The sequence below is a fragment of the Leptosomus discolor genome, chromosome 13 (genome assembly GCF_034619465.1).
Source record: "Leptosomus discolor isolate bLepDis1 chromosome 13, bLepDis1.hap2, whole genome shotgun sequence".
Taxonomy (NCBI): domain Eukaryota; kingdom Metazoa; phylum Chordata; class Aves; order Leptosomiformes; family Leptosomidae; genus Leptosomus; species Leptosomus discolor.
The window spans coordinates 20990648-21062736 of record NC_141403.1 but is presented as its reverse complement, the minus strand read 5'-3'; positions in this window follow the sequence as shown (position 1 = coordinate 21062736).

Sequence of the window (72089 nt, the reverse complement as noted above, 5' to 3'; positions counted from 1 at the left end):
TCTAATATTCCTACGGCAAAGTGGCAACGTAAATTTCCACCGTACATACTCCCTACCTTCTCCTCAACAGAAATTCACTGGCCCTTGACTCAAAATCCCTTTTCACAAGTAGAGGGTAGATCCTTTGCTAGAATTATTTATTATGGCTGCATCATCTGCAAGTGAAATCAATTAGAACAGAAAATGAGCACCATCCAAGGAGTGCTTCCCTTCTCTCACTTGGGCAGGCTTGGTGTAAGGTCTGATATAATACATCGTACCTTGGCAAACAACTGTCAATTCACCTGATGATTTTTAGTGTGGGAAACCAGCAAGGTCTAGAGGGAATGTTTGAGACAGACACATGAAACACACCCTCAAGAACAAGCCCCAGTGAAAATACAAGTTCACCTCTTCAGAGAAAAGCTCATTAAAATCTAGCAGATCTCAGTGGTTTTATTGCAAACCAATCAACCTGAACCTGTAAAGAAGTCTGACCTCACCCAGATTCATGGGTCTTCTATTTTTGACTTCACCTGCTAGTGATAAGAATTGATTTCAAAGGTTCTAAAATTAGCTCTGTGCATCAAAGGATGGTTATAGCATGTCTCGGCAATGTTGCAGTTTTACACGTTTTGCTGTTCTGTGTGTGTTCTCTAATTGGAAAAGTGTAACCCTTAAATCCGGGAATTGGTGACTGAGTTAACTTTCCTCCTGGAGGAGTGCTTGGAAATTGACTTCCTCATAAGTGAGGTTGTTTCCCTGGGATGCAGGTGGAAACCGGAGTGTAGCTCTCATAAAGTTAACAAGGTCACTTTGCTGGGCTCAGGCCTCCTGTAATTTAAGTCACCTATTGCCAGTGAAGGTAGGTAACATTCCCTGCCACTACAGATCAGCCCTCCGAAACCAGAGCAGTGATCTTTTGCAGTTTTAACCCACCAAAACCAAATGGATTAAAAATATCCCAAAAAATCACAAACAGAAGAGGTTTAAAAAAAAAAAAATCATCTAAATGCTCATATAGTAGTGTAATAAAATGAACACGTGTGGTGGGAAATAATTCTATGCTTTTCAATTTAAGCATTTTGTACTGGAAGATCTAAACACTTTCATAGTAACATCAACACAGGCAGGCAACACCAAAACCACAGACATCACACTAAGTTACTAATCCAGAAAGAAGGCACCCCTATGTCTTGTTTTCATCTTTAACACCTTTTAGCTTCTTTTCCTCACACGCCTACCCTCCCCGCTTTTAGGCTGGAAGAAACTGTGAAGTGGTAAAAGGAGTTTGTGCTCATAAAGGTTTGACGACTCGACCATCTGGCTGGGAACGCTCATAAAGGAAGCCCTGCAGAGGTTAAAGAGGTCAGAGACTACACAAGCTGGGGCTGAGGTGGGTCCCGGCGCTCCTCTGACTGGAACCCAAATTCTGTCCAACTGGTCGTAAGGTGCTCTCACCAACCTCCAGAGAGAAGCGTCTCTGTGGACTGCTGATGAACATCACTTCTTTCCCGTGCTCGCTTTCATGATTCTGTGGAGACATAAAGGAAACCTCTCTGCCCGCATCCATTGTAATAGCTTCCATCCTCTCCCAGTGCTCAGCTCATTAACAAGTGACCTGAAGGCAGGGGAAAAAACCCACAACTTTTCTATAATGGAGCCTTGCTGTGTAGAGACTATAAAAGTAAATAGGCCTGGTTCACTTAAAAAAAAAAAAAGAAAAAAAAAAGAAAAAAAGAAGAAAAAACCCCAAATATATTCTCTTAAACACTTAAGACCACTTGATTTTAAAAATTAGCTACATTACGGATATCTGGGTAATATCTTCTCGCATTTGCAAATTATTTTTCCTTTCTAGAAACATTATCTAGAGCCACAACTGTTTACACCACAATTCTGCACTATAAGCCCCAAAAGTATATATTTAAAACCTGTGTGCACAAAGTTGTAGTCTTCTGCTGTACTGATTGCCCTGGCAGCAGACAAGTGCCCAGCATCAGGTTTATGAATTGCAGGCTTCATTAGGCTTAAAATGGTAACAAAGGAAGATGCGTCCTAAAAAGTGCCATCCTTCATCTGAGAGGGTAGTGCCTGACACATTAGGAATCTATATGCTCAATTAACCACTGGCAGGCTCATTTTTTCTGTGCCTCACTCAGCCTCTCCCCCCACTCCTTCTCCTAACCACTCCACCCTTCCTTCTGACTGAATCCTTCAGCCCTTGCATTGATAGCCCTGACTATATGCAAACGCTCAATTACAGGGTGGCTTGAGGGATTGCTTTTGGTTGCTACTTGTTCTCTCTCTACCAGTTTCCAGCGAATAGCCCAGGAACCTTATTGCTGTGTTTTGCTTTTTATTACCCAAAGTGAATACATTCAGATCCTTCACTCTTAAAAGTTAAGTTCACAAATTCAAAATCTGTCTCAGAAATTAACATAGTTTGGTGATTAAACTGTAATTTGTATTCATAGCTCTTGAGATCAAGAACAGTTTTTGAGGAAGCAAAGTCATGTATAGTTCTTTTCCATAAAAAAATAATATTTTACCAATCTGAGATCAGTTTGTGAATCCAACACTTAAATTTGCCCATGATTTTGGTTGTTTGTTTTTTTTTTTTTTCCCGTTATTTAAATAGATCCTTAATTACACGGGCAGCCTTACAGAAACACTTTCAGCAGTCACAATTTTGGGTGGGAGGAATAAAGAGGGGGAAAAAAAACCCCAAAACAAGAAAACAAGAGAGGGAAAGTTAACAGGTAGGAAACACGGCCAATCAGAACAGAAAGCCAGTGTCCTAAATGGTTAATCCTCCATAACTATTAGCATACACATGATTAACTGTATAGTAGACCTGATTAAGTGTGTCTGTACATTATGCTAATCCCTGCATGCTGATTGGCTGACCTGATTAATGGTACACCAGACTCTGGGCAGTGATGGAAGGACGATGTGCCAGTCTCACAGCCTCTGTGCAAAGAAAGCCGGGGAGAACAAGAGAGCAGTGTACAGCCAGTTACCCAACACGCAGCAAAGAAAGCGGATGAGCAGGAGAGGTCGTACCCCTTGTGTCTGAACACTAAGTTAGGGAGACAAAGTTTAAGAGAATGAAATTGCTTTTACAGTTTTGTTTCCTAAGATTTAAGTCTGTCTTTAGTTATTTTTGGGTGCAGGTCAGACATTTACTTATTCTAGAGTTTGCCTGTGCTTCTCTCTGTATATCTCCCAGCACCCATATGCATGGGACACCTACCACAGGAAAATATAAGTGCTCTGCACTAACTGCCACTAAAAATCTTTCCAAGAAACTACATTATGCCCAGTCTTGCACTTCTATAGCTGGCTGAATGCACAGAATATGTAACTTTCAACCGTACTTTCAAAGCAACTCATTTTAGCTACCTTTTAAGGACTTATTCAAACTATCTCTGAAGTCCACAGAGGATATGAAGTCTCCAGAGCAGAATTCAGTGGTGGTTTGGGGACTGGGTGGTTAAGTACTCTAAAGATAAGCGCCTGAAAAGGTAATTCATTGATGGCCCCACCCTGTCTGCCTGTAAAAACAGATGATGTATATTTAGCTATATGCTCCTGCCTGTTATTGAGTTATTGACACTGAAAGTCAGCAGTCTTATTAAGCTGAAAGGACTTGCTAAATAGCTTCAATAGAAGCTGACTGTTTAGACAAAGAAGTTAAAATAGACTGTGTCTTTTCTCTTTCTCCCTCAAACATACACTGGTCTACATGTATAAGGTAGGCATCTAGCATCTAAAAAAGTGAAAATGCACACACAAAATCAGCATAAAAATATGAAGTGTCTAGAAAGTCTCTACACTATTGATACACACCATCTGTTCTAGGTCAGGTACGTAAACTTTTTAGCCATGTACATTTATCCAGAGCAACTTAAGGGGATTAAACCTCTGGCCTTTAAAGTGTTGAATAGCCTTTCTTGAGTTACTTGAATGAGGTATTCACGCGAGGTCAATCTAGTTATAATGGGTCAAATTTACCCTGTGTTCACATCAGCTGCTGCTGGCACAAGTTTGGACTTTGGCAATAAGTCTAGAATCTCCTCCCACAGAACAAGGTTCCCACAGGCTCCCAAGGAGTCAGAGTCTGGCAGTGGCAAAAGCAAGGAGCTTGGACTGGGGTGTTGCACCCGTTATACTGGTAGAGAGTTCTGAGCCAGTGCACAGAGACTAAAAATACAAAAGAGCTGGGCTGTTAGTGCTCTTCTTGCCCTTCTTTGGGTGGATTCCTTCATGGCCCATAACTCAACACCTGTGGAATCCTGCGTTCATTGAACACGGGCAGTATTGGTGGAGAGACTGACTCAGCCCTTCTGGTTTGTCTCATGATGCCAGCCATGGCATCATGTCTGTAAGCAACTGTTTTACACAAAGACAACCAAGAGAGAATCCAAAACACCAATGACGTGTGACAATGATACCGGTGAGGTATTTTTAATTGGTTAAATATTATTGAGTACTTGAAGTCATTATCCTTAATTACTTATTTAGTCCTGGTAATTAATTATTATCTCTGAAATGACTCAAGGGATGTTTATTTTCACTATTAGTAATAGGTTCCTAAATGCTTGGGCTACCTATGTAATACATCAGAATAGTAACTGTCTCAGATAAATGGTTAAAAAAATCCATATACTAAGGACAGAGCTGCCTAGAGCCAGCCAATATGAAATGCTGCAGAAGAAGGTAGGTCTTAAACAGTCCTTCCTGGCAAACAGAGACTAACTTGGGTGGAAGGCCCTTTCTTCCTTCCTGTGGTCTGCAGTGCAGAACCTTTAATGACATGCAATTGTCTACAACTGCTGCTTGCGTAGAACAGGCTCGTTCTTTTAAAGTGTGGTAGTGTGGAAGTGTGATGGTAGCATCATTTGCACTTGCATGTGTAACTGATCCTTTAAAAAACTCAAAACGAAATGCAGCTTTCTTGATTTGTTTAAGACCACGGTTGTTTATTAAGGGTTGGGTGAGCAGGAGATGAGGGAACAAAAGGGCAATTCTTCCTTTTTCACAAGTATTTCCCTACTTACACATTTCCCCTTCTACTGTTTCATTAAAGTGTCACTTCAGTTAAATATCCTGGCATACAACCTATCTCATGTACCTCTGGTCAGAACCTCTTACCTAGAATAGTGCAGAGACAGGTTCGAGTCCCACCAAAGCCTGAGAAGCTTAAAGCACACATCTACCATCACTTCAAGGTTAAATACTTTGTGGAGGAGTGAAAAGGAATATCTTCCCTGTGAGTGCTATGTGACTACACAGTGAATTATCCACTGAGTCTGAAAGAAAGAGGAAAGTCATGGTCAAGTGTTTTCTTCTAGGAAAGGGCTGCACTCCTGGGACTGCTTCTGTACCTTGTCAAACGACTGCTTGGCTGTAAGGTGTGAGCCAGGCACCAAGATGCTCAGGTTGTCCTCACCTGGGCCTGCACCTGAACTCCAGGCAGGGGAGGAGCTCTCTAAGCACCTTGTGAGTCCAAATGTCTCCTGGATTGGCAGTAGCTGGTATCTGGGACCTAGAAGTGATACTTTGGATGTGCAAGTCACTGCCTCTTTCCAGTAACAGAAATTCATCCAGGTCACAAAACATAGCAAACAAAAATATATTCCCATATCTCTAAGGAATTCTAGTGCAGTGGCAGGGAAGGTCACAACTGAGTTTTACTTCATACTGGGAAAAGTTACCCGTACCAGTTACAGCAAGCCTACCAGGGCATGCTGTCAGTAAAATTCCCAATTCCTGTGAATTCCAGTTTCCGCCAAGTGAACTAATTGCCAATGTCTTGCAAAAATGTTTAGGCTGATTAGTAGAAAGGTTTAATAAACATCTACTGAATTCAAGAAAGGGTAGTTTTAGGCTAACATGCAAAGAGATGCAAATTCTGTTCCTCTCAGATTCCTGCTGAAAAGGCATAACAGTCTGTGATCCTGCTGTTTGTCAGATAAAGATGCAAAAGTGATATCTTGCAGTGTGAATTTTTAAGGATAGAGCTGATTTATGTCAAAGAAAACAAGCAGATTATCCACTTAATGTGCATCTGACATGTCTCCACTTCTGGTTACAGAGGTTAAACCACAATTTCCTCTGAGATGTGTGGCACAGAACTTCATTTTGAACATGATATTCTGCTAATTAACACGGAGGGAGAGTTCATGAGAGAGGCATGCATACGGTTTACCTTTACCAAAAGTTTCTACAGAGTAGCCAATGTTTTCTCTGTGTGACTTGCAGTTTTGGGACATGTTCAAGTGGAAGCACTGCTTTGAACACAGCAAGTATGGTAGATGTAGATATGAGCAAAGGGTTCTCAGATAGCAATTTACCAGAGAAAAGTCGAAAAGTCTTCCTTTCTTTACTTGAAAAAGTCACAGGCAAGTTACTAGTTTGCAAAACACATTAATTTACTGCTTGCAGTTCTCGAATCATTAGCTTTTCAAAGTCTTTACTCTCTGGTTTAAACCCAATTATGCAAATTTTATCTGAGTCCTGTAAGTAGCTTGGCACTCTTTCTTTTCGCGGAAGGAAGAGGCACTGACACAGTTCTCCTGCAAGCACCTCAAGGAACTGTATGTGTGTATTTAACAAACTCACAACCGATATCGCAAGTAGTTTTCTACTCGTATATTTGCTTCTAAAACATGATGATCTGGCTTTGCTGCTTTTTAACTGTGTTTTCATCTGTGTCCAAGAAGGAGGTGTTTGAAGCTTAAAATCGAAGTTTTAGTTAAAAGTAGTAAAACAATCACTCATCGGTCATCTATGTGCCTTTCTGAAACTCCACCAGTCCTCCTGGAAAATGAGGTAAGCCAGCAACCTTGGAGCCCATCCCAAAGGAATTTCACTGGCTTCTGTATACATGCTGTGGTTTTATCACCCAGTTACTACTCCACTTCCGAGGGGAAACTTTATTTTAAAACAGCCTTTTGTGGTCCAAGAAGAAGAAACCAAGGGGTGATAACTCCGAAGCCAAGGATAACTTACAAGGAAAGCCTTCAGGCCAGTGCCCTGGTGTTTAACCCTGGGATTCATTTGCTCAGGTATTTCAGGTGATGGAGTTGTTGAGTATCACAAAAAGAACGATGTGGGCTTTTAAATGACTAAAACCCCTGCAGGTTCAAGGTTTGGAAAATACGAGTAAAAAGCATGACAGCAAGTAGAGGAGGTTAATCAAAACATGCAAAGAAATACATATACACAGGCTTATTTTGGTCCTGACCATATTCCATATTCCTCTACTTCCATTATACACAAGAAGCCCACTGATTCCCCCCAAGACAGAACTGGTAAAATATGGTCCTTTCCTGTACATCCTGAATTCTCATGTTAATCTCTACCCAAACTTGGAGTCCACACAAGACTTTGAGGGAATGTATAAAAAAAGGATATTCCTCTTTGACTAAAAAGCAAAGTTTGAAAAGACTGTATGTGCCGTTAAACTGGCATCCGAGACATCACAGTGTCCATCCAAACCAGGAGATAGTTGCATGAGAACTGAGCAACGCCTGTGAATTAAAAAAAGGTTGGGGCAGAAGTTCCATACGCAATTACCTGGATTTGGTGTCCTGGCCAGAGGCAAAGGTAGCCCGCCAGTTGTCTGGGGAAGATCAAGAAGCCAACACACTAACAGAGAATATGTCTAAGCATATTTATAGTTGGGTTGGGATATTTGTTGTCAATAGTTGAATTTTTTATACATTTTTAAATAAAGTATTAAGACCGTTGAGAATACATGCATTTCAAAAGGAAAATACAATTTGCTGAAGAACAGAGAATGTATTGCAGGAGTGCAGAAGGGGCGGATTGGGAGTCTCTAAAATTCCAGTTATTTTCTCCTAGTAATGTGAGCTCATCCAGGCCATGAACAGATCTGAAAGTTTTGAACTTAAAAAAGAATTTATATGAAAAGAAGGACAACAGTTGCATTGGTATTAATACAGGAAAATTTTACTGCAACCAGTAGAGTCACTCTGGAAATCCCAGACAGAGCTAAGAGCTGAGCTTCCTGATACAGGGCTGTAAGAGATGCCTGAACAGAAGCTTTTGTGATAGCCTCCAAGATTGAAATGTGTTGTCACCTATAAACACGTACTTTCGGGACTGGAAAGGGCAAGGGTAGTTACGCTGTTTGCTTTGCAACTTACACACCTAACCGGCTGACATGAAATCCCCCACTTCACTCTGCCAGCGTTCTTATCCTTCCTCTCCCATGTGTGCTGTAGCAGCAGAACAGCTGTTCATCTTCTTTCATCTGTGATTCTGCTTTTGTTTAGCCTTGACGACCACAAATCACATCACTACAATGGCCATTCTCAGTGTTCCAAAGGCTGATGGAAAAACAGATCCACTTCAAGACTCCCATTCAGAAAGCCCAGAGGAGGAAGCGGAGACTAGCGTTTTCCTGGTTCCTAGCCCAGACTCTTTTCTAGCCTGTAATCCATTTTTTGCTCGTACCTGACAAGGTGCCGCATTGAAACTGAAGTCCATGTGCTGGCTGTCAGTCGTGGCTAATGTGCTATGCAGCATAAAAGGCAAAGGCAGGTGGTGCTGGAGGTGTAAAAGCAGAGGCTGCAGCCATTGAAATTGTCTCTGTACTAATTGGCAGGAAAAGGGCACTGATAGGCATGGATTGTCAAGATGGCTCCTCTGACCCTTCTGCTTAATCCAAATGAGTAATTAATGAGTGTGTTATGATTAGCACTGCAGTAAACTCTTCACTAGACAAATACTTTAAAGCTCTCAGGCTTTAGCTCACCAGCTGATTGCCATTTGGCTAGCAGATTTGTTTCCCTCTGAGAGGCTGAACACACCCATTAGTCGTGCAGCAGGAGAATACGGCGAAAAAATAAAAATAAGAAATCCTACCAAAATGACACCACCGTGAAAGTGGGAATGCACGTTCTCTCAGCAGAGCTGACAAAACAAGTTGTAATATATAGGGCTGTTGTGTATCAGGAGCAGTTAGCAGCTGATGAAGTGAAGCAGGAATTGTGTACTGAGCATCAAAAAATGTAAAATGTGTACTTAAAGGCTTCTTTTCTGTTCCTCTGAAAGAATCAGCAAAACAGGAGACAGGAGCCATTAGCTTCCCTTTTTGACTGGAACGTATCAGATGGATTTGTAATGGAAAAGTGTTTGTATCCAACATCTTTAGTGCTGTCTCTGCCAAAAATACCAGCAGCCTGAAGATGGATTTGTTTTGATACCAGCAATACCTTATTTAATTAGGATTCCCCGTTAACTGGGGGCTGCTGAGATTTTACAAGAGAGGCCGGTTCATGTGGTCGGTTCAGGGAGCAGGGTATTTTCCTCCGCTTTCTCAGTCTAATGTCAGCTGAGGCAGACGGGGTACAGAAGTTACAGGATGGTCAGTGCAGGAAGACCAGATGCTCTTGCTTCAAACCCAGGTAACTTTGAGATAAAGAGGACTGGGGCAGACTTGGCTCATGAGAGACGTGAAGAAGAGAAGATGCACGGAAATCCAAGCAGCCTGCCAGTCCCAGGAGCAGCCCCAGCACATTTAGGCAGAAATCCACCGGTGGGAAGAACAGGAGAAGAAAGCATGTGCCTAGCAGCTTAGAGACCGTCACCTGTGTGCAAGGGACAAAAAGGGCCAATTTTTTCCTCCACACTTGCCAGTAAGGCACTTCTGGCCAACTCTGGATTTGTGCAAACTGGAAACTGAATAATAAAATAAAATAAAATAAAATAACCCACTTGCGAAGCACATTTCAGGTTTCCCCAGGCAAGCCTAACTCTATTTCACATGCTAATTGCAGAGATTATAAAGAAGGGAGACATATGACTGCCACCTACCTCTGCAACTGCCCTTAAAACAAATGTAAAGGACAATTAACAACAGATTAGCTCCATGTCCTAGTTTGCCATGTGAGGATGATCGCTGACCTTCTCATTTCATCCTCATTAGTGTCTCAGGCCAACAGACCCATTGCTCTTTAATCATCACCCATCATCCTTTGCTTCAACACATGGAAACAAATGATGTGTTGCCAGGAAGGTCAGAGGTCAAATATGAGTTTTGTTGTTGCTGGAGTGCAAACTAGAGGCAATGGGGTCAACTTTGGGGCAAATCTTTGTGGCAGTCTGTTTGAGCAGAGAAACTATTTTGAATGCATGAAGCATGACACCCACTGTGTTTTTGTTTTCTCCTTGCAGCTGGAATTTACTCAAAGATTTTATTTTTTTTTAAATTTTCTATCTTTTTTTTTAGTGGCATGCAAAAAACACACGGGGAGAAACAACTGGTGATTCGCTTTCTTTCTGAGAATGAAAGGTTAAATTGCAAAGGGACGGGATAAGTGCATCCAGGGTGTCGCATGGATTTCTTTTGCCTTTCAAAGCTGCATGTTGTTCATAAAGTTATGAATGCTGGAAGCTTTTCAGGCTGCATCTCTTCATGCTGCTGCTACTCCAGTGCTACTTTCCAATTTGCCATGGATAGCCTCTGAAGACTGACAGGGCTGAAGGCACCCAGTGCCAGTGTAAATGAGCCCCATTCATTTCTTGCCATGGGCATATGGCATGTCATTGTCCTCGGGCACCGAGGCAGAAGTGATGCAATTTGTTGGCATGTCCTGTCACAGCACAAACTATCTATCCCACTGAGCCCCTAGAAAACAACAGAAGCCAGAAAAGGGCAGCCAAAAACTTCACAGCTTTATCACAAGAACACACATGCACGCACCACCCTGCTAAAAAAAAAAAAAAAAAAGAATCCCTGTCCTTTTTTGGAACTCTGTGGGGTTTATTTTTATTTTTTTTTCATTTCTTCAGGGTCTCAAAAGTTGTTGTCCAAACCAGCACAAAGCCCGGCCCTTTTCTCATCTCCCACAAATGAGAATTAGGCCTTTTATTTCTTCTAATTTTAAAAGCTAACTTTTAGCCTAAGACCACTGAACGGCAGAAGTTCAGCATGTTTTCTGTGTAGTGCATTCAGTGAGAATTAAAAAGGTGGTCAAATATGATACCTTCAAATTGAAGATATGATACTCTATATACTCCTGAGAAACTATTAAAAACCATCACATCCCCTGGCTGAGAAGAAACAAACTTGTTTCTTTCATTTTTGAATTAACTTAAAACTTGGAGTGGTTCAGAATTCATAGCAGAACTTCAGGACTACTTAATGTTCCAGTTAAGTGAAACTGAAGAGAAGGGGGAAAAAAAATCCAGTCACAATACAAAGCAACAATAAAGAAAAGGCTGAGCACAGAGAAATTCAAATGTGGGGAAGAGAGAGGGGGAGAGAGGTAAGAAAAAAGCAGGGGGGTGGAGGGGTGACCAGAGAGCTTCCCAGTAAGAACAAAACAGTTGAACTTACTCTGTCCTCATTTGCACCTGGCAAGCACAGTTGTCAAATGCTGCACTGAAAGCAAGGACATTGAAAAAAAAAAAAAAAAAATTGAACAAAGCCAGAACCGCTGCAACGTTGAGGTTTAGATCAAAATACAGCAAGCATTGGGCCCATCTTCCTGTCCGAAAGCCAGCCACCTGTGCCAGTCCATTTTCTGGGGAAAGGTCCACGCTTGGTGCCTAATTCAGCATTTCCTACAGTGAAAAATATATGCTTTTCATTTAAGTCTGCCTTGCAGAAAACGTTGGTTTAAATTAAAGGAAAAAAAAGGGGGTTTTGACCTTGAACAAGCTGTGTGAAACTCCGGACTAGTTTGAGGGTTTTCCAAAAGCCCAAATCGTAAGCATGTCTCTGGATGCTGCTATATGTATTTTGCATCTGTAAGGTTTACAGCCTGGTTTTGCCCTTCAGTAATAAGCTGTGCTGCAAATAAGTTGTTTGCAATAAGTAGTGCTGCAAATCAGATAATTAGAGGTGACTGTGATCAGATTTCCACTGTAAATTAAGTATGTGATAGAATGAGAGTGTGAGTTTTACAAGGGCAAATTTGTACCCATAAACCGAAGTCAGATATACCACAGTTTAGTAAGAGTTGGGTCCAAGGTGAAAAGTTCAAACCCAAATCCAAAGTTTCCCCAAAGTTTGCAGTATGCAATATTAAATTCTATCATTTTGATTTGAGCCCATTTCTAATTATATTACTTGGTTTCTATAAACCAAATCATATGCAACATTTAAGCTGGGATGTTCAGGCTGGTTAGATTTAGAAAACAAACCCATGTTAGATGTCAGAACTAATTTTTGTAGGGACAGATGTATCATGCTCCATATGGTTCACATTTCTGAGCATAGACTTTTTGCACTAACTAGGCCAAACGTAAGCCTGTGTGACATAAATAATTACATGGGCTGTAATTATTCTTATTTCTATTTAACTGCATATCTACGATACAGTGATTTCCTAGGTTTATTTGGCAATGCAAAGAGAGTTGTGGAACTTGATACCATCTCCCTTCAGAAATGAAAGAAAAAATAGTTCTTCCCAACTCTTACTCTTTAAGATTTCAGTCTGAGCCAGTACCACCACGACGCAGCTGATGGATTCAACACTTTATGTGTCTGCTCCAGCAAACACCCTGTCAGTCGGTGTTCTCACCCTGGGTTTCTTTCTGAAAACACACTCTCCTAACAGACTGAAAGCTCTTGCGTCCAAAGGTGACATTTTCCATCATTGGCCAGCGGCAAAACCAAAGGACTTTTGTTTTCAAAATAAGAATATAATTTTTGCATTGCAAAAGGGTCTCTTAATCTTTCAGTAGAGAGAAAGACAAGGCTTCGAGTACAAAAGGGGCAGTTGGATATGGACTGGGTTCTCAGTCAGCAAAAGTCCACAAATCTTTCATTACAGTAAATGCTTGGAAATACACAGGTATGAAAGCAATCCCAAATCTGAGCTGGTTACTAACACATCTAAATCCAGTTGACTTGCACTGGGGCTCCTACGTCAATTTCTGCAAATGGAGCTTTGGAGAAAAAAAATAAGTAAAGGCTTTTGTAAATTTGATTTTTAATTTTCAAATGTTCAGACCAAGAAGCATGTCTACCTGCCTGTCAGGCAATTGCAGTGGGCAGAAGCAGAAGAAACATCACCCATCAACTGTGAACGAGCATGGTTTCTTCTAAACCAAGCAATTAGTTCCAGTGAAAATAAATTTATAGCAAGCTTCCTTCCTCCTCATAAGAATGACATGCAAGAAAAAATGACATTACTGGCCACACGGCAAGTCAACGAAGACCATTAGAAAAAGGATAGATTTTGTCATTGCAGTGACCGAAGTGTCTAACTCAAAGCCATGCAAATAAAAAACCTGGCAGGGGTGGAGTGGCCCAAGTGTGTTTGGCCAACACATTGACCGTTAATACTACAAAATACTTTGAGCAAAGCCTGCTGTGTCACATGTGCAGAGCCAAGAAAAAAAATAGAAACCTTCTCTTCTAAAGGTACACTAAAAAAATATTTCTAAACTATTTTATTCTAGTAATAATGAACTCAGCACAACACATTTCCTCCATTTTAATGACCAGCTGGGGCTTATAGGCCACATCTGCAGCACAGGTCATTGATCCCTTCGCAGCTGACCAGTCATCTAGAGGAGATGCTCCTGCTCTGAAGTCCTTACACCTCAATTACTGTTGACTGGGTAACGTAATGGGGAGGAAACCCAAGTAAAAGGTAGGTAGGTGAAAATAGTAAGAAGAGCACCTAAAGCAACAACAGTGAGTCAGTGTAGCATCTGCAAAGACCAGACTGAGTAGTTTAGCTCTCTTGATCTACTTGTAAGGGCTACTGATGAAAAAGGAACAAGAGTTCACCTTCATTTTTTGGTAGCTTTCTTTTAACATGGTAGTGAGAGGTGAGGGCGCTGGATTAGTGGTGTGTGGTTTCACTCCTAGAGCTAAGATTGACATTACCAGGAAAAAAAAGGGATTTGAAACATAGTTAGAAAAAATGTGAACAGAATTTGGACAGGCTTTATCAGAAGGCCAAAAATCTCCCAGCTTCCATGGCCATAAGTATGGGAAAAGCCCATCTTATTTTAATAGCAGGGTGAAAGCATCTGCTACAACAGGGTACTAACAGTGGCAAGATAGAGGAAAAACATAAAAAAAACCAATGTAAAGTATTAGTAGAATACAGACTTTAGTACAGAAAATAAGGATACTGGGCACTAAGGCTTGGATGAAATGGTGAACAAGCAAAAACTAGTGGGAATGAATCCTTAAAACTTCACCAGAAAGAAATCCTAGCAGAGCAGTGGCTTCATCATTAGTTGATATTGACACAATTCTGAATTTTAATGATGAATATTGGTGCTGTTTGTATAAACATCGAGATAAAGTGTTTGTGTCACATAAGCCTGACGCATTAGGCAGTACTAAACTAGTAAGTCAGAGGGACACAAAATATTACTTGCAGAAAGAAGTTTCTAAGTTGGTGGACTTGATCACCTGTAAGAACTGAAGAAGAGCTGATGCTGAATACTGAAGGAGTCTGGGAAACTGAAAGACATGTAGTGCTATGTCACTATCGGAAAAAATATAAATAGCAATATTTACTGGCCTTGCAAAGTTAACTAAAGGAAGCAATTGTATTGAGTTGTATCTACTTAGTTGTACGTTACTTTTTGTAGGGAAGGTAACTTTCTGCTCTGAGCAAATCTAATGTAGCATTTGGCCAAATACTTTAATCAAAGTGTATATTCAGAGCATGAGGAATCAGCCAAGTGTCTGGTCCTTGCAACACTTTGAAGAGTGGCATATTTCTGGAAATATTTCTGTGGTTAGAATTTGGGGATAGTAAAAAGCCTGGCAGTAAGCGAGGAGAAGGCTGCCTGCCCAGTAGAATGAGTGACCTGAATCCATTGGCATTCTGGGTCCAGCTTGTAATACAGCCAGTTCCAAGTGAGATATGTAGCAAACAGAAATGTGGGACTATGTTTTTTTAAGGAGATAGTCTAAAAAGGGTACAGATGGTATGGTGAGCACACAACTCAATGACCTTCTGTCTTGATTCTGTGAAAAAAGTCAATCTAATTGTTGGGTGAATAAACAGAAGAGACACGAGGGCAACTAGGACCATGTCTCTAGAGGATGAGATGGAGATATTGCACACATAGCTTGCGCCCACTTTCTAAAAAGTATATTGAAAAATTGGAGAGGGTGAGATAAAGAGCCACAAAACTTATTTGAGGCTTGAAGGAATTGTTTTACAGTGGAAGACTTACAGAGCTCCATCCATTTAGCTTATCAAAAAGAAAATTGAGAGGTGGTTTGATTACAGTACGTAAGTGCCTTCACAGGAAGAAAATACAAGGTAGTAAAGGCCTCTTTAATCTAATACAGAAAGAAATAACAAGAACCAATGGCTAAAAGCCAGACAAATTCCAATTGGAAATAAGCCACAGTGAGAATGATTAACTGTTGGAACAAACTACCAAAGGAAATGGTGGATTATCCATCTCCTGATTGCTTCAAATCAAGGCTGGATGCTGCGATAGTTATAACCAAACAGACGGTAGATTTTACTCTAAATCAAGTTACTGAGGGAAACAAAGTGGTTTCAGATATGCAAGAGGTGAAACCAGATGAACTAGTTTCTCCTTACTCCCTTAAAAAGTCCTTTTTTTTTTTTTTTTTTTTTTTTTTGTAAATAAAACTATTCACTAAATTAAAAAAAAAAAACCAACTTTTTCCAAAGTAACTTTTCTAACCAAAACTCATCATGAAAATCGCCTTGCCACCCCAAAGTGAAAAAAAATCCTGTCATAGTTAGCTCTGGCTGAGGTGATCTTCACCTTTTTATGCCTCAGTTTCATAATTGCATAATGGTAACCCTTAGGCACTAGGTACACATTCCAAATATCCTCAAGTTTCCAAAAGAGCTGGCATTCTACAGAGAGCAACAAGGCAAGATTTCAAACGCAAAGCATAGTAAACTAACCAAGTTAGCAGTCAAGACAAGCTGGTGTCTATAATTTGAACTATTTTTCAGAAGTGGAACTTTGTTAGATTTTTTCAAGTGTGCCCTGGCATGGATGATCAGCAGAATTGTCTAAAAGTAAAATTAACCCTGGCAGTTTCACTTCCTCCCTGTTGTATAGGAACAACCTTCCTTTTTCTTTCACTTTGTGTTTCTTGTACATACCGCCATGTCTAGACTATTTTTCTTCCTTTTTAGAGATGCTTATCACACCTCCCTGTACACAGGCACTCAGTGTTTTCAGCAAAGCGTACAGCCTGTTTTGACTCCACTGTACCCCATCTGAGGGAGGGGGAGGGAAGGAAGCAGCTAAGATCAATACACCCACCCCTTCTCTTGTGTCCTTTATCCCATGACACAGTCTCACACACCCTGAAAAGTCTATACAGAGAGGGTAACTAATTTTGAAGGCAAATTCCACAACACTGATCTGTTCTGAGTATCTCCTTTGTTTGAATGTTCAAACTATGGAGTGGTCCATGAAAACCACGTCTTCCTGTACATCCCTGTTGCTCAAGAGACCACTGAAGTCAACCTGTACCAGCAGGAAATTATGGTTCCTCTAAACCCAGCCCAGATGTACTTGCTAGCCAATGCATCGTGAGAAGTGTATTCTCTGTTTCCTCTTTGCTCCTCTGTGTTCAGCTGCTTTGAAATGGAGTTTGGAGAGGAAGAACCAGGCAGCGTTCATTATACCCAACTGCACAAACACCATGCTCTTCCAATCTTTAGACTTATAATGTGAGTTACTGCCTACCTGTGTTAAGACACTGTATTAAGAAAATATTCTGGTGCTCCAAGTACTCTCAGCGTGTGCCTTTCTTTCCATGGAAGCTCCTAACCTTGCCTGGATTAGTATAAGCTAAAACACCTTTAAAACTTTTCATAAAAAAGAAATTTATATAAACAGACCTTCTTCTCAGATGGAGAAAGATTAAAAAAACCCACTGTAGATGTGTTTACCCTCACAGTCTTGTACTGGTTAGAGTAAATGTTAAAGTCTGTAAACAACATAAAGCAAAACAAAACAAAGACATGGCTCAGAAACAAAGTTTTAAGGTATTTTTATAGGAAAAAGCAGGTCTTACCTTCCCTCTTTAAGCATACTGTGTATATGGGGCAGAGTTTGGAGATGCTACCAGCAAAGCATACATTAGTTTGAAATACCAATGCAGCATGCGTACAGGGTGTGCACATAGGTGGACCCAGGAAAAAGGAGTGGAGAGTAAGAAAAGAAAGGCAAAGCTGATTACTTGGATACTATCCCTTTTTTTCTAAAGCATAGTGAAATTATGGACCTTCAACTCCAAGTCCTGATACACAAGCCAAAGCACTAATTCAGGAACTCTGGTGATTTGAGAGGCATCTCTTTGATCCAAGAAACAGTGACTTAAGTGTAGAGCAAGACTGAACACAATGGGAACAACCTTGCTTGTTTCAGTCGGGGTAAAAGCACGTTGCTTAGATTAAGAATGATTGTGATTTTCAGGATCTGCGTGCACAAGTTCAGAGTTAGCTTTTTCAAAGGGCTCCATGTCCCATTTAACTACTACGGACTCAGCAATCATGACAGATCACAGGTCCCTCCGGCTGTTTAGCAGAATAGAGGCCTGGAGGCATCAGCTAAATATAGGGTTTAGTTTCCAGTACTGCTACGGTACCTATATGTAGAAGGAGATTATTTTTCAAATTTAGATTCCACATCTATTCGTAAGAACCCTGCCAAAGCGATTAAAGTAATTATTTTTTTTTAAATAAGGTGAACTTCTTCTCTACATTTGCAATGGCTGTGAAGTGGGCTTAGGGAAACTAGACTAAACTCTCTGTCTTCCCTAAAGCAGAACAGTCCTTGAAGTGCAACTGCCAACACTTGCCCCCGAGTGCAACGATCTCCCCCTCTTTCTTCCCCCCGTAGCAGTAGGAATTAATCAAGACTTGTTGCATAGGGCCAAGAGGAGGGGGGAAGAGGGAAAGTCTGTCGTATGTCATTAGAATTGTGATTGTACATGTCACCAATGATATAGGTGGTTTAAAACTCTACATATGATTTTATGAGAAAATGAAGTAATCAGCTATAAACACATTTATACATAACCTTGCTTTGACATTTATTTTTAATGAACCGGGAAAGCCCACATTCTTCTTGAGGTCAACAAGAAAATAGTTCTCACTGGAAGAGAACATTTTTGTTATTACACTGAGCAGAATGAGTTGTATATTAAACAACATACAGTGGGACTGAATCCATCTCCTCCCAGAGCTGAAAATTTAGTAGGCTCTGCCTTCCATTTTTCCATCACAGTTATGCATCTAATGCATTCAATAAAATGTCCTTCTCTTAGAATTACTGAATATACATAAGCAGAAAGTGTTGCTTATTACAAATTATTTTAACTGGTAATTCTTGTTGACATGAAAGCTTTAATTTCTATGAGAGTTCTGGAAGTCAGGTGAGACTGACAGCAGGTAATCAATCACAATTACATTTAATCACAAAATTCAAAAGTCACAGCAGTTTAAAGTATGTTTAAGCACATACAGGTGATATCCTGAAATGATTTCATTTTGCATAGTACAAATAGGAGGGAAAAGCAGGTTTATTTATTTTAAACAGGATTACTTACTATAGTGATGAAAATTAAGAGTCTAGACAAGCGAGGAACCCTGATTTTAGTAACAGGTTTCCTGACAAATGTTCAGAGAAAGTAGGTACTCCGACAGATTTCCTGCAGTGACAGAAAGAATGCACCACTGCAAAATCTGACCCAACCAGTCCACTGTAGACTTAGGAGTAAGACCAGGTGATTAGTGGATGCCTTAGTTTGGCTAATAAAAATCAAACCACACAAAGTGCATTTTTTTCTTCATTTTTTTTCCCTCCCCAAAAGAAATTCTACTGCATTTTACCCCATAGCTCACCAGCACTGCAGGAAATCTGGCTTCAGTTTCATTCCCTGCCTGAGGGACCAGGACACCACACTCCCTGCTCCTGCCCAGGGACCACACTATCTGCTGGTGGGTTGGATGTGCAAGGAGGGGAAGGCAGGGAGCTCAGCCTGCTTGAGAAGTTATTTTATATGTAGAAATATAGCAATCGCTGGAGGAAGCCAGACAAGGTGCTTTTCACAACACAGTATCATACTACCAGGCCCAGCACCCTCCTTTCATCCCTCTGTCTTAATGATAATGGAAGAATTATATATCCAACGCATGAAGAATTTCTAGCATGGTGACTAGGCACTAAAGATGGAGAACCCAATTCATTGCTGCTGCCTGCTTGGTTCACAGAAGGATTTGAACAAAGGCCCACCACTTCCTGGGTACGCTGGATTTAAACATTGCCCTGAGTTTGCGAGGAAAATTGATGCCCTGTGCTTAAAGTCACCTGGGAGGTGGCAGAGATGAGTAGTGACAAATGTCTGGTTATTTGGACAAACTGAATGGACACCAACAGTGAAGACTGAGAGGAATAAATCCTCAAAACCTCATGATTATAGTAATTTTCTGTAGGATCAGGCACTTCAGGCAGAGGTAGGGGCCAAACAAGGGTCTACCATGTTCTTCATGAACTGGCCAGGTAGTCAGCTGCTGGATCAGAGAAGATGGTACTAACTCCTCCAGTAAGCAATCTAGCAAACTAGCAGCCTAAAGTTGATTGCCAGCTGAAAATATGTAATGAATTCAATTGCCTCCAAACTGAAGATGTGGACAATAAACTCTGTATTTTGCTGTGAATTTTCCTTCTAAAATGTACTGCTTGAAATGAGACTCCTCTGAAATATCTGTGTGGAAGAAATAAAAAGAAATGCAAGTACAGAATGTAAGGTTGTTTTTTTTTTTTTCCCAAAGAATTCCCCACTCTGGTCTCTAAAGTGTAGAAAAAGTCACTGTCCACCACACATCCTGGTTCTTAATTAGTCTAAGTAAGAATTTTGATTGCAACTACCCATGTCTCTGCCTTACAAGGCAGCTGAGATCCAGTAGCTGGAATCTCAGTGTAAATGACTGTACAAGGAGTTACAAACATTACTAGCAATCCACTTTTTTTTTTTTTTTTGTGTAGCCAGGATATGGGTAAAAATCTACCATCTGAGACTTCTTGTTTCTGAGAGGAACTAATGTCTTTTGTTTGGCCAGCTAACACGGTTTGCAAACCAGGCCTTTACCAGGCTTCAGGACTCAGCTTCCGCACCTGGCACCTTCTTTTCCAACTACGTGTTCTAAGTAACAAAAGATGCCACTGCTCTTTGAAAACTGTGCACCTTACGGACTGTTACGTCTGTAAAGCCCACTACTTCTACATTTAGAAAAGACTGTATATTCTTAGCACTTTGAACTTTTTTCTGCTACAAGAAAGCTTAATCAAAAGCACCTAGCTAAGAAAATGTTCGTTAATGTGTATGTTATGATAAAATTCCTGGCATTTAGATAGAGCTTTGATATAATGAAATGAATTCACATGACCATAAAGTGTTTTCATGTGAGCTTAATTTATCTGGAATCTTCAGGTTAAGGTCATCGTTTAAGCAAGATTTATAGAGTAGGATTTCCAGAAACAAGTAAACTAGTTGTGCAAAAGATGTGCGAGTTTCTCTGTTATCAAATTCTTAAAAACGAAATTACTCTTGAGGCTTGAACGTGCCTTCTTTAAACGGAATGACAGAATACCCATTGACTGTAAGAAGGCAGGAGCTTTGATGCATGATTTAGTTAGTGAGATACTGTGGGCTACTACTATACAGCAGGGTAGAAAAGATGATCACAATGAACTTTTTTAGCCATGAAAGTCTATGAGGACTGATAAGCATTGACCTAATGCTGCTTCTCCTACTGATGTCAACAGTGGAGGAGTAAGGCCACAGAGGAACATGACTGAACTATTACTTTAGTAAAGTGTAATTTAAACAAAATTGAATTGAACCAAAGGTAACGCATTAGGTAGAAAAGGTAATGCTAAAGAACCTCAGTAATGAGAAGGAAGTGTCAGTTGTTTGGGCTCATCTGCCTTGTTCTTGTTCATCGATCAGGTATAGAGGCAACCAGGACAGTAAGTGGCTAGCCAGCATAGAGACCATAAGAGAGGGAGAGACCTAGGTGCTGTGGCTTAGATGAACACTACCTAAGCAACTGAAATGGGTGTCCAAATTGAGAGTCCATTTGCCACAGACTCCTTCTGCAGCCAACAAACAGAGCTGGCTACTTTCTGTGAGCAACTCAGATCCTATTTTGGCTGAATAATTGTTTTGCAATGTGAATCTTTCTCTAGGGTCATAGGCTAGGGAAACTCGTCTAGGTTGGGGAAACTAGCCTCCTTTCCCTGGTGCCTCAGTTAAGTGTATACTTTCAGTTAGGATTAATTGTCAAGGCAAAATACACAGCACCCTGGAGAACAGTAAAACACGTCACTGCCCCTGCAGTTATTAGACACTAATCTCAAAACAAGAAAATCTGTTCTTAGAAATACCAACATGTTTCCTGGCTAATCAATGTAGTAGCTGAACTGACACCTACTAGATCACTGATACAGCAGACAATACCTACATTTTAAGCCCCTGAAAATAATCCGAAGTAACATGAATGTAAAGTAATATTGGCTAAAACTATTCTCAGGAGGGTTTGGACTCCCAACTCCTTTAACTTGCTTTGAAAAATCCTCCTTACCATTTGCCCAAGAATGTTCAAAATTTTTGTATCTCTACAGCTTTTAAAAAGTCTACAGAGGGAGGTGCTGGCATACAGTGAGTTTATGAAGGATTAAATACATAACAGAGACAAAAGGTACAAAAAGACAAAGAGTCACAATTTGTATTCTCATTATTCTGCAGACAGATCTGCAGAACATCAAACTGGGAAAGACAATATACATCACTGTTCCTCGTTTAAGTTATTCTTGTTCTCTACTATTTTTTGTCTCAGTCTTCCGCTCTCTATCAATATGCACAGGTTTCATTAGGCTTCTAAGTCAAGTAAGCACAGTGGATATAAACGGAGCACATTACTCCATTTTTCAGCCTTCTACTTGCTTTTGCACTATAGCAGTAACTGCCAGCAGTGCTCATAACACACCTCTGCTTTTGAACCCTTCAACCTACATACTTATATCCCTGAGCACAGGATTTCTTATGCCTAAGAATACACCTAGCCACCTCAGTCCATCCAAATCTAAGATTCTTTCAAAGCCACATCGAAAAAACCCATAATTCCTTAAAATCATACTACTTTTACAATCTCTAATGGCTGAGGATGGATCTTAATTTATAGTCTCACTGAGGTGGAAGCTCCTCACGCTGGGTCTTGTGTGCATGCAAAGTAAAAAAGAACCCAAAGAGCTTATAAACATACACCCAAGTCAGACAAAGGAAGTATTGTAACCACTAATGGCATACAAGTCCACAGGCTGCCAACAGTATTTGTTTCTCAAATATAATGTCTAAGGAAGAACCTAATGATGCCAGTGAGAAGGCAAACTGAAGAATCTGTCCTATTCTGGGGTTGATAAGGAAGCAAAGCTGAAATCATTAACTGTTAGGTAAATACTCCACGAAAAGATGTACAACCTAACTTTGTTAGGTGTGTGGTGGTTTTGTACTTCAATATTGCTGAATACACTGTTACAACAGCTTTAATTTGGTGTCACTGTGCAAACAAGGGGTTGAAAGCGTGTATATTTGGAAAACAACATACAGGCTAACGAAGTCTATTTTTTATCTTAATAACTCTTCAGTTGTGATGTGAATTTTAAATCATTCCATTCCCATTTTATCAGAACTGGTGATACTATTTCTAGGTTGAAGTGGAGGCTGATTACAACATTGTGAAGGGATTCCCATATCAAATCCACAACTGTGGTTCTGAGAAAGCAGAGAAACAGCCTACTGATTTAACTGGTGTTTGGCTAGATTCCTAGACCAGTATTTGAGAAGCTGTCCAGATTGTCTTGTCATAAGACAATAGTTTCACTTTAAAGGGACAATTACATTTTCTGAATGAGTGGGGTGGGATGGGAAGGAGTGGAATATATATATGTATATATATGTATACATTGTTCTCTGTTGTAGTGCAGATGATTTCTTTATGTTCCTCAGCTTTACATGGAGGGTCAAGTTTGAGCAAGCAACAGAATTTCAAAGGAAAAGTATCACATTTCACTGAGTTCTATATCAAAGCCATGCACAAAGCATCTCATGATTTTTATGTTGCACCATAAATCCACTAAGTTTACTCATAACCACGCTGAACACTATATGATGCAAGATTTGTATGGTTCAGGGATTTGTTATTTGTATGTTACTTAAACACTTCATAGAATGACTTGTGTATCTGTTCACTGTGTATATTTTCTGAATTCCTTATTGGAAGATACAAGGTTTATTTTTTATTCCCATATCTGGTATTTATGATTAAGTTGGGATATTTAAAGAATTCCCATCAAGCACCTTCTTTTGCTACTTACTATTGTTAGATCCTGTTTTTCCATTAATCATTCTACACTGAAAACAACTTATTAATAGGCTGCCTCTCTTCCCTTTGATCAGTGATTCTTCAAATTGAAAGGATGTGGAAACCTGATCTAATTTTAAGTCCAGAATTAATATTCTCTATAGGTTTCTCATGAGACAAATTTCTCACTCTGCATTGGGAGGACTGTGCTAGACATGACATATATATATACATAGAAATGCTTATGATATGGCAAAGTTAAAAATTAAATTTTAAACCAATGTTATAATGTTTCAACCAAGGACTTCAAAACCAGTACAGTTTAACAATACATTTTTTTAAGCTTCTAAATGGGAAATAAAGTCATCTATTCATTCACTGCTAGGTAAATGCATTTCTGAACACTGATAATCTTTCAGTGAAAATATGCACTTCCGGTAAACACTTTCATGATGTTCCTAAGCTGTTCATCATGAGCTAAGTCCTTGTGAAGATGGGAAGGTGTATTATTGTTTATCACTTGCTAAACAGCTGAAGCCTGCAAATTAAGGTCAAAATGCAGACTTGTGCAAAAAGCTGAAATAAAACAATAGTCACTTGAGAAGGCCCAAATAACACAAAGGAGGAAAAGCTTAATCATAATGTAGAAGTGAGCCAAAATGTGGAGGGCTGGACAATCCCACTGAGCAGATGTTTATATACTGGTACAAGAACAAGGGATATAAATGGGAGGATCTAGACGTTTTCCCAAGTGATCAAAATATCAGCAAAATGGAGTGTTGGTGGGTTTTTTTCTCATGACCGGTCTATAAATATGGAAGACTATAATTTGATCAGGAAGGATAAGGTAAGGAAAAAACACCCATAATATGGCCAGAGTTGCTGAAAGTCCGTTGGTAGTGACTACACGGGAGAAGAATAATACGCTGCTGGGACATGGGATACAGCACAGACCACTGGACAAAGCTTTTTGTATCAACCAGAATAATCCAAGACTCTGGCCTCAGTCTTAAGTGGGTATTTCAATCCCCAATGTGTCTGTCAGGAAAACAGTTAATGAGTATTAATGAGTAAGACAGTTTTGTTCCATTGCTGATGACAGATTTTTTAACTCATAGGAGAAAGCATTTGGAGGGGGAGATCTTTTAATCATGGTTCTAAACGATGGGAAAGAAATTGTTGAGAATATGAAGAAGAAAGGCAAAACAGGCAGGAGAGGCCACAAAATGGCCTCTGGGATTATTAGACAATGAAGAACAGACATAAGTAAAATAAAAATGATGGTTTTCAAGAATACCAGTTAAAAAACTTGGAGAATTGGTAATGGGAGTTTAAGATAGCAGAGTCGGAAAACTGAACGCAACCATATCAGTGCCAAGTATATGTGTGGAAAGGAACGACAAAAACTACAAAAACCACTGGCTTAACTAAAACGTTGTTGGCCTGAAATACAGGAAGGAAGCAAACTGAAGGAACAGATTACTAAAGAGTTGAATAGCATCAGCAAAGGGTCTTCAGACTGAAACAGAAAAGGCACAAACTAATGACTATATCAGGTATTGCATCACAAGACTCAACCTGATAAAAAAGGCAGGCTACTATGGACAAGTGGCCCCTCTCTACCCTGGCCCTGATTACATTCCTCTGCCACTTCTCTTGCGTGAGTTCTGGCAACAGTGACAGTACAAATGAGTCAGGGCAGCTCGTGAAACCCTCGAAACCAAGAAACCTTAATGTGCCAAAAGAAAAAGTAACATCAACACACTGGTCTGACTTGCCACACAACTGCAGTTCTAACACGGGAGATACAGTTGGGACATACAGCTAGGGATAAGGGCCAGGTGTTGGGACTGGCCTTTTCAGTAATAGCTTACACTTGGAATGAATTAAATTAAATAAAATGAAACTTTTATTTGACTTTTCAAACCAAGTACGTCTAAAAATGTCGTCCTCACAAAGAGGTGGAAGTGCTCTCTGTGCAGATGGGGGACTATCCTGAGAACTTACTGATAGGGTATGAGGCTCCAAAGTGGCACAGAGCTACCGGGGTGCAGGGGGGGGGAGGTGACATGAAATTATAGAGTATTGGAACAAGGAATCAAGCCACATGTAAAAAGAAAAAAGAGAAAACGAAAAAGGAGGCAGAACAGGCACCAGACATTCAGATGTGACAGAATCAACAAATGTCATATGTCTGGACTTCAGCAAATTTTGGACACCAACTCAGGTGATATTTTTATCATAAAGCTAAAAGATAAGTGCAAACTTAATTTTGCACTCTTAGGAAACCTCTGCGAAAACCATGATGGTTTCAAATATGAATATGATCTATTGCTATTTAAGGCTTCACAAACACGAGTCACTTAACAAGAGAAAGGGACCTGGGGGTCCTGGTGGACAACAAGCTCGATGTTCATGAACAGTGCGACGCTGTGACAAAGAAAGCTAACAGGGTGCTGGGCTGCATCAACAAGGGCATCACCAGCAGAGACAAAGCAGTCATTATCCCACTCGACTCAGCGCTGGTCAGGCCACACCTGGAACACTGCGGTCAGTTTTGGTCCCTGCTGTACAAAAAAGCTGTGGACAGGCTGGAGAGGGTCCAGAGAAGGGCCACAGAGATGATCAAAGGACTCGGAAGCCTGCTCTATGAGGAAAGGCTGAGAGAGCTGGGTTTGTTCAGCCTGAAGAAGGCTTAGGGGAGACCTTACCACCATGTTCCAGTATTTAAAGGGTGGCTACAAAGAAGATGGAGACTCCCTCTTTACAAGGATTCACATGGAAAAGAGGAAGGGTAATGGGTACCAGTTACTCCTGGGGAGATTCCGATTGGACACAACAGGAAAGTTTTTCACAGTAAGAACAATCAGGCACTGGAATAATCTCCCCGTGGAAGTGGTGGAGTCCCCAATACGTGACACTTTTAAGATTCAGCTGGACAGGGCACTGGGCCATCTTGTCTGGACCATGCTTTTGCCAAGAAAGGTTGGACCAGATGATCCTTGGTGTCCCTTCCAACCTGGTATTGTATAATTCTATGGTTCTACGAATAAGGAACGTCAAACTGTCAACCTAGGAGCAAAGCTAAAAAATACGACAAGCTAATTTAGACCTTCCTTCTCTAAGTAAGATCTCTTGTGAAATGAACAGCGATACAGCTAATGTTTGAAAATGGAAGGATTAATCCATAAAATAATACCCCTCTTTTACGGATTTCTACCCTTTTGTGAAAGCAGAAGGAGAAATAAGCCACATGTAAACAACATTTCTAAAACAAAGTAATCATTTAAGTTCCTGGATATATTTATCAGCTAAAAGTATAAATTAGAAAACAATCAAAGGTTAAACCCAAAGCTGCAGCCAGACCCAAGGTATTCCAATGTGCCTGTTTAATATGCACTGCAGATTAACGGGTATTACACATTGATTCTAGCTGTACTTTTTAAAGGAGGTGGAGGAGGAGGCAAAACACTGAGATAAAAAATACAGTCTTTGTTTTGAAAACAAAAAATGAGTTTGTAAAACTGAAAACATGAAAGTGGAAGAGAATCACTAATAACTATATTCTTTATCTTCAAAAAAAATCAACAAAACCTTGCTTCGCTGTATGTTCCAGTGTACTACAGGCAGGCATTATCCAGCCCCTTTTTGAATGTTGGCAGGAGAGTTTGCTTTCCCAACTCTGTGAAATTCTAAAATATAATGAAAATGCAGCTACCGTACTTTCTAAGCTCTTGGTAGATATTTTCACTTACTTTGTCATTTTCAGGGGGGAAACAATGGTGGCATCTGTGCCCTGGTGCTAAGTGCTCATTTGCATGCAGAGGCAGAGAGATATCCGTTTATTATCAATTTTATGCATTACTTCATTTCATGGTGTTAAAACAATTACATTCAAAGGGTTCAGCAGTCCACAGCCAAGCTATTCAGGGCTCCAGCAGCATCATATAATAACGTTATTCAGGGAGAGACACATACATCATAGTTTACTGACTTAGAAGTAAAAAAGAGAGGGAGAGGGAGAGAGAGAAGCAACTCCTATAGAGCTGGACACAGAATTTGTAAAACATCAGAGATATTACAACAAGCAGAGAAACTCAGGGCAGATGGACACGACATTTATTAACTTCTGAATTACTTTCTAAGAAAGTTGGGCAAATTTTTTACACACAACAGTTCTACCAAATTCTCTGCCACATATTCTCTCAACATCTTTTATACAACACTCTTCACGACCCATACTGCAAAGCTCCACTTCAGCAGAGACTGTGCACCTCCCCTGGAAGATCTCAGAACACATACCTTGGATCAGCAAACAAACCGTTTGGTCTGAAGAGACTTTTGTGCTCAGAGTGCTCTCTACATGCAGTGGATTTGCAATCTGATTATCTGGTTACTCCTGTCAAGGCTCTGCCAAGCCTCCCGTGAGGAATTTACATTTGTCTATCAATTTACATTAGCTAAAACAGCTGTCCGTGTGAAGGATTTCAAGGTTTTAAAATGAGAACCTACCCTCTGACACCAGTCAACTCTCCAAAATCCAATGAAAACTGTGGCTCAGTAGTGAACAAATTAAAAAAGCACATCCACCTTCAGGGTTTCCCTTATGGAGTTCGGTGAGGTGTTTGTTTCAGCAGAAAGCAAACAAACTACTTAATGGAGCATTTGCCGAAATTTTTAAAAGTGCAAGAAAAAAATCAAATCAAAGAACTTTTAATAACACTTCACTGCCAGAGGAAACAAAATCAGTGCTGTCCCTACAAAATAAAAAAGCAATTAGCAATTTTTTAATTATAATTTCTATAAGAAAGCGACTTCAGTGAAGCACAAGAGAAGAAAAGCCTTTTTGAAGCATTTCAACATATAGGACTCACGAAATAAGAAACTAGAAGAGGAGTTTTATCGTCTGGGCTGTCACAGACAACTGTTTGTTGAAGTGCTTAGAAATTTCCCATCAGTTCTGGCTATGGACAGCTGATGTGCAGCGATAAGGTACGAGTCTGCTCAAGCCATGGAGAAATGCAAGTTCTGAAGAAACTGGCTTGTCAACTGGGAAAACTTGCAGCTTCCTGGTAAGGGCCACAGAGGGAAACAGAGTCTGTAGCAATTCTCCAGCAACGGACCACTCTCAAAAGGGTAGGAGAAAATATATTCTGAGCTTTTGCAAGGTCCGAGTGCTGACAGAAGCAAAGGACAGCGTGTGGTCGAGGTGGGGATGAGTCTTGTGGACGGAGTGGTACTGAGGAACCCACCATCGCTGGAGCTGCAGGGCCAGGCCATTGCCTTTCAACTTTCCTCAAGGCGAGCGCCCCATGCATCAGTGCCCCTGGTCCTGATCCAGCTTCCCTGAGGCAGCAGGTTCCTTGGTTGCTCCTGGCAGGTTCCCTCTGTTTCTGCTCTGAAGATCTCAACCACCAGTACTTCCCTCTGAGCTATCCGGCCCTGCCCCTGCCGTAGCCACCTTCTAGCACTAAAGTAATCAGGGAGCCAACTGCAGTCCCACTGTGCATACCTGCATGGTCTGCAAAAGCCCTCTCAGAAGCAAGGTAAGCACGTAATGAATCGGCCCGTGCTGGTTCCTCATTAGGCTGCCAGCAATGTCTTGTCTAGCCAGCGTAAAGCTAGGATGGCTATCTTCACACTACACTGCAGTCCCCACACTCACCTCAAGGGCAAGGAGAACGCCTACTACCGGTTTTATCAGGCTATACAAATTCAGCAGCTTTCAGAGCTGGAAAAAATTTGGTCTAAGTTTGATGTCAGTAGCTTCCAGTTTATTTCACTCCGCAGGGCTCACGAGCTCAGGCGCAGCCCCGCGGCAATGCCTCCATATCACTTGCTTTCAGCGGCTTGATCCAGGGATCCAGGCACAAAGAAGCGTGTGGCAGGAATGCTGCTGTCGCTTATAATGGAAGACAGTCTCACATGCATCAGGTTCTCCAATCAAACCCCTCCTGTTACAAAAACCGGACAATAACACAAATCATAATAATTTCCATTACTTTGCTCTTCCTGTCTTCACTATATGGTTTATTCTGCAAGCTCTTCAGAGAAGGGGCTGTCTTTTCATTATCATGCCTACATGATGAAGCCCTGATAACGGACCATCGGTCTGAAGATACGAAAACTAGCTTAACAATAAAGCCCTTAAAATTTAACTAATGACTAATTGGCCTTTGAGACAGACCTAGTAACCGTCTCTTGGAAAGGAGAATGATAACCAACATGAAGAGATCCAAGTATTCGGATGGCAACTGCAGAGGCATGAAAAAGAAGAGCCCAGCAAAACATTAATGTATTAGAAAATAGTGATAGGTGTGTGTAGTTGTGAAGACAGAAAGAAAAAAAAAGCCTGGCAGGAAAACAAAGATCCAGCTCACTGGAAGAACAGAGATTTGCAGGCTTGGTTTTAGCTTTCTTCCTATATCTGACTACAAAATATTTTTAAAGCCCTATTTTATTGTTATTATTAACATAGCCTCCTCTTTTTTTTAAAAACACACCCCCATGTACTGTGTTACATGAGTTCTTAGAGTTCAGTGTGGTTTTCCTTCTTAACACAAAGCATATAGAAATTAACCAGTTTGCATTTGTTATTATCAATAAATTAACATATTTTTGTTTAAGAGGCCAATGGAATTAAAAAAAAAACCACATTAAGAATACATCTTGAAATGATTGCTTTTCATGAGTTTTGAGAGAAATATCTTGATTTTATCATACTATATCGGTGCATTGGGACTGATTTAGTCCAGCATAAGAATTCAAGGACTAACTGTATTCCCAGTTGTGAATATTCTGTCTCCATTAGTTGTCTGTGATGGATTCTCAGGAAGCAGTCCGAGAAGTAGTGTGTGCAAAGAGGGTATCTGCACTAACTGTCCACCCAGTCTTACGCTACTGCATTTAGCAGACACAGAAAAGCTTTGGGACTCCAAAGGCTGTAGCAGCTAATTTTACTTCAATCTAACTAGAATCTTGAACTGTCCAAAACGTTCTAGAGAGATCTGTGAAACATTAGCTAAGCATTTCATATGACTATCTTGATGGATAGTCTGATTCTCGTTTTTACAGAAGAAAGACCTGTAATAGCCAGTGAGTACTCTCTTTGTGTGCCGATAGCTCTGGAATGAGTGCTGCAATTTCAAATTGGAAACAAGTGAAAAGTTCAGATGAAAGGTACTTCCAGCTCTCTTTTCCTCTAGTCCTTAAATAGGGACAATACTTTGGTAAAATACAAAATTTTATGACTACACAGTACTTGGTGTCTGTACCTTACATCCCATAGAATCACAGAATGAATCTCAGAATGGTTTGGGTTGGAAGGGACTTTTTAATGATCGACCCCCTCCCTCCACCATGGCAGGGACACCTCCCACTAGACCAGGTTTCTCAAAGACCCATCCAATCTGGACTTGAACACTTTGAGGGATGAGGCATCCACAACTTCTCTGGGCAATCTGTTCCAGTGTCTCCCCACCTCACCATAAAAGATTTCTTACTTACAGCCAATCTAAATCTACCCTCTTTCAGGGTAGACTTCTACATCAGGACACAAGTTAAGCAAGTCATTAGTGCCGTTAAACAACTTTTCTCCCTTTAAAACAAATACTAGCTTAAATATTTTAGGTAAAAGTCCAGATCTATAAATTGTTATGAAATGCTACACATATATAAAGAGGTTTACATATATATATATATATGTAAATACTGGACACACTCAATGTCGAAATAAGTTATTGCAACTCCACTAATACCAAAGGGGTTATAATAGATTTTGCCATGGGAGATTTTTGGCTCTGTGAATCTAAGAAAATACAGCATCAAGAGAGTCATTGGAAGAAGAAAATGATAATATAATGATAATTTAAGTATGCAAAATTAAACCCCTGAATCACTTTTATGAAAAAGAATTGTAAACCAGAAAATCATATAAGACAGAAGAACAAAATTATCTCCTACTTGCCAGAATATTGATGGAACAGTGAAGATACTGGTTCAATTTGTAGGTCATCATCATTAGCTGTCAAAAAACCCCATTATCAACAGTTCATATGCCAATGTGTTTGCTTCATTGCTAGCCTGGAGTGATGCTAACTCCCACAGTTCCTGCTGTCTCAAAATGGAAGTCAAGGGTGGGTAGGACAGAGACTTACTAAGTGGCAGCTCCAAGTCCAGACTGGCTGACAAAGCAAAACAGACGCTAATATGCACATGGGTCTGACAAAATTTAAGAGGGGCTAGTAAGAAAAAAGAGTTTGTATAAACAAGCTGACAATCAAAGTTTGAGTGATGATGAACATCTGCAGCTTCCATCATGATCCACAGTAGCTACAGACGCACAGCAAGTGTTTAGTCACTATCTGGATTTGACCCATACACAGTGAAGACACATTGCTCATTAATGCACCGTAGTTATGAGTCTATAAATAGCAAATACATAACAAACGTAGCAAATTTGTAGATAAATGGCACAGCAGACTCTTGCTTTGCTCCCTATTTTGACTTTTTCTTGTTTTGGGTTTTGATGTTGCTCTCTGGTTTGTCATAAAAGCTAAATAATCTTGACAATTGGGTGCAAATATATTCAGGGGAAATGCAAAGATTAATTTTCATCTTTTAAAATATCCCCAAAGCCGCAGTGTATATTTTTCTGGGGCTGTTAACAGGAAATCAGTTTTCAGACCGGCCTGCAACTGGAACACTTCCATGCATAAAGGTACTCAGGGCAGGCAGGTGGCAGGTTGTTAATTCACCCCCTGCTCATTCCTAGAGGTGGCGTGATAAAATGAGCCACATGCTTATGACTTTAATGTGCTTGGTGCTCAAAACCAAGATGATTTCAGGACAAAACACATCCTTGCTAGCAGTTGGCTGAGACATCAAGAACAAGAAGAAGAATTTCTAAGACCTTATTGGTGAACATATGGCAGACTCTGATTTCCTTACTAAATCAGATGATATTACTAGAACTGGGTCATTATGCACACATTGTAATCTATCGTTAAGCCCAACAAAGTAATATTTAGCTAGTGTTTTAATTGTACTACTGGGATTTATCTCTGCTTTTCGAAGAAAAAAAAAGTCCAGGAAGGAAGAAAGAGTGGTGAGCTTTCAATTTTAATAACAGGAGATTGCCAATTTTGACAAATGACACTAACAGCTTATTCAGATAATGTTTGCACATATACATGTTTGCACATATTTTCGGTGTTATTTAGGAGATAGGAAATGTTTAAATTATTCATTCTCTTCCATCTCTTCCCTGGAAAGTACACTTGTCCTCCCTGTATGTGCTTTCAAAATGCAAGTTGGCATCATACATTTCAAACAATCTTCCAGTTTGTTCTACAAAGCTGACAGCCAGGCCATCACTACCTGTATTTCCAAACGACCGTGAGGACAGTGTAATGCCTGTGCCTGTGTTACAGAACCGATGACATACAGGAAGGAAATTAACCACTTGGCCTGGAGATCAAGTGGCCCCTCACAATGCCAATCCATATGGCCACAATTGATTAAAACAAAGATGCATCCTTCTCATCTAGGCTGCTGAGCAATCATGCAGCAAGAGTTACAGGGTGGTAGAAACCAGGACTTCTAGGGGTTTTTGTTGTGGCTGTTTCTTTTTCCTTTACCAATCCTTCCCGCATGATTTCTGAGACATATGCAGGCTGCTGACAAGGGTCCCGTTTATCCAGGGTATGGGACAGAAGTGAAAGGTGTGCAATTCAGCTGTAGGCCAGTCACCCCAAACCTGTTAAACACACTCATTTTGCAATGCGTTAACCAAAACTGCTCAGACAAATCCCATATCTGTCTCCAACAGCTGGAGATAAAGAACCCTGTTTTCTTTTCTGTCAGGGTTAATAAAACAAGCAACTTATTAAATAGCATTTTGGCAAACACAATGGATAATGAATCCTATTCTATAGTTAAAGACTTTTAACAATTAAGAAGATTTATGAGCCGAGCGCCGCAACACACGAGTGCTGGAGGAGCGAACCCACTCCTGCGCGGTCGCAGGCGGGGCGGGCAAGGGCCCCATCCAGCCTGCACTCACCGAGGACGGGCACCTCGAGAGGGTCTGGCAGGTAAATGTGCAGCTCAGGCCCACGAGGACAGCACGACAGACACCCCAGGAGCCCGGCCCTTCGCTGGGGCTGACACAGACCGGTACGTCAGAGAGCGTGGCCCCCCAGCCCATTGTTCCCCATCAGCTACAGTACATGTCCAGCGTCTGGTTTGTCAATCACCGGATTCAATGGCTGTTTGCCTGGGAAGCTGCTGACAGGGGGCTAGGGGGGCTTGCCAGAGCTTAATTACCGTACCTCATTAAAGGGCTTCTCATTCATATTCAGTAAGGAATCATTCGAGCGGACAGATATGTCTTTGTTAGATGAACTGAAAAACATACTTTTAAAAAAATCCCTACCACTTACGTATTTACATTTGTTTGGTTAAAGAACTCTTCATTCTGCTTGAGAGAGAGGGAGGAAAAAAAGTAGGGAAAAAAGGAAAAAGAACAAGAAAGAAATAAAATAAAAGGAAAAATAACTAGAAAGGGTTTGCATTTGTAACCTGACAGGCTTTTTTTTTTTTGAGGAAAAAATAGATTTCATTACACAGAGTCAAATTCTGCTTTCATTTCTACTCAGTTTGCAAAGATACGCCGATGTGTATGTGGGGGGCAAATCTGCTTCTATGAGTGAAGGGTAAAGGGGTTAAATTGACCGCTTTTCTCCTGGCAAAGGTTTGGTTAAAAATGTCACTACTATTTTTCCTTGAAAAGGTTAGGAAAATTTTGCACCTAACTTTTTTGTGCAGGTTTTCTGCTGTTGTTAAAGTAAAAAACCACAAAGGTAGGGCCTTGACCAGCAAGGTTTAATGCAGACCCCCTGGCACTCTGCTGGCGCTGGTAAGGACATGGATTGTAGTCTTATTCTCGCTGATGATGCTTTTCCACCAAAGATAGCATCGACTCCTATTCGCTGAGCCTAACAGCCACCATATTCTTCTGTGGACAAATGGCCTGAAGAGGAAGGAAATACCTTTGTAACCTGCACAAAGACTCCACCTGACAGCTCTCAACGATATTTTTATAATCATTTTTAGCATTTATTTTTGTTAAAATAGAGGTCCAAATCAGGACGGACCAAACCTGTGATCCAAACCTCAGCTACCAAGCATGAAGACACTTCTGGCTTCCAAAGTAACACATTGTTTTCCTGACTTCTGCTTACTACTGTTACTTAGTTTTTGCATTTTAGAGGGCACAGTGAACCTTTAGTCTGCGACACTTTGGTGCTAGGAAGATTGTCCTTGCCATTTTAATAACCCCACAGAACTACACGTGTGGTGCTGATATCTCGGGAAGAATGATAATGTGAAAAGCCATTTGATCTGGTGTGAGGAGTGAGTCCTTAGTCCTCTCCACGTGTGGCTGATCCACAGCTAGAAGAATAAAAATGCTGAGGACAAGCAGAGAGATGATACACCCTCTCTTGTCCCAGGCTGCTGAACTGCACAAGGCCAAGGGTTTCAGTGCCCAGCAGTTTAGGCTGACTTTTTTTTGCCTTTGAGCCTGCACTTTTGGAAATGCAGCAAGACATGAAGAGAGAACTGTGAAGAGACCTTGTGTGGTTAATATAGTTTTCCCTTATTTCTTTCTCAGAAACGGTTTAGAAGAAATTAAAAAGGACATTTGCCTAAAGGCAGACACAAGGCACAGGAAATTTAATCCTGCATGGCTAAGGTTTGGCCAAATTATGAGCATCTGATAACAGGGTCTTTTATATATAATGCAAAGGATTTGGCAACTTCAGCTATCAGCAGAGGAATACAGAAGTTGGGGACATCATATTTATTGCTGGTTTATGACAGGGAGCAGCCAATCAAACCACAGGATTTTCACAATGTATATTGACAGCTCACAACAGCCCAGCTCATTAGAGCCCTCTGCCAGAAGAGTGCATCAATCCCATAATTGAGAAATAAGTGCATCACTCCAAGTCAGTAGTCCCTACACTCTGTTGAGCTGAAGCAATTCCATCTCAGTATAATAAGGCATGAAGCCTAACATCATGTACACTAATAAAAAATACTATCTTTTTATAATGTGATCAAATTTGAGTTCCTATTGGGGCAATAACCTGGAGTTTCCTGACATCTCTACATTTAAAACCTCAATTATAGCGCTATATGCTGCACAGTTTTGCCTTCAATACATAACAGATGTTTATATTGAGATGAATGCTTTGTGGACCCAGAACTGTCGTCAGACCTCTCATAACCACATTTGCACCTATGCATATGGTGCACACCTGTGGCTTGTTGGAATTGCACTCAATTGCCGTGTGGGAGGTTTAGAGACACCAACGTATTTTTATTCTTTTGTAAGGTTTTTCATTCGCATTCTGTTATACCTTTTAAGGCTTGTTTCGTGTGTAGTACGTAAAGCAAAGGGAGCTGCACATTCCTCTATTGCATAGAAAAATACACATATAGGTTAGTAATATATTAAAAAAATTCAATATAGGCAAGATTTGGATGTTCTGAAGAAATGTCACGGGACAGGAGTAGATTTCTCTGCTAAAGTTATACAGAAGGATGCTAAGAAAACCAGCCTAGAATACAAAGTAGACGTGTATCATATCCGTGTGGGTTTTGATGTTTATCTATTTTTGTAAAGCAAATACACCTTTAAATGTACTGCCAGGAAACTGTCAGTATCTATTTTTCGTTCCCCATTTGCAGATACATCTACTTTCCCCTGAAAGGTCTGCGGTGGTGTATTTCAACAGTGGTTTCTACACACCAAAGCCACCTAACATGAGAACAGCAAGGGATGGGATTTAGACTGTTGTAGCTCACCAGCTCGGCCCTCACGAAGGTGAAACATGAGACATTTTTGGGACCTGGATCTGTATCGTTGCAAAACTTCATACGAAACACAGGGCAACTACTGGTATGTTTGTGTTTGCCTGTGAAGACCATTCTCACACACAAAAAGCTTGAGCACCAAGACACCAGCTAGTCTTGATGGGGCAAAAGAACCGTCACTGGCCTAAACGGAAGGACAACTTCTCTTTGTTGCAGGCTTTCCTTATCAAGTACCTGTTTTATCGTGCACCAGTTGTCTGCTCAGTACAGTCAACAGAACGAAGTCATCAATAAGAAGAAAATGGAGTAAGCGAAGGAAAATACAAAAAGAGGTGGTTAAAAACTCCTAATCCCCAGCAGACAGCTTCACTAAGGCCTTCGCATGAGAAGAACATGGAGAACACAGAGAACAGCCTGCTAATGAAAAACAGTGAAATCCCAGTGGGTTCTCGCTATGAATTTTGAAACTGTCCTGTGATGTTGCGTTCATGGCCTTACTATTGGCTAACCCAAACATCTAATGAAGCTGATGGGACTCCTTCCTCCAAAGTTGATGGGTCAGCAACTAGTGCACAAACAAAGCATTTCTAAATCCATATGCAACTGAAGTTAAGAACAATTTGAATAGTTTCTTTGGTTTGCAATTCCAACAGACAAATCCTTCTTTGAATTAATTAAAATCCCAGTGAAGAGTCTAAGGCAGCCCATCTTATCTAGACCTTTTGCATAACCTGAATATTAAATTATTTATGGGCTAAACTGCACGGCAGGTTCTCTAAAATGTTCTACATTGTAGGGTTACAGTATCGAAATTTCCAACCCATACAATGAAACAGCACTTGGAAAACCTGAATAATAAGGATTCCTCTTTATCATATCCTCAATTATATCTTCCTGCAGTACAATTATACATGGAATAAAATCAACAGTGAAATCATGGGTAAGAGACACATGTTAAAAACTTAATATTAGCCTTAGGTCTGCAAACATTTTCTGCAACAGGATTTTCAGGTGTGTACAAGCAAGAGCAGGTTTCCCTGAACTGTACGAAATGCACCTCTGTAAGCCAAACGCGTTCAAGAGTACTCTAAAAGTTTTACATCATTCTGCTGTGTGGCTTGTTTGTCAAGATCAGCTAGCAAATTGCTTTCTGTGCTCCTAGGCTTCTTTTGTGTGCAGACAGTTGTGCTAAGGAAAAAACCCCTTAAAAATCAAAACCCCCAACAATCTACATTTATTAAAGCCATCTCTTTAAAAAGGAAATATAACAATGATGTCTTAATAGCAGAGTTTTATATGAAAGAGCAAAATTGGCCTATCCCTAGAGACAACAAAATTTGATATGCTTAGACTTTTTCCTGCTGGTGCTTATCTCTTTGGTATTTAATTTGCAACTTGTTAGCCATTACTCATGCTGTTTGCCATCTTCTGCTGTTCTTCATACACAGTCAAACTAACTTTTTGGGGGTTTTTACTATGAGAAACATGGAAAAGAAAGAAATTGTTATAAAATCTTCTGTCATTTACAAGCCTGACCTTTGGACTTAAGCAGATGAACAAAGGACTTATGATAGATAATATAAGATTCCAAGCATCCACTTCTACCATAAATAAGGATAAAAATCCATGGCTGGGATCCAGTTTTAAACTCAGAAGAAATGTGAGGACAGTTGTATAGAAGAGTTTCAACATTCAGTGGAAGCTGCTCTGTGAACTACTGACATGTATACGGCCTCGTAAGCAAAATGGTACTATGAATAAATTAGCGCAGTAATGAGCAGGATCTCATGATGTGTTCTGAGATTTTTGGAATAGTGATATATAACAGCATATTACATAAGTGAAGAAGTAACGATGAGAAAGAGTTAGAAAAGTACTGGGAAGGACCTTGAAATGATAAGCACTCAGTAACAAAAGCAGAAAAGGAAACAACCTTACCCACCTACTCAGCACGACATTTTGCAGGGGCTGCTAAACGAACATTGTCTATGAATGGGAATCTTCTCATCCAAGCTACCGGTCGTTTTGATTTCCCCAGTTAAAGATCTCCTTAATGGTTAATGGTCTCCATCCGATTGGCAACTCCTGTAACTTAGGAAACGTGAATATAGACTGCCTCCAGTCGGGCTCCAGATCTGTTAACTCAGGATCAGCATGTTTGAGGTTTAGATTCCAAGTTTAGCCATGTCTAGGTTTTACATTTAGATTTTACATAATTTTAGAGTTAGATTTTACATCTAGATTTTGTGCCTAGATTTTACATTTTTTTTGCTTAGATTTTACATTTACTTTTGTTTACATCTTACATGTAGATTTACGTCATTTTATGTTCAGAATAGACAAGGAGGTGTGTGGTACCATAGGGTATTTTCCAAAGTAGGACACCTATCAACCACAAGCATCCCTTTTGCCTTCCAGAACTGTGCTGCTCGGCCAGCGAGGCATGTTACAAGCACTCCCGTGCCTGCCCCGCTCCTGTTTGGCACGCAGGGAGAGCTGGAAAGGGGCAGCTCTGGATGGGGCAGCGAGCCTGGAGCCCGCCCAGGCACAGGCTGCGTTGCCCAAGCCCAAACCCCTGGGGAAATGGAGCCGAGGCAAGAGCAGAGCTCGCTCCCGCTACAAACGGCAACGGGCACGAGAGCCCGAGAGAGCCAGGGCACAAGCAGCGCCCGGGAGGTGCGAGAGCCGCAGGCAAGAACCTGGCCAGAACGGCCCAGAGGAGCCCTGGCAAGGGGCCGTGCTGCAGAGGAAGGCAAAAAACCCCCCGGGGACACTTGCTAGCCCACCTCGGGGGTAAAAAAGCCTTCCTCCGCCCAGCTGCAGGGCCCGAGAGGCCATTGTCGTGGGGCAGGAGCAGCAGGCAGTGACCCAGCCAAACCGGAGCAGAGGGGCCCTCACAAGGGGCCGTGCTCAGTGCTGCAGAGGAAGGCAAAAAACCCCCGGGGCCCAGTGCCAATCTGCCCCGGGGGAAAATTCCTTCCTGACCCCAGTGCTGGCTGGCGATCTACTGCTCCCTGAGCATGTGAGCATGACCTGCCTCCTCCTCCTCCTCCTTCTCCCACAGGCTGGTCGTGCCTCCCAGGAGGTGCCTGACCCCGGCTTCTCCCTCAACCTGGAGCCACCTCCGGGGCTGCCCAGAGCGGCCCAATGGCCCCCCGGCCTGATCGACCTCGGGGGCAAGAATCCCCCTCCACCACGCCCGCCAGGGCACCTGTGGGTGCTCCAAAGCACTGGCACCCCTGCCAGCGTGCCCGTGTCCCCCTTCTGACTGCCGCTGCCCCTGGTCCGCAGGGGTGAGGGCGGCGAGCTCCGCAGTGCTCCTCCAGAAGGCATCCCCTTGCCTGGCTGCTGCTCTCCAGCTGGAAAGGCCCGACAGCCCTGGGCACCTCCGGCTGTCGCTGGCTCTTCTCCTCCCCAGTCGCTTTAGAAATGGAGGTCATCTCCCGGGAAAGGAAATACCACAGCTGGCATTAACTGAGCTTCCATTTGGGAAGTGTCCTTGGAGAAAGTGCCAGGCATCGCAAAAGCTCCAAGAGACAAAAGACCGGTGGGTCAACGCGATGCAGCTTGTGGCACTGCTGTCTGTGGGGATCAACTTTACTCTCCAGGAGTGCGAATACAGGTTGCTAAGTTTTTAAATGAATTCTGCAGGTATTTAGGGAGGAGAAAGGTTGTTGCTGATCATGCTGGTGTGGGTAAGAGCTGACTGGCCAGGTGGCCATCTGACACCAAGAGGCAACTGCCTCTCTTTAAAAGTCCCTACGCACCTCTAAGCTGCAAAGAAGGCCTGATGACTTTGCTTTTTATGTGCCCACCTGAAACCACCACCTGTGAATGGTGTGATGAAATGACTGATGACTTTATTGAGATACAAAGGAACTTGAACTGATGAAAGAAACTATGAAAAGCACTCTTCTAGCACATACTTGGTAATTAGTTTCAAAAACTGGTGCAATTAGTGCTGAAAGTTGCTAGCACATGCCTATTCATTTAAAGAATCTCAACATTTTGATGCAAGCTCAGGGTGAAGGGACAACAGGCCCCTGTATGTGTCCAAATATGGATCTGGTGGAACCTATAGTATTCTATTTTATTCAAACCAAAGCGACCGAGGAGGAACAAGCGCAGCACAGCTATTCTCTGCAATCTAGGAGTGGTCCAGAAAAACAAGGCTAAAAATAGCTACTCTGTAGTGGAGGATCAGTGATGCTTAACTGAAGCCCTACTAGAAAGAGCTACCCATGTGCCATTTTGTTATTTTGTAATGAAATAAATGCCATAAAGGGAATACCTTGATTTCCCTGCTGCAAATCCTCCAGAACTCCTCCTCTTGATGACTGGAGTAACACCAGCTGAGTCTGTTTTGTACATGAAATACCCGATGAAAGAGAGGGAAAAAAGTGTGCAGGTTACAGGACTTTTCAGGATCAAAGTCAGACAGATAAATTTCTGGTACAACTGAGCTAAGAAAGAGCTTGGCAGTGCTTGCTTCGCTGTTACCTCACAATGCCTAGTTGCAAAGCCTAGATCCTGCAGGAAGACTGTGACTATCAGATGAAAAGACACCAACACACAGGCAGTGGCTTTTCAAGGGAATGGGGGTGAAGCTTAAAATAGATGAGGTAGGATTTAGCAATAATGTAACTCCTGGAAATTTTGCATGATGTGTGACTTCAAAAGAGGCACTGCATGTAAACCCCTCTTGATCCCTTCTTGTTGCTTTAGTTACTCAGACGACTTTAAAGATCTGGGCCTAAATCCGCTGGCTGGGGGTAGTGATAGGCATCTGCTCTGTGGGATCAGCTCGATAGGAAATCACATACAAGGATGTGTGTTCACAAATCCTCTTCTCTGTCCAAGAAAAATATACTTGAGAAAAACAACAGCATGCTAGATTCATACCTGCCTATGTAAAGCAAGTCGCTGATGGAGTACCACTTGCCAGTTCAGTAAGTGTGCCGTTCTGTTTCAGAACAGATGTCATAGCAGGATTTGATCCCTTTGGAGGCTGTGTGTTCAACTTCATTACAAATTAGGGCCACATTTTTGCACTACGTACTTTTAGCAACAGAAGCTATCCATTTCTGCAAGTCTTCTTATTTCCAGCTCCTTCATATACTGAAACTTATCCAAAGAAATAGACATAACCTGGAACTGGAGCGTAACAGCATTTCTAGGTTTCTCAAATCCTTGTTCTCAGTAATCTAAAACACTTCGGGACAAACAGACTTTTTTTGTGATGAATGCTGAGGTAGATACACTTTGCAGCATTTTTGCCCAGGGTCTCATGAGGGCAAAAGTACAAGCAACCTCATCAGCAGTCTTCCACTACAGGAGAAGACAAGGAAAAAAGTACCAAGGAGGATGAAAAACTCAAGCTTTTCTTTACTACATTCATTTTGCAAATATTTCTTCTCTCTGTGGGTACAGAGCTGCTTTTAACCTTCCACCTGCTAGATTAAAACCAGTGAACTTGCTGTATTACATTTTTTGCATGCAAATCAGGAAAGACCTTTGATTACCTTAATACCAGCCATCCAGAGTCTGCTAGATGAAAGAGAGCGAAATAAGTAAATGCTTGCACTTCCCTTACCTGAATTTACAACTCACTGCTACTGTTGTCTGTAGTTCCATGATTACTGGAATGCCTCTTCCTGAAGGAATCTGTTTTAGAAACCCAGGATTTTATTCACCTCCAGACTATGATGTCTTACTCTGTGGTAGGTACAGTTAGGGCTCGGACTGATTTATTCTGCTTTGGCCGTAGCCACCTAGATCTCCTTTGTAAATACTGTATGACAAACAACATCCCACCCACAGCCTTATCAATATCGACTTGTCTTTGTATCACTGCCGTAACGCAACTTTGAAGATTTTTTTTGTACCACAGAAAAACTGTAAGAGCAGAGGAGAGAAGGGGAAATACAGTAACGGAGGTTACAGTAGGTTCATTTTTCCTGTAACGAGATGGTGTATCCCACCAAACATACTTCTGGAGTTACAGTGATACCTTGGAAAGAAAACAGTATCTTAACAGTGTATCTTTTCTCTCTCCCTAGCTAATTACTTAACAGTCAGTGCTACCCCGAAAGCAGTTCTCTCTGAAATACTTTCCCACATGAAGGGAAGACTGAGGTATCTCACCAAAACAGGTTGACTTTCAAATTCTGAATGTCAAACTCAAAACAATGTCCTCTTTGAAGAGTCGTAGATCAAAACACTGTTTTCGCTTTTGCTCAGTGAGTAACTTCAATTTACTGCGAATGATGCAGCAAAAAAATGTAGAACATTTTTTGGGCAAACTGTGAAAACTAATTATTCATTAATAAAATCAATCATTATTTGATGCTTTTCCAAATATGTACTTGTTCTAACATGATGGAGACATTCTTGGAGTTCTCCTCAAAACTCATCCTTTGAGGACCAGTCTGCCGTTCTGACTTAGGCTGAGTATTATCTTACTGTTGAACAACATTTTATTTTAAAATAGTCTTCTTTTTTCTTTTTTCTTTTTTTTTTTTTTTTCCCCCTGCTTTGGAGCCGCAGTGGAATGTCAGGCATATTGTCAGGGTGAAGAAAGTTATCATAATGCCACTTTGCAGATACGACACCTTTGTGACAAAAGATCACAGGATTTTGAGAGATCTACTTATATGTTTATTTATTTTGCAGATTAGAGTATACCTGAAGTGGCCCAGACACGCACTCCATGTCATCTGTACCTAACTCAGAAACAGCCTGTCTAGTACACAGGAGACTTTAATTTTTCAGTATTGCCCATGTTCTTGATAACTTTTTCAGTACTGAGCAGTTGTTTTTTGTTTTTATTATGAGCACTGCTTTTGGTGTCATCACATTCAGTCTTGATGTTTTCTGTGAGCAGATTCACAGAAAGCTGCTCTCAGCTAGGGGACAGCTATCTGGTAAGGGCAGCGCAACTTTTACTTTTCCTCAATGTTTTTGTGTGCCATAAAGTTGTCTTTAAGATACACAAAACATGTGCCTGCTTGGTAGGTAATTCTGCACCCTCTTCTGGCCAAGACTTTCCCTTTTTAGGCATAAATCTTCTGATATAGGTGGATTCAGCATGAAGTTATTCAGCATTAATACCGGCTGTTCACACTGAAAAGCACATGTTGTATATAGGCAAACTCCTCCTTACTAGAGAAACACCTAAACTCCAAACATTCATACCCTGAAGGTCAGCCATGTTCTGACCTGTTATAGTCAAATGCTGCATAGCTACATCTAAGAAAGAAAAAAGGGTATGTTGAAATAAATACATCCTCATGAAACTGTCTTCTTCTAGATCTTCCAGCAGTCCTCTTATCACCAAGATAAAAAAGTCTTCTCTTTTCCTATGGTGAAGGACAAGGTCCTTCCAAACTAGGTAAGTTTCTCTGCTGCTTTTTTATCACCACCTATGTATCTTCAGCATGTCTAGAAAAAAGGGAAAGTGCCATTTATGAAAGTGAGAAAAACCCCCGCTGTGGGTGCAAATATTTGAATAAACCAGTACCTGCTCCTATATTCCTCCTTGAGGCGTCCTACACTCACTGTATCAGTATGAAAATAACTGTAGCTCTGCCGGCATAAGAGCACAAGCAAGACAAGGTCTGTCGGTACGTACTACCTTGAGCAACACAACTTGGTTTGAAAACAGCTGAACAGTTTGACTGCTAGCCCTTAAACATCGACTGCAGCAGGACCTAAAGAAGCTGATGCTCTACTGTGGGTTTCATGGCACTGTGCTCATTGAACCTCGACCCAATCTTTTTATCCACAGGCATTTCTCTTCCCTTTTTGAACGGCCACTGATATTTTACATTGGTGTCAGCTGAGAGATCTCCAATTTTTCCTGCCTGCTCATTATCTGTAACAATTTTCAAAAGATGCTCAATAATTACAGGTCCCATTCAGTAGTACTAGTGGTCATTCATTTTTTACTTGAACAAAGAAGTATTTTGTTAATTTGGGGTTCTTCTTACAGCTTGCGCATGGCCTAGGTTGACATTTATGATTCAGCATGTCCCAAACATACCTTAAATCTATTCTAATTTTGACATTTCTTTTTTAATGCTGATTTGTATTCACTAGATGGTTCATGTTCTTTAACTGATTCTCTGCTGCACTGCATAAGGATGACTTAAAATTATAAATAAAGCAGAACCTTGGAGTCTCCTTATCTAATGGCCTACGAACACAGAAAATCCTTTGGAAGTATTTGTGGAAATTGCACCTCTGTTTCTTGGGCAATCAGGGAGGCGTTATTTGCTCTGCTGATTTTGCAGCTGAATTTAACACTAAAAAGGAATTATCCACATGGCCAGTGCACAAGACACAGTATAAGTAGAAAACACATTCAGAATCCAGGCCAGTACTGTTGGACAGGCATTTGAAAAACTCCACTGGCCATGGCTGAAATATTGCTAAAATTTCTTGAAAGCAAAGCTAGATTTTTTTTTGTCCATTTCCCCCCTTTTTCCAAAGGTGGAAAATATAGTAGGCACTATACAGTAATTTTATCCACCAGCCAAACCTTTATACCTTAGCAAATTATTCCCTAATTGTTTTCTATTCTTTCTCTAGACTGCAGGTTTTAAAATTAGGGGTCGTCCCTAAGAACTTGAACTGAATTGCCATCCTATATTCCAGCTAGTCCAATGGCCCAAGGTGCTACTCAGCTGGATTAAAACTGGCAGCATCTGGCCTTAATCAGTGGCATCAAATCTGTTGCCTTTTTTCTTTCCGGAAAATCTTAATCTTTGATTAATAGCAATCTTCTCTTGTAAGTGTCGAGGCAGGATTCAGGATTTCACAAACTGTGGATACCTGGGTGGAAAACAATCATAGTACAGTACTGGGTTTTGAAACAGGGGGGCTTGTAGATGAAGCTAAGAGAACCTCTAGTCCTCTGATTTATTGTTATCAGATAGAATTGGTTACCAATGCATGCTTTTAAAGAGAGAGGTTTTTATAATATTTATACTTCTACATCAATGTTTATATGGGGAAAATGTATAATAAAATCCGTACTTTTCCTCTAAAAGACTTTCATTTTCTTTTTTATTATCAGAAGAAATATGTCGCCTACACCACTCCAAACTCCTGGCTAGCCTGTACTTTAGGTATACTGTGGTTTACCGTTGAGTCACTGAGGGTTCTCACAAAAAGTAGACTGGAAGGGACTGCAGCACCCAGAAGTTACGGATGCTTTCCAAAGCCCCAATAAACTTTATACAGCAACTGTTTTTCTGCTCTTCTGGATGATGGGGGCAGGGGCTAGAGGCTTCCACAGGATCAAAATACCATCATTTTCACAACAGTAAATTTCACTGGTTCCAAGCTTGCTGCAGTTCCCTTTTTATTGCAAATACATCAAACTGTCTCTGATATATCTAGCATGTCAAGGCTGAAAAAGGTTCACACATCAGATGCTGACTTTGAGGGGGTGTTTAGAGGCATGGGGGGAAGTTGACATAAGGTACAAGCAGTCTTTCAGATGCACTTCAAACATGCCATTTTTATGATCCTTTCTTTATTATTATTTTTATTTTTTTAACAGACAATGGGGGATCAGATAGCAGTGTCAAGAAAGGTGGCTGTGTGCTCCTCTCACACAGGATCCATTGATTCCAGAGCACCTGGACATCCCTCCCTGAGCAAGTATCTTTTTTCTTCCTTTCCTAATAAGTAGATTCTGGTCCTGGTTAAATCAGCTTGTGGTTAATGATCAAATTTCTATTACTGGTACTAATATTTTAAAGTTGGACTTTGATATTTGCTGGCAATTTTTTTTTTCTCTTAAACAAAACTGTAGACTCATCTATGACAGAAACTTTGCCATGTTTTCGAGAAGCAGTCCGACTTTCTCTGCCCCCAGGATGTAGAAAAATGTTCTGTAATTTCATGACGTTGTATATACAAATGGCATCTTTGCCCCTTTAATGTACAGACCTTTCATTCACTCATCATTTTCCTTCAATTGTCAACCTAACTGCAGGTTTGGTTCAGAAAGAAGTATCTATCAAAAACTTTAGAATGATAAAAACGTAATGACTTGATGATATGAACCTCTCTTTATTCATTACTTTCTGCTTCTGAAACATCTATAAGAGGTTTCTGCCTCCTATAGATAAAGTCTGTGCTATTAAATTTATCTGTTAAATTCATCCTCCCTCTTTGTCACACCTAAGTAACAGTATGTATATTCAGGCAGACAATGAAAAGTAAACCGACGGCTGTGATTCACAGACAGAAGTCACTGGCAAGCTGTCATCATAAAATCTGGAGTAACACACGGAAAGTTCCTCTTTGTTTTACTGTAAATATTTTGTGAGCTTCCTATATAATCTGATTTACATCTGTCAAAGGATATTGAGAAACCAAGCACACAAATAGCAATAAAAAGTCACCAGCCTAAAGCAGCTTTGACATAAAGCCAGGACAGACACTTGCAGCTGTATTTTCTATATCTAGCTTGTAGGGGCAGGCGTATCCGGAGTTCAGACCTTCAAGGAAAAATATGATTGTTCCACTCTCAGATATGAATCCATCTTTTCTTCATACTGCCTCTTTCCTTTTGTAAATAGGAAGATATATCTCCCAAATGAAGACTTATCTGACGGTATGGGCAAAGCGGTGAACAAAATATCATCATTTTCAGGGAAAAACTGCCCTATTAAACACAGATGACACGATCACAACCTTCCTCCCCCCCCCCCCCCCCTTTATTAATCTATTAATTAACTATATCCTTCTCCGTAAGGAAATGTCCCTAAAGGGGTGGAAATATTTATGAGAGGTCCAGCTGACAACATTAGCAGGTGAATCCGTTAATCATACGTTCTGGGTTAAACAGCATTACTGTTATATAGATGCTAGATCTCTGTTCTGGGGCACATAGGCTGAAGAGAAGGAAAAGACAGCACCCCAGAGAAGAATGAAAGGTACCATTATTATAACTTGTATGACAGCACGATCTCGTTGATTATTCTCAGTATCTTATTTCGGTTTCTGTTTTAATTTCATTTACTAAAAATGCCAGCATATTTTCTGGGCTGACTGTCACTTACAGGATTTAGTAATAGATGCAGAGTAATATTTAATTACTTCTGACTTCTTGCTGTCTATAAATCTGAAGTTCATGAAATAAAATTTTTTAGTGTCTTTTCCCTCTCCTCTACTGTCACTTCTCACCCGTTTCCAGCTAGGAACTTTAAAGCTTGGGAGGTCAGATTTCCTATTTTACCTAGGCTCCCTCCATTTGATTAAAGTAATCTGGATGGAATAAAGCAGTAAAGACAGTTCTAAGTAGAACAGGGGGGCTGAGGGAGGAAAGGAAACGTATAATGTTGGCTTGATATGAAGGATAGATTCAAAGAGTTTAAGGCCAGAAGGAGTCATTTGACGATCCTATATGACTTTAAAATTTCACCCCGTTGTCCCCATACGGACCCTATAACTTCCAATTGCCTAAAACCAACCCGCCGAAATGACAGGATGAAATAGGGCAATCCCATCTCCACTGGTATTCCCTTTCACTATGCAAACGTCTTCACCGTTATTACACTTTCTTTCATATTCAGATTTGGTGGTGTCATCTCCCAGCCGTTGGATAATGCTGCACCCCTTTCTGCTAGGTTACAGAGCCTCTCAATACGTGCCATTCATAAGTTCAGAAATATATAAAAATTACAAAGGTAGGCCTTTAGCACCAAAGGCCCAAAAGCTAATTAACCAAGCTCCATTTTAGGTTCTTTACAGAGCTAACTTCATGCTTGGTTTAAGATATAGTTCCACAAAATGCCTAAAATTAAACTTGAACAACATAAAACCTGCCTAGTTTCAGGCCACACAATAAACTCCTAACTCAGACCAGGTCACAGTTTCTCATGTAAGCCAAATGTCAGGTGAACGGTCACTGGTCTCACTTGTAAAAAGACACCAAAACTGGTGTGCCACGTGCTTTCAGAGTCACCGTCAAGTAACACTGCACAAGTACGTATTTTGCACTTGCATCCTATCATTGTTGAAATAAAAGAACAGGACACACTCTGTTAACTCTGTTCGTGTTTGTTCTTCTACCTCTTAATTTGTGAAACGATAAACAACGAACCCCCTGACTTGGAGACTCAAAGGCCAGAAGGGTCCATTAGATCATGCAGTGTGACCACACATATAGATCACAGGCACAGATTTCACCCAGTTACCACTGTATTAAGTACAGTAATGTGTGTTTGACAAATGCCCACTTTCCAGAGAAGGAACTAGTCCTGATCTGGAGAAATCAAAAGATGGAAAATCCAGCATTTGTGCTGATAGTTACAGCTTTTAATAATTCCACTATAATATGCCTTTTTTTCTAATTAAAATTTGTCTTCTTTTAGCTTTCATCCATTAGTTTTTGTCATGCTTTTCTTCATTAGGCTAAAGAACTCCTTTATTAAGCATTTTCTCCCTCTCCATCTTATATCCTGGAATCGAGTCAGTTTTTCTTTTGATGAGCTAAGGTGGTCCCAATTCTTAAGTTTCTCAGTGCAAGGTACCTTATTCTAATCTCAAGAACCTTTTTTGGTTTTGAAGTGAACCACAAATTCACTTGTCCTTGATGATTTGTCACTAATACTTTACCACAGCATTTGTCTCCACCATGTTTTCTTCCAGTAAGCATGACAACACAATTAACCTGATCAAGTCCTTTGCAACTGCAATATGCATATTAAAATACGGGGTGGGGGGGGGAGATATAAACATCTAAGGCATTTTGAAAATTACATGAATGCAAATCCAGGCTACATATTTAAAAAAAAACCCTAAGTTGGATGTTTATAATTAATTTGCATCAGCCTGCTCAGTTGCAACAGCCTTCCAGCGGGAAGTGGTTATCTTCCTATTGGCCACAGACTGACATGAATACCCAGTGAGTACAACGTATTGCCAGGATAGCACATTCCCACTTTACGTACAGAAATCTCTCTACTATGTGGGTGGAATACAACAGTTCCTATCTTTACTGAAAAATCAATTTCAGTATAAGGGCCACAGATTCAGACTCTGCTTCTGTACATGATGAGTAACAGAGCTACAGAATGACACAGCCATGAGGAACTTACTAGAGAAAATTCCACCTTCGATCAGACACCAGAGGAAGGAAAACATATTTGAGGCTTTGAGAATAACTTTATCTTTGACTGTGAGAACTTGACAAGAGCTCAGATGTAGCACGAGGTCAAGACACATTTCTTCACAGTGACTCTATATTTGACCTCCTTGGCAGCCAATCAGTCACATATTTTCCAAAGCCACTTCAGTGCAGAATGTTTCAAATTCAAGTTTGTGTCTAAAAATCATTCAGCAGGAACTCAAATGCAGCCGAAACCAGCTGGAGCAGAACTAGATAATTTCTCCACACATTATGTTTCCGCCTTCCTGCAATAACAGTGCCATCAGATGTCTACGTTACAATGATGACACAATGCAATGCAATGAGGGATGTCTTATGTTCTAAGGTCTTCTTCCACGAGCTTCTGAGACAAAACAAAACCCAGCAGGCTGAACACACAGAAAACAAAGAGATCAGAGGTCTGCATAGTTCAAAATAAGCATCCTTAGCTATCACTATTTCACCTGGTAAGTGCTGCTCAGCAGAAGGTCAAAAATCAGGCATCAGTAAAAGAAATACTGGAAAGTCATCACTGGACTTGCAATTGGGTAGGTAGCTCAGGACCAGATGGGACTATGCTTTAAGTAACTAAAGAAAAATACTGCATATCTAAAAGAACCAGTCCCAAATTGGTAAGTTCCTCTCCTCCAAAAAACAAACCAAAACCAACCAACCAAAAACCCACATCAAAACCATCCATCATCATCGTCATCATCTCTGATGGTCCTTCATACTGACACTGGAAACTGCAGGGGTTCAGTTTACTTTCTGCGTAAGATATTTACCATAGTAGTAATTTCTACAGCTAATGACCACTATGTGCCCTTTCAAGGACGTATATATTCTGGTGTTCAAAATCAACTGTTTGCTTTCCTTATAATTATCTGCTTTAATGTTTAACTGTATTATTTGAGGTTATTTTGGATGATTTTGTCTGCATTACAAAGATTCTACTGCAGCTTGAAATTGTGGAAATAAGAAAGTGTCAAATTCTCCAGAAAAATATGGCAAACATATATGCAAATAGATTTAAACAATCACCTTGAGAAACAGGAGGAGGTACTATATTTTCCATTAGCTCTGTTTCCACTGCTTTCCCCTTGGAAAGCTTTCTGTTTTAGTGTCTCCAAAGGAACCGACTAAGAGGTCATATAAGGAACAGCACAGAATTAAGTGTACTGTGACGTACTCAAAGCCCCATGCTCGTCCCAGACTCCCATCCATTTACTCCCTTTCCCAACCCAGTCAACACAATTTTACTTACATGAGTTAAAATACAGCGTTTTAGCTTCCAAATGCCTTTGCCAAACAGCAGCTTTCCACAAGAGTGACGATGTTTGCATTGACAATGAGCAACCACACTGTAAGTTACCAAAAAGGAGCTTCTTAACCCACTGATTTCAAGCTTGTAGCTAAATTTTACTTTCCTGCATTCAAGCCTTATTCTGTACAATGCCACATGTATTAGATTCGTTTGGTGACACATATAATTTCTGGAGATTTTGGTCAAAATTATTTAACAAAAATACCAGGTTTCATCTTGTAAAATACGTTTAAAGCATCCAGTGGAATTATACTAAATAGATACCTTTTTTTTTTTTTTTTTTCCTTTTAGCTGTTACAGACCTTCTTCCATAAGGAAATAGCCAACACAAACCCCAGACCTAACCTGGCTCCAAAACAATGACCCGTGGGCTGATCTTTAACAATAACACAATATTTGCCAGAACAGATTGCACTAATTGTCAGTTTTTCCTAGTATTGCCATTTCTGCAGAGGCAAGTGCCCGTGCTGCAGGAGAGGATGAAAATCTTTTTAGGTATTTGACTACTTGTACAGTACTTCCAATGGCATGCCTTAACTTCTGGTCCCCTGAAGCTCTAGATTTGACTATCACTAGTTTTGATAACGTAGCCATCAACGGTGGTAGTCAAAACATGATGCAGTCCTTCTCTCCAGTCAGCCCTAGTAAATTGTCTGTGGCCTCCACTGGCAGAAAATACCATGATGACTAAACTCTGTATAAATAAATGTTTCCTTTCATTGGCATTAAATATAACAACCTGTGATGCAAGAGTCCAAAAGCAGAGCTGGATGAGCTGCATCACAGAAGAAATGAATGACAATAACAGTCAGCAAGAATTTGACGCAAATAGTCCTGTGGTTCCTCAACCAAGTTCTCCTTCATACTGAACCGCTGTGTGCTTTTATCTCTCCTAGCTCTAGAGCAGACCATGGACAGAAATATTACTGTCCTGACAAGATGTTCCTATCATTAAGAGACTGGAAACAAGCAGAGAAGCAGGACACAGTTTGTCTGAGTCTCAGACCCTCTCACTCCTCACTCACCATTACTAAGGAAATGACAGTGAATCATTCCTGCTGTGCTGGCTCCCACCAGCAAACCATATAATAACAAACATATTTGTAGTCTAGTGGTTACGTAGCAGAGGATGTCCATCTACCGCATAGTTGTTAAGACGTAAAGTCTCTGAATCATTTAAAGGGATGCTGCCCACATAAAAACTAAAACTGAAAGAAACCCCACCCCACCCCCCTCAAAAATGTTTGGCATAATATCTTCAGGTTATAACAGAAGGTCATTAACAAACCTGCTGTATTTTAGGTGTTTGAGATGTATGTTTCTGCTTCGCTACTTCTCTTGGACTCCAAATTGATAAATCCATGTTAAAGAACTTGCCCTGGTGAAGTCCTCAGCTAGATTGGAAAATTTTCTTAAATTAAACTAGGATGGATAGTTTTGCCATCAGGCTTTGGTTTGTTTCACATTCAGCTTTTCATAAACAACACAACAAATCCCCCCAAAAATCACTATGCCTGGATTATTTCCATTTTGATCAAATGCATGATCCATTTTTTTCCCAACTAATAAATTGAAGAAATATTCACTGAATTGTTTCTGTTTATTTCTGCTGGTGTGGAATCCTCTTTTAAAAGCACACTAAACCTGCGACTACAGGAGTATCACAGGATTCCTTTAACACACAAAATTGGTCTAATAAAACTCAGTGTAACTCCTGGTTACAGTAAATGTCTTCAGGGATACCTTGTTTTAAGAGTTAACATCAGCTATTTATCCCTTTAATAAATGTACTGACCTTTTCCCAATTTCTAAGAAGAAGCAGGCCTGAAGTTTCAAAGTTATTTTAAGAATAAACAGTTAGGTAACCTCTGCAACAGAGGATCTTCACTTTGAAATGTCACAGCCATGGCTAGGTGCAGGCAGGGAGCACCAGGAAAAGAGAACCATTCTGTGAGTTTTACTGCCATCTGAAGTCTCTGCATGGATGACCTGAGGCACAAACTGAGATCCTCTTTTCTGCCTTTCTTTCATTCTTTTCCTTTTTATTTAAATCAGGATTCTAGAAAACAGGACTTCTGGGCCTCACTTAGTTCATCAGGAGAAAAAGTTATCGATTGGTATAATTTATTCAATTCCATTTCTACAGAGATTTTGGCAAGTTCTATAAAAGTAAAACAATATAGAGGGAACAGTGTTCAGCTTCAAAGAGCATGGAGGTTGTGAGGGTGAAACACAGTTTACTGTATGCAACCTTTTTTTTTTTTTTTTAATTTGCCTTGATGGAAGTTGACAGCTCAGCCTGTATTTCAGCTCTGTCCACGGGCAGTGAAATGTGTGAGAAACCAATACTCTGAAAATTCTCATATGCATATGAAAAATCATGGTATGAAAAGGGGCCAAGGGATTAGGACAAGATAAATTTATACTAAGCTTTACACATTCCATTGACAAATTTGCTGTTTTTGCGTTGTTGCCTCCGACCTCCTGGTTACCGAGGGGATGACATTAAACTGGGAGAAAATGGCTTATTATGTGTGATAAATTCAAACAAAGATGACGCACTTTACCCACCAAGTATATCTAAGAAATTGTGAGGAAATGTCAAGCATTTCAAAAGAAAGCTGCCGTAAATTCTGATGCTGGAGACTTTAACGAATTTCTGCCAGAGTAGAAAGGTCTCTTTGTTTGGACTCAGCTGACACTCAGCGTGTGGAATATTATGAGCTCGGGGGTCACATAAAAGCTACGGGAGAAAGAAAGAAAACTGTGGATGTGACAAAACTCAGGCACTAGAGGGCTAAGAACTGGCACGAAGACTTTGCATTGACTCAGAGCAGTCGGTACATGGGAATCGGCACTCACGCCTCAAAAAAGGTTCAAAACACAAACATCCGTCCCCTTCTGCTCACACTCGCTCATTCCCGCTGCCCCCAGTACGTGCACTTGGTCTTTAGGCAAGACTTGATTTGTCCCGACTTATTTTCCCTTGCCTCATGGTAAAGTTTTAGGAGAGATGAAAGGTTGGGGGAAAAGGGCGGGGGGATCCGGACCCCAGAAAACCTCCTGTCCTGCTGATGTTACATAATTGATGAACAAATGATCACACGTTGTGTCCCTGATTCAGGTCAGGAGGTGGCAGGAGGAGGAAGTGCTGTCAAATGTTTGAAAGAAAAAGGAGGTAGAGGAGCAGCAATGAGACCCCCTGCCACTGTGGCAAATTAGCTATTTCACAGCGATGTTTACACTATATACTGCTTTTCACATGCTGACCCCTTGGGTACAGGCAAGATGGGAAGGGCAAAAATGACAAAAATTATAAGGTAAGGCAGTGAAGAAGAGCAAGTGAAAAAAATTTGGAGCTCACTTGCTCCCTTCCTCCTTCCAAACACCCAGAACTGCTGAGTGTCATGGAGGAGAGCTGGTGGTAGCCTCCTCACCCCCCAAAACACCTTCGCAATGGCCCTTGCATGTGGCTTTGGAGGGGTTTTTGGTAACGTTACCTTTGAGCAGAGGAGCAGCATGACAAGACACACTTAATTTGAAATGTTTACAGACTGAGTAGCTAAAAAAAATCAATAAGTAACTGACAATTCATTATGGAGAGAGGTTGTTTTAAATTTACAACTTTGTTTTAAATCTAAAATATCCTCCTCCTTATTTATTTCTTTTAAGGAAAAAAAAAAAAAAAAGAAGAAAGGGAAAAATAATCCCAGCAACAACAGCATTGCACTTCTGCCCCCTGGATGTCCCTCAGTTTCAGAGATGTACAATACCTTATGCCTGCCAGGATAAGCCACCTCTGCTTGGAGGTGACATAGTTTTCCCCAGCCCCTCTGACGACAGAGTATTCATTACATGCTGAAAAGGGGACATATGCACTACATAAACCAGCAGATTCCACCTCTCCTCAGGATTTAGCCTTTCCAATGAAGTAAATAACAAACAGAACGACGCAAATTGCAGCTGAGGTGCTGCTGTCCATAAGATCTTTCAAGAGGGTCTCTCTGCTCCAGCCCATGGGTCCCTCTGCCCAGAGAGCCACCTCTGCTTCTTTCCTATCCACGGTGTGTCAATAACCATCAGTCAGCAGCTTAACTTGGGCATCTAGCACCTGTCAAGACAGAGGATCAATGGGAAAGCCTACAGCCCTGTGCCACCCCTGCGTTTTACCCAGCTCTGAATTCTATAGTATGAATCCTCTCTAAAAAACGGTACACCAAATTGGCATATTGTCCCAGAGAGGCACGTTTAGTCTTTGTCTACAATGGTTGTTATATACCATTATGAGGGCATTCATACACAACTAGGCTATGCAAATTACGCATGACCACATGCTTTATTACAAATAGGTCTATATTCCAGTATTCATGCCTGACACTTTGAGTCTGTGGCTAGTCCTAAAATGGGCATGTGAAAAGGATAAAAAATGATGGGCCTGAATCATCCCGTCTCCTGCAAAAACAAAGGCGGTCGGTGGGGCCCGCTCTGGCTGACAAGCGTTGATGACAATGGGAGCATTAGCCCAAGGCTGAAGTGTTTTGATAATCCCACCTATAATGACTGATTGGAAAGTTGCCAGAATTCATGAAAACGTGTTCATCATTTTCTTTTTCTGCTTTATCAGCCTAGCATTTTGGCTCATAAACTTACCATATTAATAGCATTAATAAAATAATGAACCATCTTGCTGTTTACTTTGACATGAGGTTAACCATAACCCTTCCCTTACTTGCGCAACACCCATTAGCTTTTACAGACGTTGTGTGTTTTATGTGTGACGGTTTAGCAGAACACAGTTTGAATGTTGGAATAGAAAGCCCAAGTATCTCCACTTGCTGACCCATCTTCCAGCTTCATTTGACAGGAACAGAGTTCTGTTCACTTACTACTTTATTACATTGGCAAACAAATCTCTTCATCCCCTGCTAAAGAAGACTTTATATAAAAGATCACATTCTGTTTGCCAGCCTCTCTTTAGGCACTTAAATATTATTTTTAATTCTCCAGTTCAATCCTTCCTCAACAACTGCAAGACCTGAAACATCTGTCATTTCTCAATCCAGCAATCCCTAAAGAGTCTTGTCCTGAAATAAAGAAACACGAAGGCTGATTTTGATCAGTGTGTTTGCCACGATGTGACCACAATGTTTTCTGCAAGTCAGAAGCCTTGACATTCCTTCAGCAAATCTCTGTTAAGCCGCAGACTGCACCCCTCTGTAGAGCAGGTATCGAGAACATCTCCTCGTCTATCTTTACATAGACACACACACACACAGAGTTTACAGGATCGCTGACAATTTCCTTGTCCAAAGCCTGCAACTCCTTTTCCTAAACCAAGCATTTATTTAATTTTTTTGTGTGTGTGATCAATAAAGTAATGACAGGGTCCAGAAGTCAAAGTTTTGGTTCTACATTTAACTCCAGAGTTTCAGCACTAGAAATACTGCAGCTTGAGAATATTCTAGGCTAGATGAGGAAGAGGATGCACTGGTATCTTGTCCTTCCTAAATACAAGCAAGAACAAAAGTCAGTGGTTTATCCCTTCCAATACCCATTGCTGTGCCTTGGGATGGTACTGATAGGAGAAAGACAGACAACCTTTGCATGTGGTTAAGAGCAGTCAGAGCCAAAACAGCAGGGAGATCATTAGAGAGGAGGGCACTGGAATTGCAGGGGGAAGAAAATGATGACAACATACTTGTGCAATTTGCCAGTAAGCAAGATAAGTGGCTTAAATTAATTACTTGCTTCTGCAATGCCTTCTTTTAGATATACTTTTACAGATACATTATTTACATTTAATTTCTTTACATTACTGTGATAACTCTACAAAGGATCAGTGCTGTGCTCTGGGTGACTGTACCAGAAACTAAAATCTTAACTATATTTGTACCTCCCTGGTCCTTATCCTTCCCAACAGCCTTCCACTAAAAACGAAAAGCAGCAGACCAGGGAAGATGCTGTTCAACTCGCCCTTGCCCTGCTCTCAGTCACAGTGTCCACCTCCCCCTCGCCAGCAACTCATTACAACGTCCCCCCTGACAGTTCCCCTCCAGTCGGGTCTGGCTCCCTGATCTACTTTCTCTTTTCCAGTGTGGTGCTTGTTTAGGTCCAGCAGCTGGGCACAGGAGAGGCAAGCTCCATCCTCATTTCTGCTGCCTGGACCCATTCTCTGCCACAGGAACCAAAACAGCCTTTAGGGCTCTAGTTTTCCTTATACAAACCTATAGTAATTTTCTTCATCTGCTGTAGAAAAAATGATCCCCTTTGAGAAAGCACGTCAGTATCGACAAAGAGTTTTAGTGCAGAAAGCACCAAATACCCCCTAACCATCAGCAATGCTACCAGACATACCCGTAATATCTTAGGATTAACTGTAACCACAAAAAGGTGGTTGGGGTTTTTTTTCCATTAAAAAAAGAACATTTCTCTCTCACTTTTTTTAGCTAATAATTTCCATTTTAACTTGTTCTAATCTAAGCATCGTTGTCAAGTCACAGCAGGGTAGTGAAATATCCAATAGAAGTTGAAGGAGAGTGATATTCTGATCATAAAATGGAAATATGTCTCCAAAAGGGGACTTCTAAAAAAATGTGCCTGCCTTAAACTTTGGGCATAGTGGAATATCCATATGGCTCATCATTAATGCTTTGGAGGCAATGTTGCTCTTTACATATAAATTAAAAGGAAGACTAAGTTTATTGACCTATCAGGCTCTATATTGTAAACATTTCCTCAATAAAAGAAGAAAATATAGAATCAAACTGTTCAGTGCCTGTACTGGAAGCAAGAAGGGTCAACACATTTATTCTCATCTTTCATAGAAGGAACCGCGGAAGACTAGGGAGGGATGAGTCTCATGTTTACTCAGTTGCATTTTATTTAACAAAAGTCCCTGATGTTGCAGAACACCAAGTCATTGTTTTTGTTAAATAATTAAGGATGTCTAGGAATCTGTTTCACAAGCCAGGTGCAAAATTAAAAAGTTCCAGGCAGGAAACAGGAGATCACTGTACTCTTGAAAGCAAGTAGATACCAAGTAAAGATTATGTAGCAGTACTTCCTAAATTTTTTAACGCCTTCCAACCAAAGCTGAAGCAATGAAACAAGGCAATTACACAAGAGCAACACAGAACAGGAGATGTCAGTGGTCATGCCCTGCCAATAACGTCCTGGGATTGAAACAGAGTTTCTGATAAGGTGGAATAATTTAGAAAAACTGTGAATCATCATCTGCATAGCTACACTTTCATTTTAAATCAATTCTCTTCAAATGCCCCTTCTCCTATACCTGACAATGGTTCACTTTCCACCAACAGACATGTGACCAAGATTTATTAGAGGAAAACCCTTATGAAATCACATTTCAAATTCTCCTGGGTGAGCTATTACAGAAGCTTCATTTTAACTTTTCTCAAGTCTTTCTGCCAGTATGCAATGCAATAACAAAATTGAATCAAAAGCTTGTAAATGAAATGCAAATAGTATTTGTGTTCTGGTTGCTTAACAGTGATGCATTAAATAAAAAGATATGACATTGATATACTCAGCATCTACTGAGCATTGGTGGTGGTGTTTGACAAGAAGGCAACCATATCCTGGGCTGCATCCAGAGCAGTGTGGGCAGCAGGGCGAGGGAGGGGATCCTGCCCCTCTGCTCTGCTCTGGTCAGACCCCCCTGCAGGGCTGCGTCCAGCTCTGGGGGCACCAGCACAAGACAGACACGGACCTGCTCGAGCGGGTCCAGAGGAGGCCACGAAGATGCTGAGGGGCTGGAGCAGCTCCCTGTGAGGACAGGCTGGGAGAGTTGGGGGTGTTCAGCCTGGAGAAGAGAAGGCTCCGGGGAGACCTTGGAGCGGCCTTCAGTGCTGAAAGGGGCTGCAGGAGAGGTGGGGAGGGACTCTGGATCAGGGAGGACAGTGACAGGATGAGGGGTAACGGTTTCACACTGCAAGAGGGGATATTGAGATGAGATATTGGGAAGAAATTCTTCCCTGTGAGGGTGGTGAGGCCCTGGCACAGGCTGCCCAGAGCAGCCGTGGCTGCCCCCTCCCTGGCAGTGCTCAAGGCCAGGCTGGATGGGGCTGGGAGCGACCTGCTCTGGTGGGAGGTGTCCCTGCCCATGGCAGGGGGGTTGGAATTAAATGGTCTTTAAGGTCCTTCCCATCCCAAACCATGCTGTGATTCTATGATTCTATGATTCCTGCTAAAGCTAGCAGCCATTTGTCACTTCCAGCTTCCACTTGCTGCATTTGTTTTAGTAAAACAATGCCCATTTCAAAATGTCGTAAGAAATGATCATATTTTCTTCTGTTAATGTTTTGTGAATAATTCATTCCACAGTCAAGACCCTGTACACCTACTTTCAGCCTGGGAGGAATTTTTATCAGATGTATAAGCTCTGGAAAATAAGGGGGTTTTGTGGAAATGTTATCTTTAAATTAATTATAGCAGTGCTAGCAGGCACCATTATACTGTAATAGTTTATGAAAACTCCCAGATAGCAGTGGATTACATCAATTGTAATATGACTTTTTATGTTATGTTCTACAAATACTCGTAATTTTTAATGGTTTCAATGTGACTTACATAAGAATCAGCACAGAGGACACCAGGAGGCAACTTGGGAGAAAGCATCAGCAGCCACCACAGACTGATTTGGGTTCAGCAGTACTTTCTTAACCTTGCTGCATTTAGTCATGTTTTTTAATTTTTTAAAATTTTTCTTCTCCTCTCTCCCCCGCCCCTATCAAGTGACATGCCAGGAAACAATTCTGTCTCTCTAAAATCCATCTGCTCGCAAAGGTAATATCACTAGCTGATTACTATTAAATGGCAATTAGTTTTCCTAAAAAATAACCCGTTTTTTTTTTTTTAGTGTAGAGACAAATGTTAAGACTAGACTCAGATTTCTAGCATAGAACAGAATAATTTAAGCCTTAAGAGACCTTTTGAGACATCTATTCCAACCCCAGCCCAAAGCAGGTGCAATTAGATCAGGTTGCTAGGGACCATGTCCAGGCAAGTTCTGAGTATCTCCAAGGATGGATATTCCACAACCTCTCTTGGGCACCTGTGCCAGCATCTGATCACCCTCATGGTGAAGAATTTTTTCTGATCTCTAAGCAGAATTTCCCTTGTTGCAACATGTGACCATTGCCTCTTGTCCCATCAGTGTGCACCTCTGAGAAGAGTTTTTCCCTGCCTTCTCTATGCCCTTCCATTAAGCAGCTGTAGACAGCAGAACAATTCTCCTCAGTCTTCCCTTCCTAACACTGAACAAACTCATTTCTCTCACCCTCTTCTCACACAGCATGTCCTCCAGCTCCCTGACCATCTGTATGTCAATGTCTTCCTTGTATTGGGAAGCCTCAAACTGGACACAAGTGCCACAGCCAGAGGAAGGATCCCTTCCCTCGATCTGCTGGTTGACTCTTGCTAACACAGCCTACAAGCAGTTGGCCTTCTTCGCTGCAATGGCTCACAGCTGGTCCTGTTCAACATAGCATCAATGACCTGGATGAAGGGTCAGAGCGCACCCCCAGCCAGCTTGCTGACGATACTCAACTGGGAGGAGTGGCTGACACACCAGAAAGCCGTGCTGCCATTCAGCGAGACCTGGATAGGTTGGAGAGCTGGGCAGAAAGGAACCTCATGAGGTTCAATGAGGGCAAGTGCAGGGTCCTGCACTTGGGGAGGAATAACCCCACGCACCAGTACAGGCTGGGGGTTGGCCTGCTGGAGAGCAGCTCTGCGGAGAAGGATCTGGGAGTGGTGGTAGACAACAAGTTGACCATGAGCCAGACATGTGCCCTTGTGGCCAAGAAGGCCAACGGCATCCTGGGGTGCATGGAGAAGAGTGTGGCCAGTAGGTCGAGGGAGGTTCTCCTCCCCCTCTACTCTGCCCTGGTGAGGCCATGTCTGGAGTCCTGTGTCCAGTTCTGGGCCCCCCAGTTCAAGAGGGACAGGAAACTGCTGGAGAGAGACCAGCAGAGGGCTACAAAAATGATGAGGGGGCTGGAGCATCTCTCCTACGAGGAAAGGCTGAGAGACCTGGGGCTCTTTAGCCTGGAGAAGAGAAGGCTGAGAGGGGACCTTATCAACCCTTACAAATATCTAAAGGGTGGGTGTCAAGAGGATGGGGCCAGGCTCTTCTCAGTGGTGCCCAGTGACAGGACAAGGGGCAACGGGCACAAACTGGAGCACAGGAAGTTCCACCTGAACATGAGGAAAAACTTCTTTACATTAAGGCTAGCAGAGTACTGGAACAGGCTGCCCAGGGAGGTGGTGGAGTCTCCTTCCCCGGAGCATTCAAAACCCCCCTGGATGCAGTCCTGTGCGACCTGCTCTAGGTGATCCTGCTTTAGCAGAGGGGTTGAACTAGATCATCTCCGGAGGTCATTTCCAACACCCACCATTCTGTGATTCTGTGATTCTGTGACCTCCAGGTTCTTTCTGGCTATTGTCTGAAAAGCAGCCCTGCCCTGCAGCTTATCAGTCACTTTCCTCAACTAGGTATAGCCCACAAACTTCAGTTAAACAGTATTGCTCCAGCTACAATCCCTGATGGAGCTCACTCTTAACTGGCTACCAGCTTGACTTTCTATCACTAACCAAAACCCACTGACCCTAACGGTCCAGCCAGCTCACCTTAATGTCCACTTATCCTGTCCATACATCACCAATTTGACTGTAAAGATATTGTGGAAGACTCTGCATGTGCTTCAGGTGTTTGGAAATTACTTTCAAGAGATTTGCTCCCTGACCTTCCCAGCATCCTTCACTATAACAATTTTTTCACCTTGCAGAGGTAAAGTTCATCCCATTTGAATCCAGTAGGCACAGCTTAGACGTTTACCTTAGGAAGAGATGAACTGGAGATTAGAAGTGCCAATTTCTCACCATTGGCTATAGAACTAATTTGCATAAGGACATCTACAATGGACAGATTCTGTCCCTGCTGCTCTGGGTTCCTATTCTTTCTGTGTATAAGTGAGTGTGATTTGGCCTGCTTTCTTACGCACAAAACAGAACCAGTTTAGCAATGTATTGCTCAAGGTTACTCTTCTTTGGACAAGCTCACTGCTTACACTTGAGCCATAATCCCAATACCTGTACAAATGCTAAGACAATATCCATGGCTATAGCCTTTTCCTGGGTAAAGCGTGTTTTTCTTGGGCTGCTGCAATTGACTACTTCAGAACAGAAACAGGACCTGCTTGGATTTATAGCCCAATTAGGTGCTCAACATAAAATTCTGACCCAGAGGAAGTCAATGTAAAAAGTCTACCTAGTCAGCCCTAACACCTCAGTTTGTCCTTGAGTTTACCAAGCTGAAGGAATGCAGAGATAAACTTCTACAGGTCTTGATTTTCCCAGACATACATAAAAAATTAGCATAATCAACACATGTGGCTAGGAAAAAAACCCTTTCTATTCCTTGACTAACTTAAAACAAGAACAGTTACAGTTTCTAGTCTGTTAAGGCCAGCCTCACAAATTCAAGAACAACCTCACACAAACATCTTCACCAAAAAGTATAAAGTGTTTTTAAATCTAAATATTCACAATAAATATCCCAGTCTCTCTCAAATCTTCTATATGTCTGCTACAGGCTGGGAGAAGACATGCTAGAGAGCAGCCCTGTGGAAAAAGACTTGGGGGTGCTGGTGGATGAAAAGCTGGACATGAGCCACCAGTGCATGGTTGCAGCCCAGAAAGCCAATGGCCTCCTGGGCTGCATCCAGAGCAGCGTGGGCAGCAGGGCGAGGGAGGGGATCCTGCCCCTCTGCTCTGCTCTGGTCAGACCCCCTGCAGGGCTGCGTCCAGCTCTGGGGGCACCAGCACAAGACAGACACGGACCTGCTCGAGCGGGTCCAGAGGAGGCCACGAAGATGCTGAGGGGCTGGAGCAGCTCCCTGTGAGGACAGGCTGGGAGAGTTGGGGGTGTTCAGCCTGGAGAAGAGAAGGCTCCGGGGAGACCTTGGAGCGGCCTTCCAGTACCTGAAAGGGGGCTGTAAGAAGGCAGGGGAGGAACTGCTCACAAGGGTTGGTAGTGACTGGACGAGGGGTTATGGCTTTCAGCTAGAAAAGAGTGGATTTAGGTTGGACACTAGGAAAAAGTTCTTTAATATGAGGGTGGTGGATCACTGGAACAGTTTGTCCAGAGAGGTGGTGGAGGCCCCATCCCTGCAGACATTCAAGGTCAGGCTTGATGGGGCTCTGAGCAACCTGACCTCGTTAGAGATGTCCCTGCTTACTGTAGGGGGGTGGGACTAGACGGCCTGTAGAAGTCCCTTCCAACCCAATACATTCTATGGTTCTCTATGTCTGCTACTCTAAATTTTAATAAGTCAGTGAAAATATATTTACATAGTTTTCTTTTTTCATTATTCCAAAAAGAGAGAGAGAGATTGCTTCAGCAGTTGCCAAAAACATCAGCAGTTGTATTACATCTCAGTGTAAAGGTTCATCAGGCTACGCTTCACAAAAAAAGCTCTTTGAAATTCCCTTTTTTTTTCTTTCTCCTTTCAATGCATTAGAGTAAAAAAATGGTTTAAAGCACTATGCCATTATTTTAGAGCTAAACAGTTAAATGTTTTATACAGGAACATCAAAACCATATATGCTTCAAACACCCAACATTTTTTTAATGGCTTTCAGATAAAACAATTTATTTATGCAATTAACAACAACATGCAATTTCTAATAATTAGCCGATAATAGTTATCCACAAAGTACTTTATAGAATTGCCTTCTGAACTGCATTCATTCTGTAGGGAACCACTGAAAATTAGACTATAAAATTACCAGAAGATGTACTACATTAACAAGAATTTTCTGTATTTTGTTTCCCCTACAGATTTATGGACTTGAATATTTGTAAACATTTGTTTTCAGGGAAAGACATCAGGTCCTATCACCTCACATTTCTACAGAGAAATAAATACTGCAGCAGCATTTTCTGAAAGATTATATTCAAACTAACATTTTTCAGCAAAAATATGTGTTGGAGTATATTCATATCACTGTTTTGCAAACTGTACTTTAAAAAAAATAGCCATTAGTTTGTTCTCAAATGATAATAAATTTGGGGCATTTTAATGGCCTTATGACTACTGAGCATTTTGAGTCTGCATTTCTAAGCTTTTCCTGACAAAAGAGGCGGCTAGAAACAGTATTTATGTGAAAGTTCAAGCTTGCACCTGACTTGAGATTTGTGGACCTACAGCTGAACCACCGTGCTAGTTTATGACAGAGCCAAGAAAGTTGGGAGCAGTTTAGGCAGGACAGTTGTGTGCCCTCGGTTCAGCAAGGTTTATACAGCTCCATGTAAAACCATAGTGCAAATGACCAAAATGACCATTTCACTTAAGTCCAGGCACAAAAGCCTACCACAATCCCGCTCCTCTTTTACGCACAGGTTACATGAGAATGAGGCTATTGCTGACTGCCATTGGCTCCCAGACACCTTTGAGAAAACCAAAAGACCTTTGTTGTGGTTCTTCTTTTAGGTATGGCTAATGGTCTGAAGGAGCGCTAGAAGGAAAGGGCCAGAGGGCTCCTTCCTGAACTTGATATCCTTAAAGTGCAGAAACATTCTGAAATTTACCCTGAAGTGTTTATCTATACCTGGATAAACAGATTTTGTTTTCTGTGCTCTTATATATCTCTGTCTCTGATCTATCTGGACTTCTGGAACTTACTTCTAAGCAGGGGTCTGAGTGGTGACTGTTGTACAACTGGGTCTACTATAGACCAGCCACACCACAGAGGGCAAGTGACAAACAGTCGTCCTGCCAACATGTTTTCTTGGTATTAAAGGATATGTTAATCCAATAACATTGCAGACTTTGAAGAACATACTTTATTTATTTATATTAGTACAAAAGAAAATATTTTTTAAGTGCTCGTGCTGTTGTGTGCCTGCCAGCTCAGGAAGGTGGTGAAATACCATCCAGCCCTGGAAAGAACAGCTTAAATAAACCCAACAAAAGCAGGTTAATAATGTAAACCTGAAAGTTAAGCTTTACTTTGAAGACAACAGGGAATAGCGATGAACCGCTGTAGCTATTAGAAGCAAGCCCTGAACTGGTTCCAACTAACGCAAACCTTCTCTGCCTTAGAAGGCACGGCTTCTGACTGTATGATGAAGTTTCTCAGAATTGCTGATGCAGAAGTAGCAACAATTATGAACTGGGACTTGAGGGCAAAAAGACGGGACAATGAGAAGCCTACATATAAAATCAGGAAGACAAAGAAAAGGGGAAAAATAAAAGGAAAATACTTGAACATTCATAGAGAAAGTAATCTAAAGTTTAAGAATGAGCTGACAAATGTAGAGACAAAAAAAAAAGATAAATGGTATTTTAGTTAGCAAAATTGTATTTTATACCCATACAAGGATTCGTCTTGTGGACTATCCATTTTGAAGGTATCATCTTCTTTGTGCATTGACAATATCCTTGGTTCTTCTGACACTGATCAGGACGAATGTGGCTTTGAGCAAGGGGAATGAAAGTCAGGCTATTCTGAAGGGGAAGTTCACCCACTACTCTGGGATCTGCTGTCATTTCCTCTCACTTGAACCACATAAACATGCTTTGCACGATAACCTTCACATTCTTCCACAACCACTCTGTTTTCCTAGTTGATATCACCTCTGGGAAAGTCACAATGTGCCTGTGAGTTCTTGGGACTCCCAGAGCCTGTGCAGATTCCTTCTGAAAGTATTTCTGAATAACTCCTTCATTTTCTAAAAATAAAGGCCAACTATAATACAGAAAGGTAGTATTTGAGTTCTCTTTAGACTTACTTAGGCCAATAACTGACGAACTGAAAAAGTCCTGAAACCAGAAATTTGTTTGTATGACATGCACCATATTTTATTCCCACTCAGCACACCAATCCTACCATCTATTACCACTAACCGAACAGGACAAACTAAACATTCAGGCCTTTTACTGGTGTATTAAGTCTTCCTTGTGCTGGTAACTCTAAAATACCTCTGGGTACAAATTCTCCCAATTATCTATCATAGAAGGTGGAGTTCATACTGATTACTTAGGGGCCTAATTTAAGATCCTTGTTCCTATAAAACACACCAACAAAATGGTTATCTCAAGGAGAGTGACTTTCAGCGTATAACCAAGGTGCCAGTAGCTGCTCTTTCACAACACATACTTTCCTCATTACCTAAGCAAGGAGTTTAAGATCCTAATTTAGGCATCTGAGTACTTGTCTGAATTAGGTTATATAAATATTCTTGAATCACCTATGCCACCATAGTTCTGTCACTGCTCCAAGCTTCAGCAGAAGCTGGGACACCACATTTCACATTCTCATGTTGTCCAGCTGGGGCAGATGCAAATCAGCTAATTGTGTGCTTCTGAACTTCAGCTTCAAAACTTCCCGCGAAGCCCAAGAGCGAGAGACAAAGTCAAGGGTTTTACATTCGGTCCGGTCTGCGTCCACAAGACCCCTCAGTATCAACTTCATTTCCAAAGCTAGATGGCTTAAAAATCCCCCAGATATGGAAATCACTTAACACCTTGTAAAAAAGCCATTGTGATCATTTATCCCTGCCACAGGTCTATGGTATATTTTCTTTCTGACCCAAATTGGGGATAAGATTACTTGATAAGGTAAAACAACGTAGCAGAAAAAATGGTGGGAATTCTGTGAATAAACAAATACTTAAGACTTTATATCTGCAGACATATGTATGTGCTAGCATACAGCACTCTCACAAGAAGACAGGAGAGAAGAGTAGCAATGAAGCACAATCCAGATTAATTTGGCTACCACTTATCTCCTCCAGAGCTGTCCCTTTTCTTTCATTAAGAAATATTCAGAAAACATCCCATTTTGCCTAGCCTGGTAAAATAAGCCTTCAACTTTCTTACTGACAGCTTTTAAAAGCATTATTTAGTTAGTAATTCTTCCTGTTTCTAGGCTCAGATTTACACATAAAACCACTTTGTTTTTTCTGGTTCTCCTTGGAAAAATAACTAAGCAACTGACCCAAAATAAATAGTTTGAGCAGCCAAATACACTATCCTTTTTGGCAGATATAGTAAATGAATGACTGATAATTTTACTCATATACATAATGTTTTCTTCTTCTAAAGTAGATTTTTTCAGACTTTTTTCCCCCATATTAATGCTGGCACGCCTTGAGCAAAAACTAAACTCTTCCCATTCTGAATATCTTTCAGCAGCAAAAATTTGTTGATCAAGGTAAAAAGTATCTTTCCTGACAGAGCTATCATTGCACAGTGGCATTTCTACCATTCCAAGTTATGCTTGGCCTTACGACAGACCAAGAAGCCAAACAAGTAGCGGATGCTGCTTATCTGTATACACTGTACCAGGATTCAAAACATAATATAAAGCATTCATTTCTAATGAGTTCAGCAACAGCATCTTTAATCAGACTGAGTAGTATAGCAATTTTTATAGCAACTGCTAGTGAAAGAGCATATGTGGGTGAAAAAATTCTCACTAAATACACGGATCTGCGTTCTTTGCCTTCCCCTTAACACGCAGTCTTGCACTCAACCCCAGTGCTATCGGGTATTAGCTGGAATGTTACACAATATGATAGCAAGATGTCTTGCCTGCTTCGGGATTATTATAGACATATCCTAGAATGATGCATTTGTTAAGATCTCTTCTGGTTCCCAAACCAGATATTCTTTCACTACAATGATACACAGTGGAGAATCCCAAAACCTCTACTCTCATCATGCAGCTTCCCTGTTGATAACTGCTTTGATTCACCTCCTGTGAGTGAATCCGCTCTGATTCTAGTTACTGCAGCTCTTTGCTCCTATGTCACCCAAATTCAAACATAAGGAAGACAGCAATACTGTTTCGTTCAAAACACATGCTCTTGAAAACCAACTCCTGCGCTCAAATAACCCGTTAGGCAGAATGCTTCAAATTAAAATTGTTGCTCACGATCAGCAAATTGCAGGTCATCAGTTTTTAGAGGTTCAGTACTGAGTTAGGCCCTAATCCTTTTAAGCAGAGGCACACAAGTTTGACTTTATGAAGGTGACACGTTTCAGCCCTAGTACAAAACTGTTCATGACAACACACTTTTACCTTTGAGCCTGGTTTACCAAACTGAGGTCCAGCAGTGAATAAATAACTGTGCAAGTCAGCCTCTTGTACAGCAGCACTACTTTGTGAAGCAGCTAATCTTTCATGTATCTGTTGAAGAAATGACATGTGAACATGCTGAAGAAGAGTTGATGATCTTAACCATTATATGGAGTTTCCACTATAATGTGATAAAATTTCCACTTTATGTAAAGTAAATAAACGACATCCATAGCTTTAACAGTAAGTACAGTTCATGATGAGAAATTTTAAATCAACAACAAATGGGTTACTAATTGAGATTTGTAATTAAAAAAGAAAAAGATGGGGAAAGTAGTAGATAGAAGTTGGGCTATAAATGCAATTAAACTCTTCAATTAAGCACCTTCTTTTAATATAAATACAGCATTGAGTATCTATCCTCCCCCATAAAGAAAAGCAACCTGTCCAAGCCCTGTTCCAGCCAAAACAAAAAGTCTTGAACGAAGCAGAATGATCAGATTAGTCTTTGGGTGTTTCGCTTATGGTAGGCTCAGGCAGGAAGGGAATAGTTTACTCCTTTCTTTAGAGCAATTCCACCTTCAGAGTGAATACAGCTTCCCATGTTACACTGTTCTTCCTAGTCCTTCTACGCAGTCACGTAAAGTGAGAGCCCCTCATACTGGGAAACAATCTATTACTTCAAGTTTCTGTATCTAGCTCCATCATACAAGGTAGCTGCAGTTTCATTTCCAAGATGAGCTCTGCAATATTAATCTGATAACCTTCCATGCTGAGAGAAGTGGCTGAGCAGATGAGGGAAGAGTGTGGATGTTTGTTTGTATTGACTTTAGCAAGGCTTTGAACACTACCTCCTGTAACACCCTCATTGACAAAGTGATGAATTGCAGAGCAGGTAAGCAGGACAGCAAGGTAGACTGCAAACAGGCTCAACTGCTAAGCTTGAAGGGTTGCGAGCAGTGGCATGAAGCCCAGTCGTGGCCAGTCACTAGCGATGTACCCCAGGAGCAGATACTGGGGTCGGTACTATTAACATCTTCACTAATGACCTGAATGATGGGTCTGAGTGCACCCTCAGTACTGTTGATACAAAACTAGAAGGACTGGCTGGTTGGCCAGAAGGTTGTGCTGCCATTCAGATGGACTTTGACAGGCTGGAGAAATGGGCCAACATGAATCTCATGGAGTTCAACCAAAGGAAATGAAAAAGCCTTGCCCCTGGGGAGGGGTAACCCCACACACCAGTGTATGCTGGGGCAAATACACTGGAAATCAGCTTTTCAGAGAAGGGTCTGGGGACCCCGGAGGACAGGCTGTCCGTGAGCCAGCCACATGCCCTTGCAGCAAAGAAGACCAAGAGCTTCCTGGGATGCATTATGAGGACTGTTGTGAGCAGGCTGAAGGAGGTGTTTCTTCCCCTCTACTCAGCGCTAGTGTGAGACATCTGGAGTGCTGGGTCCGGTTCTGGGTTACCTGACACGAGAGAGACAGTCAAGTGACGTGAAGTCAAGTTAAGGGCCACTAAGATGATTAAGGGCTCACAGAACCTGCTACGTGAAGACAGTGTGAGAGAGTTGGGACTGTTTAGACTAGAGAAGGCTCGGGGGCGATCTTATCAATGTCTGTAAATACCTGATGGGGAAGGGGGAGTGAAGAAGACAGAGGCAGGCTCTTCTCAGTGGTGCCCACTGAAAGGACCAGAGGCAACGGGCAAAAATTGAAATACATTAAATTCCACTTGAACATAAGGTAAAAACCTCAATTTTTTCTACTGTGAGAGTGGTCAAACACTGGACCAAGCTGCCCAGAGAGGTTGTGGAAATATCCTTGGATATATCCAACACCTGACTGCACAAGATCCTGAGCAATCAGCTCTAGCTGACCCTGCTTTGAACTGGAGGGTGGAACTAGACCATCTCTAGAAATCCCTTCCCACCTCATCTATTCCATGATGAGTTATGGGAAGCTAGATATGGTCTTAACTGTATTTTGCTCCTTTGTCAGAGGAGACATGCTCATGTACTTGCCTCTTATTTTCACCACACAACTTTCAAGTTGTCCCCAGGAACACCTCAGTTACCTTTGGGAGGGCTGTATTTCAATTTTTCATTAGGCCTGCTTCTATTCAGAGTTTTTTTCTAGTTTCTTTTTGCTTCCTTCCACTGTTCTTTACCTGCCTTTGCAAGTCTAGTACACAATTCTTTTCATTACATTCCTGATTGTTCCTTTTTCTTTTTCTTTTTTTTTTTTTAAATGTTTACATCTAAACTGTATCTTTCTCTTCATTTACATCTGTTTGAAACTGATAACTCTGACCTTGAGTAAACTCACTGCTTGTTAGAAATATATTTTATTACAGTTTTTCTTTTTCATCTCCTCAGTAAGTTTTCTCCTTCCCTGCCTTATTCTACTAGATCACTGTTTTTCTTCTGTTTATTTTTCAAATTCATGTCCCTTCAGTTCTCTACAGTCTATGTTCACAGTTTAAGGAAAATAATTCAAGAAACATCAGAAACTCAAAGAAAAACTTTCTTCTAAGTCTGTAGTTCAAGGACTTGGAATAAGCACTCAGAATATGGAATTCACAGTTACCCAGATCTCACTGAGAAAGGGCAAAATTTCCTCCTGTTTAAGAAATGACCTCTATTCCTACCACTCTTCTCAAGACAGGTAACTGACAGACTATAGTAAAGATGTGAAATCAGCAATGCCAATTTCAACAAGCTTCCACACCACTGTGGAGAGGAAGACTACTATGGAGAGGAAGCTTTCTGGCCACCATGAAGCATTAGAAGACTTGCCAGAATTTATCCTTCAAGTAGCTCCTAAATAAACCATGTCTTTAGATACTAATAGAAATAATATAAATAATTATTTCTAATAATACAAATAATAAACATTGTTTCTTCTGCACTTTTTGGTTAGTTTCCAAAAATTTGAGTTTTTCAGCAATAAAAAAAAAAATCACTTAACTTAACATAAAAAATAAATAAGCTGAAAGTACAAACTGCTCAAAGTGGGGTGAAGGACTTGCCAGACTTTTAGAGCAAAGTATCTTCTACATGTTATTTTCAGATTTATTGTTCTAAATGACAACAGGACAATTGTCTATGTGACAATTTCAGATAAATCGTTCTAAATGATAAAGTGAGAGCTGGAGCAGCTCCCTGTGAGGACGGGCTGAGAGAGTTGGGGGTGTTCAGCCTGGAGAAGAGAAGGCTCTGGGGACACCTTAGAGCAGCCTTCCAGTACCTGAAAGGGGGCTGTAAGAAGGCAGGGGAAGAACTGCTCACAAGGGTTGGTAGTGACTGGACGAGGGGTTATGGCTTTCAGCTAGAAAAGAGTGGATTTAGGTTGGACATTAGGAAAAAGTTCTTTAATATGAGGGTGGTGGATCGCTGGAACAGTTTGCCCAGAGAGGTGGTGGAGGCCCCATCCCTGCAGACATTCAAGGTCGGGCTTGATGGGGCTCTGAGCAACCTGACCTCGTTAGAGATGTCCCTGCTTACTGTAGGGGGGTGGGACTAGACGGCCTGTAGAAGTCCCTTCCAACCCAATACGTTCTATGGTTCTCTATGTCTGCTACTCTAAATTTTAATAAGTCAGTGAAAATATATTTACATAGTTTTCTTTTTTCATTATTCCAAAAAGAGAGAGAGAGATTGCTTCAGCAGTTGCCAAAAACATCAGCAGTTGTATTACATCTCAGTGTAAAGGTTCATCAGGCTACGCTTCACAAAAAAAGCTCTTTGAAATTCCCTTTTTTTTTCTTTCTCCTTTCAATGCATTAGAGTAAAAAAACGGTTTAAAGCACTATGCCATTATTTTAGAGCTAAACAGTTAGAGGATAATCTAACACAGAACGCTTGATATTGCATCATGAATGCCCGAAACATTCTATGACTCTACTATTCTGTGACATGGTTATTTTGGCCTGATGTAGATGTGCAGCCACAGTTGGAGTGCTATGCCGTGGGGTAAATGCTCATGAAGACAGTGTGGATGATGCAAGACTATCTTCAAATCAGTTCTCAGTTACTGACACAAATCTGGAGTAAATGAGTTTATTCACCATTCTTCCAAATAATTAAAATTATAGAATATATTGAAGACTTAGTCCTTGCTGGTGCCTTCAGACACACAGCATGAATCAGCATCTAGTACCAGATTTTTAAATATGCACTGAGATGTGCACTATGAATCAAAGACAGAAATCTGTCCCTTACTGTTCCTGCATTGTTTATTA